Source organism: Henckelia pumila, chromosome 4 (genome assembly GCF_033568475.1).
Source record: "Henckelia pumila isolate YLH828 chromosome 4, ASM3356847v2, whole genome shotgun sequence".
NCBI classification, from domain to species: Eukaryota; Viridiplantae; Streptophyta; class Magnoliopsida; order Lamiales; family Gesneriaceae; genus Henckelia; species Henckelia pumila.
Genome location: NC_133123.1, coordinates 103,684,187 through 103,756,275, shown reverse-complemented (window position 1 = coordinate 103,756,275; position 72,089 = coordinate 103,684,187). Strand labels below are relative to the sequence as shown.

General features: G+C 38.4%; 5 protein-coding genes and 1 long non-coding RNA gene across 22 annotated transcripts; 2 read left to right on the top strand and 4 right to left on the bottom strand.

Moving 5' to 3' along the window:
• Positions 1–3,218: 3,218 nt before the first annotated feature.
• LOC140861477 (uncharacterized) lies at positions 3,219–3,926 on the bottom strand. Its single transcript, XM_073264500.1, has one exon. It carries the CDS (start codon positions 3,924–3,926, stop codon positions 3,219–3,221), a length of 708 nt encoding a protein of 235 aa, XP_073120601.1.
• A 9,856-nt stretch (positions 3,927–13,782) lies between these two features.
• Positions 13,783–16,088, top strand: LOC140861476 (uncharacterized). Its single transcript, XM_073264499.1, has 2 exons — positions 13,783–14,480; positions 14,744–16,088. Exons 1-2 carry the CDS (start codon positions 13,783–13,785, stop codon positions 16,086–16,088), a joined length of 2,043 nt encoding a protein of 680 aa, XP_073120600.1.
• Positions 16,089–17,838: 1,750 nt separating this feature from the next.
• On the top strand, positions 17,839–20,023 carry LOC140894518 (uncharacterized). Its single transcript, XR_012153849.1, has 2 exons — positions 17,839–18,052; positions 19,844–20,023. It is a non-coding gene; the product is annotated as an uncharacterized lncRNA (long non-coding RNA).
• Positions 20,024–49,639: 29,616 nt separating this feature from the next.
• On the bottom strand, positions 49,640–51,665 carry LOC140866270 (uncharacterized). The gene is made up of 4 exons (XM_073271232.1): positions 51,591–51,665; positions 50,969–51,022; positions 50,711–50,758; positions 49,640–50,121 (listed from the first exon to the last, which is right to left on the bottom strand). Exons 2-4 carry the CDS (start codon positions 50,975–50,977, stop codon positions 49,837–49,839), a joined length of 342 nt encoding a protein of 113 aa, XP_073127333.1. The 5' UTR covers positions 50,978–51,022; positions 51,591–51,665; the 3' UTR covers positions 49,640–49,836.
• A 30-nt stretch (positions 51,666–51,695) lies between these two features.
• Positions 51,696–55,025, bottom strand: LOC140866269 (GTP-binding nuclear protein Ran1B-like). 14 transcript variants are annotated; one of them, XR_012144836.1, is made up of 9 exons: positions 54,389–54,675; positions 54,266–54,309; positions 53,556–53,712; positions 53,329–53,423; positions 52,880–52,969; positions 52,709–52,786; positions 52,418–52,559; positions 52,220–52,284; positions 51,696–51,767 (listed from the first exon to the last, which is right to left on the bottom strand). XR_012144836.1 is itself a non-coding variant. In XM_073271223.1 (9 exons), the coding sequence occupies exons 4-7, from the start codon at positions 53,394–53,396 to the stop codon at positions 52,499–52,501; spliced, it is 297 nt and encodes a 98-aa protein (XP_073127324.1). In that variant the 5' UTR covers positions 53,397–53,423; positions 53,556–53,712; positions 54,266–54,309; positions 54,690–55,025; the 3' UTR covers positions 51,696–51,767; positions 52,220–52,284; positions 52,418–52,498. The 14 variants fall into 14 exon arrangements, 10 of the variants coding, with proteins under 10 accessions (XP_073127324.1, XP_073127325.1, XP_073127327.1 ...); XR_012144837.1 differs by having other exon boundaries at positions 53,556–53,709; XM_073271223.1 differs by lacking the exon at positions 54,389–54,675 and adding an exon at positions 54,690–55,025.
• Positions 55,026–59,658: 4,633 nt separating this feature from the next.
• On the bottom strand, positions 59,659–62,008 carry LOC140867209 (uncharacterized). Of its 4 annotated transcripts, none has more exons than XM_073272286.1 (6): positions 61,822–62,006; positions 61,345–61,681; positions 61,193–61,264; positions 60,819–60,921; positions 60,243–60,346; positions 59,659–59,812 (listed from the first exon to the last, which is right to left on the bottom strand). In XM_073272286.1, exons 1-5 carry the CDS (start codon positions 61,830–61,832, stop codon positions 60,285–60,287), a joined length of 585 nt encoding a protein of 194 aa, XP_073128387.1. In that variant the 5' UTR covers positions 61,833–62,006; the 3' UTR covers positions 59,659–59,812; positions 60,243–60,284. The 4 variants fall into 4 exon arrangements, 3 of the variants coding, with proteins under 3 accessions (XP_073128387.1, XP_073128386.1, XP_073128385.1); XM_073272285.1 differs by having other exon boundaries at positions 61,345–61,720; positions 61,822–61,834; XR_012145079.1 differs by having other exon boundaries at positions 59,659–59,810; positions 60,189–60,346; positions 61,345–62,008.
• Between the last annotated feature and the right edge of the window lie 10,081 nt (positions 62,009–72,089).

Here is a 72,089-nt window from a genome sequence, read left to right as displayed (position 1 = left end):
TACGAAAACGTCATCCATAAAGAGCCTCAAATGGTGCCATGCCAATGCTGCGATGGTAACTATTGTTATAAGCGAACTCCACCAATGGTAAATGATAATGCCACGCTGGACCAAAATCCATCACCGCTGCGCGAAGCATATCCTCCAAAGTGCGAATAGTACGTTTGGACTGTCCATCCGTCTCTAGATGATATGCCGTACTCAAGATCAAAGTAGTACCAAGGGCTCGCTGGAAACTACCCCAGAATCTCGAGGTGAATCTCGGAACCCTATTACTGACAATGCTCAGTGGAATTCCATGCAATCGAACGATCTCCCGCACATACAATTGCGCCATCCTATCAAAGGTATAATCGCGGTTATAGGGAAGAAAATGCGCTGACTTCGATAATCGGTCCACGACAACCCAAATAGCATCACAATTCCTGGAAGACATAGGCAAGTGGGTGACAAAATCCATCGTCACATGCTCCCACTTCCAATCAGGAATCTCTAAGCTATGAAGTAACCCTCCGGGTTGTCTAAACTCTGCCTTGACCTGCTGACACACAAGGCATCGGGATACAAACTGATAAACGTTGCGCTTCATCCCTTTCCACCAAAATCGAGTGCAAAGATCCTTATACATCTTCATGCTGCCCAGATGTACAGAGAATCGACTGCGGTGAGCTTGCGATAAGATCTCATCCCTCAAAGTAGAATCCTCCGGTACCACTACTTGACCAGAATGACACAACAGACCGTCTCCTTGCAGATGAAAACCGGAAGTATTATCACCTTCAGCCAAACGGGCTAACTTCTGAGTCTTTAGGTCAGAATTCTGAGCTTCCCGGATTCGTCTATACAAGGCTGGCTCTGCAAGCATAGAAGAAACATGAATCCCTTGCTGTTTTTTCTTATGACGGAATGTGAATCCCAAAGAAAAACACTCCTCCACTGCCTTCGAAACTGAACTGGTACGAAGGGAACTTACATAGATCTTGTGACTAAGCGCATCAGCAACGGGGTTCGATGAACCTGGATGGTACTTGATCTCACAATCATAATCCTTCAACAGATCCATCCAACGACGCTACCGCATCTTCAACTCTGCCTGATTGAACGGATACTTCAAACTCTTATGGTCGGTGAAGATCTCGAATCTTTCTCTGTACAAATAGTGACGCCATATCTTCAGAGCAAAGACAATGGCTGCAAGCTCTAGATCTTGTACGGGATAGTTTTCCTTGTGAGTTTTCAATTGTCTGGAAGCATACGCGATCATGTGGTTATTCTGAGTCAACACGCACCCCAAACCCTGGAGAGAAGCATCAGTGTAGACTACAAACCCACCTGATCCAGACGGCAAAGCTAGAACTGGAGTTGTCGTCAACCGACGTCTCAACTCACGGAAACTGTCTTCACAAGCATCAGACCACACGAAAAAAGCATCTTTCTTCGTCAACTGTGTCAAAGGCCTATCTATCTGAGAGAAATTCTCTACAAAACGCCGATAGTATCCTGCCAAACCAAGGAAACTACGAATCTCAGAAGCTGTAGTCGGACGCGACCAATTCAGAATAGCATCTGTCTTGCTAGGGTCAACAGATACGCCCTCCTGAGAAATGACATGACCAAGGAATACAACTCGGTCAATCCAGAAGTCACACTTACTCAACTTCGCATACAACTGCCTCTCTCTCAGAACTTGGAGTACAGTGTATAGATGATAGGCATGTTCATCCATGCTGCGAGAATAAACCAAGATATCATCGATGAACACTAAACACTACCACGAACTTATCCAAAAATTTGCGGAACACTATGTTCATCATATCCATAAAATAGCTGGAGCATTCGTCAGACCAAACAGCATCACTAGAAACTCATAGTGTCCATACCGTGTACGAAATCCTGTCTTAGGAACATCCTTCTGCCGAACTCGCAACTGATGATACCCAGACCGAAGATAAATCTACGAATAGACAGAAGTACCCTGCAACTGATCAAAGAGATCATATATCCACGAAAGAGGATGCTTATTCTTCACTGTCACTTGATTCAACTGACGGTAATCGATACACAACCGCATCGAACTATCCTTCTTCTTGACAAACAACACTGGGGCTCCCCATGGTGAAACACTGGGTCGAATATAGCCCTTATCAAGAAGATCTTGCAATTGCTTCTGCAGCTCTTTCATTCTCTGATGGTGCTAAACGGTAAGGAGCTCTGGAAATCGGTGCAGTCCCTGGCAGTAACTCAATGCCAAACTCGATCTCCCTCACTGGTGGCAAGCCTGGAATCTCCTCCGGAAACACATTTGGAAAATCACGAACCACTGGTATCTCCCGGATATCTGGTTCCCCTAAGGATGCGTCAATGGCATAGATAAGGTAGCCTTCCCCGCCAGACTCTAAAGCGCGCCGGGCTTTTAGAGCAGAAACCACTGGCATCGGGGGTCGCGCTCCCTCACCATAGAAATACCAAGACTCATCATCCTCTGGTCGAAACTGAACAAATCTCTGATAGAAATCCACTATCGCGCGGTAGATAGTCAAGATATCTATCCCAATGATACAATCGAAATCCTCCATAGCTAGAACCATCAGGTTAGCACTAAGCTGGTGCCCCTCGAAATCCAAAATACAACCCACGACTAGACGCTTGGCTAAGACCTCGCTACCCATAGGAGTAGAAACTACTAGCAAGCCGTCTAAAGGAATAAATGGCAAATTATACTTCTTAGCAAAATGTGCTGATACGAAATAATGTGATGCACCAGTATCAATCAAAACATATGCAGGAAAACCACATAAACTACAGGTACCTGCGATCATCCGATCACTGTCAGCCTCTGCCTGTTCCTAGTTAAGCGCAAAGACTTGACCCTAGGCACGTGGCCGCAAATAATAATGACCCCGAGAAGGAGTCTGAGCAGGCTGCCGCTGAGACTGCTGCGGCTGCTGACGCTGCTACGAATACTGCTGCTGATAAGGTGGCTGTTGATACTGAGGTGGCTGAACAGATGCCTGAGAACCTCATGAACCAACCGCTGCTCCAATCAGCATCGGACAATCCCTCTTCATGTGACCCTCTTGTCCACACTGAAAACATGCACTGGTCGATCGACCACACTGTCCTGGAGGATGCCTGCGTCTGCAGTGACTACATCGGTTTGGTCTTTGTCCACCAAAACGATGCACTCCGCCGGATCCAGATGAAGAAGAAGAAGCACCTCATGTCTTCTTAAAAGACTGACCCTTCGGACCCAAAGGACTAGAACTCGTTGGTCTGGAAGAAGAAGAGAAGAGTCCCCTGTTCCTCCGAATATTGTCCTCTGCTTGGCGACAACAGTCCACCAAGTCCTCGTAGGTCATATCACTGCCCACCGCAACCATCCGATGAATCTCAGGGTTTAGACCCTGAAGGAAATGGTCGTACTTCACTATAGAACTATCAGAAATGTGAGGACAATAAGATAGCAGATCAAAGAACTTCTGCTGGTACTCCTCAATCGTCATCGTACCCTGTCGCAGACTCAGTAACTCACTGGTTTTCGCCTGTCGGAGAGCTGAAGGAAAATACAGTCTCTGATAATCTGTACGGAACTCGCCCCACGTAGCTACTCCTCTCGCTGCTATGAATGGTGCGGAAGTAGATCTCCACAACTTCCTCGCTCGACCCTCAAGCATAAAGGCAAGAATCTCCATCTTATCCTCGTCTGTGCAACGGAACTCCTGAAAACACTGCTCCATCCTCTCGAGCCAATCCTCAGCCTCCTCAGGCGTCTCACCACCTGTCACGGGCTTCGGGCTAACCTCCTTAAATATGTTCATGCTCAATATTTTGCGCTCCTCATGCTGACCTCGACGACGTCTATGATCATTCAGATCGCCCCATCGATCGCCGCCTCCGCTATCGTGGTTCTCATCGTAATCTGCCATCTGTTGCATAAGAACAGATAATTACTTAATCCGCTTTTACGAAATTCCCAGTGCAATGCGCTCTGATACCAAAAAGTGTAGTAACCCTACCCGGATCCACTATCTAATCAGAGTTATTAGCGCATGCAATAATATATTAAAAGCATAAGGAGCGGATAATTTAAAATACAACAAATTCAATCGACAGAATACAACCGACGATAATAAAAGTTTATAAATACCATTATACAACCCAATCGAAGGTTCAGGGTAAACAAATTCCTACCCTCTAAAATATCACACTCTCGGATCATCAATCCTGCTGAAAGCCGCTTGGACCGTCTAGCCTCAAACCTGCCCCGCCACAAGGTACACCACAATACCCAAACACATGAACGTGAGCGACAACGCTCAATACATAAGCAATTATATATGTACAAATACGCGAACACATATGATTTTAAAATCCCAGGTAAAACACTTTCTCATGGTGCCAGGAATATACAGTACTAGCTAGAGAGCGACTCCGTGGGGTACTCGTATATTCTATATCAGGGCTGAGCCAACCCCATCCTGACCCGAATCTAAAACAAGATACAAGTCCCATATGGAAACTGTCATACTTAAATCAAGTCCAACATGAGATCACTGTTCCCTTATGGAGACTGTCAATGACTCACATCTCTCCGGATGCAGTCACACGTAAAATCATGCATGTGCTAAGGCGGTAAAAACATGCTAAAACATGATAAAAACATATAGCACATACTCATGCAACATACATGCAAATATATCATGCCGGCTATCTCGGTCAATACTTACGTACATCTAATACTGCTGGTCAAAACCTAGCTTCGCTGGTCTAGACTCCAAGCCTACTAGTCCATTCTACTGCTACTACAATGCAATTTACCATGCATCAATAATTAAGCTCTAAAAGCCTTAACTAAGCTATTCTATACTCCTAAATATTTTTCGAAAGCCAAAGCTATACCTGTGTCCGTCGTTAGCCCTTTGCTGTTGCTTGCCTCAAAGCTAGGCCACAGCTCCGCTACAACGCCGAGATCGCTATGTTACTTCCGGATTCCCCATAGGACGCCTAGATCTCCCTAGATCTGAGTTAGAAGGCCTAGGAATCGAGAGAGAAGAGAGGAGAGAGGTGCCAGGAAAATGAATTTCGGATCCCATATTTATAGCCACAATTCGGGCCGTCCGAACTCGACTTTGGATCCTCCGAATTGATTCGGATCCTCCGTTCTCGACTTCGGACTCCGTTCCTGTTCGGAGCCCCCGATCCTGACTTCGAATCCTCCGAAGTCCCATCAATGACGTCACCCATGACGCATTATCTTCGGAACCTTCGATCGGAGTTCGGATCCCCCAAACCCGTTCGGATCCTCCGATCTTATGTTCGGATCCTCCTATCCAGTTTGGAGCCTCCTAACCCGGTTTGGAACCTCCGAACCATCCGAACCTTCGGAACCTTCCAGACCATTTTTGAGTGTTTCGGATCCATTTTTGGACTCCTTAGAGCCTTTTGGAAACTCCTTAATCATGTTTTACTAATTTTAAACATGATCACATGATTAATTACTCATTAATCATAAATTCTGGACACGGGTCACTACAATCATGATTTAATAGTTATTCTTAATTAAATAATTTTGTGTGTTGTGTGAATGATTTAAAAAGTTGATATTTTATGTATTAAAATATATGTTTATTTATTTTGTTAAATGATTTTAATGGTTTTGTGCATTTCATTTATGAAGTTTAAAGTTACGATTTAAATTATTAGATGTTAGGTATATGCCTAATAAATATTTATGCCTTACAAGCTAGTTAAATGTTTTCACGATTGAGTTAATCTTGGACTGTCAAAAGAATATTCTATGCAAGAGATCGTAGGAAATAATTTTACGAGTATTTTGAGTATAATATTGCTATGGTTTTATTTCAATCATCGGAAGGAGAAAATCTTTTTAGTCGAGTTTGAGGCGGGTTCGACAGACTACGTTGATGTAGTCTTCCTATCCACCGCCCCTTATTACTATCTACTCCATACCCCACCCTTGATAACCATGTCCCTCCCCCCCCCCCCCCCACCTAATCAATTATGGTCCCTCAATTATTTCCCTATGCACGTTCTTTCCCTTTTCCTTTTCGTCTTTCTTCCACTTGTTATTTCTCTTGTTGTTTTGTCATCTCCTTCTCTCCCCTTCTTTGTTCCATCGGCTCCCCTAGTTCTATGTGAAGTTTAGCTTCTAAAATTCATCTGTGTCAAGTTAGATCGTTGCCGAGGTTACGGATCATCTCAATCTCCAAATCATTTAAGCTCGCCTCCCTCTGTGCAGCTGCTGTATTTTGATCATAACTTCTTCACCCGATGGAGAAACTTCAATCCGTTTGAAGGGTTATCTTCCTTACATCCATACCTTCGATTTAAGCCATAAATCACTATTTTTGGTGGACGTTTCAGCCTAGTTAAAAACCTTCTTGTAAGCTGTTTCTGCACTTGATTTTTGCTGCAATTCTTCTTTGATTTTGTATTTGGTTTTTGGTGTCTCCTCACCATGTAAAGGTGTTATTTTGATCCTAGGAACAGCTAAACAATCCCTTGGATTTCATCTTCATTCGGCTACCTTTATATAATGTCTCGATTCCGTTTAAGTAAAGCTAGTTCTCTACATGTCCATGTTGATCCCGTTCTTCGAAGATCTAAGGCAAGTACAAATTTTAAAGGTTTTGAAACCACCATTCAAAATATATTTATTTTGATATGAAAAAATGTATGTTGAGATATGTATGCATGATTTTCAAGAATTTCAAGAGCATGAAGTTTTGTTTTTAAGGGTTTGAAAGCATGTTATGTGATGGTATGAAATCGTGAAGTATAAGTCGTTCTTGTCATGTTCTTGAATTTGATTCAAGAGATACAAGTTTCTTTTAAGATTTGATGTGTTCTTGAAGTTTCAAGGAATATTTTATCCATAAATTATAGCATGAGTAATAGAAAAATATCATATTTTGAAGTATTGATTTAGTTTGAGTTAAAGCTTTGAAATGTTGCATGTGTTAGAGTGTCTCGGATTAGCGACACTCATTATAATTTTGAAGATCAAAATTAGTGTATTAATTCAAATGATATGAGGCCAATTTTATTGGAAATATAACTTATTTATCTACAATTTTCATGTTTTGAGTTTTGTTAAAATCATTTTGGAAGATTGGCCAAAATTGCCCCGAAGTGTGTCTAGTGTTTTGAATTTCCGACACTGACATATATCGGTAGAACGGGCATAACATTTTACTGAAAACTATAATTGAGGTGAGGTTTTTTCATTAGAAAGCCAAGATCAAGGGCTACAACTTTTATGTTTACGACTTTTTCAAATTCTGAATTAAAAATAGAGTTTCAGAGCGAGAAAGAAAACCCATTTGCGCAGGTCATGCGCGCCCGCGCCGAGAAGTGGAGCGGCCGCTCCGGACCTTCGAATTTCAAGTTTTTTTATGTTATTTTAGGGTCCTAATTTCATGGTTATGACTTTTAAGGTTTCTAAAATATGTTTAAGAGTTTCTATGCAAAAGTTTTAAGTTTTATGTCAAGAACAAAAAGAACGACTTACATGGATCGATTATCTTATGTGATGCATGTACATGTTTAAGTTTTATTCATGAAACCTATGTTCAATATGAAAGTTTGATTTTTAATCATCTATTACATGCATGAAGTTATCGAGTAAAGTTTTATGTTCATGAAATGAAAGTTATAACGGAAGTTACATGAAACAATGATGCTTCATAATGATATGATGAATGATAAGTTATAATGAAAGTAAAATGATATGATAAGATGATATGATGATGAAGCATAAAGGATTTTGTTGTCTTATGTGTTTTTGTGGTGACAATACGGGATTGGTACTTCGGGATGGGCGCCGGAGGGACCTTTCCAAATCTACGGGACTGGCACTTCGGGATAAGCTCCGGAGGAGCCTTTCCAATTATGAGTTAAGCGATGGAAAGACACGGGACTGGCACTTCAGGATAAGCTCCAGAGGGGCCTTTCCACTTACTTGTTGATCAACAGTAATTGATAATTTCAGGCCTATCAGACGGTTGCCACAACTTCACATAATTCATCAATTAAGATTATGATGATGTTAATTTTTATGTTTATGTTTATGTTTATGTCATGATATGTTGTGTTCATGGTTTAGGATCATGATTTATGTTCATGATTTACGTTCATGGTTTAATGTATGTCCAAGTTGCATGATTTTTATTAGATGTTAAATATAAATGTTTATTTAAGAATGAAATGGTAAAGTTTTGAGGAAATGGATGAAGTCTACTTTCAAGATTTAAAGTCAATTAAGTTGATGTCTATGTTTAAGTTCCTTGCATATTTTAAGAGTTTTGAAGTTCATGTTCAACATTTTAAGTTTAAAGTTCCATAATGTTTACGTTAAAGTTCCTCATGTTCAAGGTATCATGTTATGTATGTTCAAGCTATTTTAAGTTTAAAGTATTTTGAAGCAATAATGATATCGATATGCATATTTTAATCTTGTTGAGTCTTTTAGACTCACTATACTTGAATGGTACAGATGGTTTAACCGTTTTTATTTAAAAAGTTTTGGTAGCATGGCTGAAGAGTCCAAGAGGCGAAGACACTGCATGGCACGACAGTTCTGAAGCTCTGATGTTTTTAAAGAAAAATATTTACATACTTTTATTTACATAATGTTGTTACAATATTTATGCACGATATTTGAAAGTAAAGATTTTACTATTTTCATTGTCAGTATTTTAAATGCCGAGTTTAGAGGGATTCAAATGTTTAGTCTTTTAAATGTTCATTTCAGTTTGATATTGTTGTGAGGATTCCTCGATTATTTTCAAATGTATTTTATGTAAGTAGTTTGTTTATAGTAAATCACATTTCTCCATCCTATTTAAATGTTTGTAGTAAGTTTCGACGTGCCGTATTTTAGATGGTCTTGACACTAGGGTTGCATCCATGTTTCAAATATTTTGTGCATGGTGGAGTGACAAAATTATATTGTTATTAGTTATACTTTGAAATTCATTTTGAGTTAGCATGATGCACTCCCTGTATTGTTCGAACTTTTGAAAAATTTCTCACTCTTTTTCCGCAACAATTTTATTAAATGTTTTAAAATACAGGACGTCACGTAGGTGTGGTTGGTGGGTTGGAAAGAGGTAGAGTTAAGAGAAAATGGTATAGAGTTGGATTATTGGAGTAGGAGTGAAGTAGAGTGTTGAATGCATGGTGTAAGGGCTACTGAATTCTGGGCAGGGGCGTCACCATTTCAGGTCTGGTCATGTCTTGGGCTGGTCCTAGGTCAAGGTTATGATGTTGTGGTCGCGTCGGTATAAATTGGGCTCGATTCGGTTAAGTTTCGGACAGGATAAAGGTCATTCAAGTTTAAGGGTTGGAGCAGAATTTTAGAGCAATGTGTGAGCGGTTGGATTGTTTGATTAAACTGAATATTTTGAGCTACTATGGATGGGTGAGGGCTGGTCCTAAGTAAATTTTATGATTTTGTGGTCATGTCGGTTCAATTTGGGAGCGAATCGAGTTAGTTTTGGTCAAGTTAAGAATTTCTGAATTCGGGGTGTCTAATGCAGAATTTTGACAAGTTTGACGGCTGCCCGGAAATCCATTTTGATCGGGTTGCTTGGGTGGTCTTTGGAGGTCCTAAACTTGTCCTTGGGATAGTTTGAAGTGTTTATAGAGTGTCGGTTCAAGCGGGATTGGATTCGGTTAAGGTAATATGGAGTTAAGGGTTTTACAGTTTGATTGCTCGGGTTAAGACATGTTCAAGGAGAATTGAAGAATAAGTTGGGTATTTTCACCTAGGGGCAGCCACTCACTCACCTAATACCCGCATTTTTTAGTTGAGTTTCATTTCCCAAAGTTTCATACTCGTGTGCTTGAGTCTCGTCTTTGAGCCGAGCAAATGTTTACAAGGTAAGTCGCTTCTATTCATGCATGCTAAGTATTTTGAGTCGAGTCAAAGAAGGAAAAGAAAAATATTTTTTTTGAACAAAGTGAGTTGATTGTGACAAGACGGGGCAATGTGGGTTGGGGGATGCCTCACTCACTTGCCAAAATAGACGGGTAGTGCGAGATCGGGAGACATCCCGGGATCCTTACCAAAACAGACGGGTAGTGTGAGATCGGGAGAAATCTCGGGATCCCTACCAAATAAAAGTAAAAAGGGGCAATGTCGCGTCAGGAGAAATCTCGGCGTCTTGCCGGCATAGTATACTGCAGTCATTGATCGATAAAAAACAGAGGGTCACAATTCAAGGATCTAAGTTCACAGTTACAGTTTCAGTTACAGTTTCAATTACAGTTTCAGTTTCAGTTCAAAATTGATTTGACTCGTCTTAATTTAAATTTAGTTTCAGTCATGCATGAGGTTCAGTTAAGTTAAGAAAGTTCCAAGTTTCAAAGTTTGAGTTTCATTGTGTGAATTCATTTCATACAGTTAGTCTCATTCTCTTTTATCATACAACTTTTCAGTTTAAGTTTCAAAGTATTATATGTACAGTACTTTAAGTATTGTCACATGTATTTTTAACCCTTGTTATTTCACTGCCTATACTTGTTGAGTCACTAGACTCACTACGCTTGCTTGGTGCAGATTAGTTTATCATTGAGTTGAGGGGCAAGATTATCGAGTGGACTGCGATGCGGGCACGACACATCCCTCCGACCTATGCTAGACTTCCGCAAAGAGTTTACTTTCATGCTTTTAAGACTTTCTTTTTGTTGATTGGTTAAGTGTAAGCTTAAGGATTTATAGAATTATTTAAAGGCATGTAAAAGTCAAATGGTTGAACTTTTGGATGTTGTAATTTCAGAAGCTTATGTTTATCGTGATTGTTTTCCTATTTGGTGTTTATTACTAGTTGAATTGAATTGTTGAGTTGAGACAGGTGGGTTGTTGTATTTTCAAACAAGTCATGACAAATTTTTTTTATAAATCAGTATTTTCTTTATTAATTAATTTAGTTTAGAAGTTATGGTCATTTCAGTACAAACCCTGAAATGGTTAGGGAAGCCAAGATTTCTCCCATCCCGTCCAAACCCATGAGGTGGTAAGAAAAGCCAAAGATTTCTCCCAGCCCGTCCAGACCCTGGGGTGGTAAGGGAAGACAAGATTTCTCCCAACCCGTCCAAACTCATGAGGTGGTAAGAAAAACCAAAATTTCTCCCAGTACGTCCGTACCTTGATATGGTCAGTCCGTCCATACCCTGATAAGGTCACAATCAACTCTCCTTATTCAAAATATTTTTATTTTCCTTTCTTGACTCATCTCATAAGAATTAACATGTATTTATGGAAATGAATTTCTTTGTAAATATTTACTCGATTACTCGAATCACATATAGATGATTCAAAATGTTTGACAAGGATGAAAAGCGTGATTTAAAACAAGAAAAGCATGATGTTAAGTGGCTACCCCTAAGCTAGACTTAACCAAACAAACACACCTCAAGCGTGCGAACCGTAAAATTCATAACTTGCCCATTCCTTAACCAAGTCAACTTTCGTTTGAACCGACACCCTCTATCCATCCTATCAACCCAAGGACTAGGTTATAGCCCCCAAAGACCACCCGAGGAACCCAATCAAAATGGATTTTTGGGCAGCCCCTAAACTCACCAAAAATCTGCACTAACCACCCCGACTTATCACGCCCTTAACTCGACCATAAATAACCCAAAACGCAAACAATTTGAACCGACACGACCACAATGTCTTGAGCTTGAATTAGGACCCATACAACCCGTCTAGACCTCCTTATCATGACCCACCAGACCAAACACCTGAGACCAATCCAAGTACAACCAAAATTCCTCTCTAGTCCAAACTCGTCTTTACCTCTTATGAACCCATTCCCAATAAATTTACTCAAAACCAGCCCTTCCCACGCACCAAGAGACACCTCCAGAAGCAATCTTAGCCCCTAGAATTCATGGGGCAGCTGTCGAAGTCACCCAAAGTCGAGCCCCAACACAACCATGCTTCCCTTGATCACCAATCAATCCTCATGACTCCTACTCCAAATCGACCAGCCCCTTCTTACCTTCTCTTAGACTACTCTAAACATATTCAAAACACCACAATGCATCCTCAAACATCTACTAGGGCATCCCCTTCAACTCCACAATCAAATTTTCAAAAAAATGATTGAAACTCCATCCGAAAAGCGATAAAACTTTAGCCAACAAATAATGCAAGTGTATTACAATTCCTACCTCATAACATAACTCCAAAATCAATAAAAACACATTGAAAAACTTGAATTTGGGCTAAAACCTGCAACACATTTTAGAAATTTTTGAAAAGCACTCAATCACTTCAAGCCTCAAGTCTAATCCATCGCACAACTCAAATAGCTTCAATAAAAATGCAAATTTTGAATTAATGAAATGAACCCTTGCTAAAATCTTAAAAACAAATGAAACACCAGCTTGTATTCAAGAAAAATTTCAAATCTTTATCAAGAACAAGGCACAAACATATAGACTTTGCTTGGTGGCCAAAGAAGGGTGTATACTTGCCTAACTTTCAAAATTCCCAAGAAATAAGATGGAACCTAGCTGAAACTCACGACCAGCAGCTATATCAACCTCCAAGGTGCGAGCTCTGGCCAAGGGCGGAGGGACGTATTGTGCCAGCCCGGGTGGCCCAATTTTTTTTAAAAAATTTTAATATATTATTTTTGGGCTCAATTTTTTTCAGCCCTATTGGCCCAAAAAAACTTTCAAAGAGCCCAACTTTCATAAGTCCACAAGTGGGCTGAATCTTTTATCCGCCCTTGACGACACAGTCTAGACCAACCACCGAGAGAAAATAAACTTATCAGCCCAAGAAATTTGGGGGTTTCCATCGTCTCTTGTTGTCTCTGTTTGATTGCGAATATCCCTCTTGTGAGTCCCCACGCTCTGTTTTTCTTTGAACTTTTGCTTTCACATTGATGATATATGATTCATTTTTTTTTGTTTATTTGCAGATTTGCGTGAATCGTGGGTTTTATTTTCGTAGAATTTTGTTTTCTGCCTGGTACGATGTCCGATGATTTCAGCCTCTTACTCTCTTTGAAATTTGAATGGTGGTGATTTGTGAATTTAATTGTGATTTGGATGCTAAATACTAATTCGTGAATTGTGATTTGCGATAGTGAACTTTTTTTTATTTCTAGGCAGTAGGATTTTGTTTTCTAATTTGGTGATTGTGAGTCCGTGATGATTGAATATTGATGATATGTGAACTAATAGTGATTGGAGAACTAAATTCAAGTTAGTACGAGTGTCGATATATTAGTGAATTGAGAATTTGATATATCCATTTCTTTTAGTTTTTCGTGTGATTCAATGTGCATTGCTCTCGGTTTGTTTCGTATTTTTGGGATCAAATTAGTTGTTTTGTATGCTGAAAAAAAATTGTTTAATTGTTTTGCACATAAATAGCAGTAACAAACTAACAATGTTTTTCAAAATTTAAATTTTGGTACTAAATTAGATGTTTTTATGTTCGTTAAATTTTTTATTCTTTTTTTTTTCCGAGTTATTGTTTAAGTTTTATTTATTTATCTTTTCATAGGCTTATTAGTTATTAGGCGTAGGTACAATGGTACATGCAATTTTTTTTATGACTATTAAGGTTATGATTTCATAAAAAAATTTAATTTTTGACATTTGTTCAAGTTTTTATCAGGTAATTAATGTCAAATCAAGAGAAAAAAAGAGCAAACAATATTTTATCTTTTTTTAAGCCAAGAATTGACAATCTTTCTTCATCCGGGAGGGCCGACACTAATACATCCATTCATAATGAGGAACTGGAACCTCCATCTAAATCTCAAAGAGTTGAGTTTCATGAAACTTCTCTTGAACGGGATCTTGGATTGCGTATTTCGATGTGGCGGCATCTTGTTAATCATTGTGATGAAATTAGACGATGTTATATCAAAATGGGGCCATATCAACCAAAATTGTCGGAGTACCCACGATCTGAATCATGAAAGCAACATCGGCGATTTTCAATATGCATGGTTTAAAAAGTTTCCATGGTTAGAGTACTCTCCTTCGAAAGATGCGCTGTTTTGTTTTCCGTGCTATATTTTTGAATTAAGTGAAGCACAACAATGTACCTTCACAATTGAAGGATTTAGAAGTTGGAAACGTGTTAATGATGGAGGTAAGTGTGCCTTTTTGTCTCATATGGGAAGTTCTAACTCAGTGCCTAATAACTCTGCAAAATCTGTTATTGATTTGATGAATGTAACTCGACATATAGATAAAGTTATGAATCGAGAATCTTCTGAACAAATTCAAAAGAACCGATTAAGGCTTACAACACCAATTGAGTGTGTTCGTTGGCTTAGTTTGCAAGCATGTGGATTGAGAGGTCATGATGAATTTTCAGATTCCCAAAATCGTGGTAATTTCATTGAGATGTTAAAATTTATGGGAAAATGGAATGCTAGTATTGGTGAAGTAATCTTAGAAAAAGCTCCGGGAAATGCAAAGTATACCTCGCCAGAAGTTCAAAAAAAATCTTACATATTATTGGGAACATGGTTAGAAATAAAATTCGTGATGAAATTGGAGATTCTAAGTTTTGTATTTTGGTGGATGAAGCAAAGGATGTATCTAACAAAGAACATATGACTATAATTTTGAGATTTGTTGATGCTCGTGGTTTTTTGAGGGAGCGTTTTTTCCAAATTGTTCATGTTCATGACACCGCAGCTGCAACACTGAAAAAATAAATATGTGATGTACTCACTAGATATAATCTAGAAATTCATAATATGCGAGGTCAAGGGTATGATGGTGCTAGTAACATGTCTGGTGTGTTTAATGGTTTGCAAGCTTTATTTCTTAGAGATTGCCCTTATGCATATTATGTACATTGTTTTGCCCATCACCTCCAGCTAGCGTTAGTTGCATCTCCTAAAAAGGAAATTTCTATATGGATTTTCTTTTCGAATTTGACAACTATTGTCAATCTTGTTACATCTTCTTCTAAACGCAACTCTAAGTTACAATCTGCTCAAGTTAATGAAATTTCACGTTCTATTGTTGCTGGTGAACGTGAGACTGGGCGAGGAGCTAATCAGTTGGGTACTTTGAATCGAGCAGGAACTACTCGTTGGAGCTCTCATTTTGATTCTATTTGCCGCTTAATAGATATGTATGACGCAACTATTCTTGTGCTTGAATCCATTAGCACCGATGGTTCCTCTACTTCGATGCGTGGGGAAGCTGGTGGTTCCTTAATAGTGATGAAGTCTTTTGATTTCATTTTTATTTTGCATTTGATGCATAAAATTATGGCGATCACAGATTTGCTTTGTCGTGCCTTGCAACACAAATCTCTTGATATCTTAAGTGCAATGGATCTGGTCTCGACGACTAAAGAACTTCTTCTGACATTGAGAAATGATGGTTTTGATATTCTTCTTTCGTATGTCAAATCATTTTGCACAAATTTGAATGTTGATATACCGGATATGAGTGCTCATTATAAGCATTCCAATCGTTCATGCCAGCAAAAGGATACCATCACATTTGAGCATCATTTTCATTATGATATATTTAATGTTGCAATAGATTTTCAGTTGGAAGAGTTAAACTCTAGATTTAGTGATGAGAAAGTAGAACTTCTTATGCTTAGCTCTGCTTTGGATCCAAATGATAATTTTAAATGTTTCGACATTGACAAGATTCTTACTCTCGCTGAGAAGTATTATCCCGAGGACTTCACTGAACATGAAATGCATCATTTGAAGTGTCAGCTACAACATTATGAGCTCGATGTAGTTTGTCATGAAAATTTTCAGAACATGTCCACTATCTCAGAATTGTGCCAAGGGTTATTTGAAACGAAAAAGCTGCAACACTATAATCGATTTGAAAAGTTGATTCATCTAGTTTTAATTTTGCCTGTTTCCACGGCAACTACAGAGCATATATTTTTAGCTATGAAGCATGTTAAAACAATTCTTCGTAATAAAATGGGAGAGGACTTTCTGACAGATTCTTTGATCATTTATATTGAAAGAGAGTTTGCTTTAACCATAGACTCAGATTCTATAATTGATGAATATTATACGTTAAAGAATCGTAGATAACAACTTCAATAGCACGGGTGTATATCTATTCGGATCATTTTCATATCTTTTAGTTATGATTTTTTTAATTTATTCATCAACATTGCATGATTGGTTTTAGACATTCATTTTATTAAAATTTCATTAGTTTCTTGCATGACGATGGAGCTACAAAATATTACATTGTCAAAGATTTTCAAATATTACGAGTTCCGTATAGAATTATTGCAGATCTTGTTTACGTCTTTATGAGGAGCCTTTTGAGATTATGATTATCTTATTAATGATTTTAATTTTCATGTATTCTTTTGTTTCTCGTTAAAAAAATTTCAGCCCGGGTGGATTTTAAATCCTGGCTCCGCCATTGGCTTCGGCGATGACGGTGATGGTGGCAGGTCGGCGGCGGCCGAAAAAGCAAGAAGAAGAAGAAGGGCCGATCGTTTCTTGAGAAGAAAGGGGAGAGAGCGAGGGTTTGGGGGCCTGGGTTAGGGATTTGGGTTTAATTTTTGTGTTGTAAAATATGTTTTAAGTGTATATGTGTGTGTATGTATGCATAGATGGGTGTGTGTGTGATTTTAAAGGTGTTATTTATTTTTAAAAAGTGCCACTCAATTTTAGCAACTTTTGACCCCAAATTTACTTGCACCTTTAAGGTACCCATTTTTGAAATCTCAAATTAAAATATTAAATTGAATTTTACTAGTCCGGGTTTAAAAATGCTAATTTTTGAAAAATTTAAAAAATAAGTTCAAGAATACGATAAAAACGATTTTTTTGACACCCGAAAAATTTTAAATTAACATTTCATCTATTTTTTCTCAATTCTCACAATATTTACTCTTGAAATAAAATTTAAGAATTTTTCGCCGAAATCTACCATCGCCGAAAGCCGGAATCGAAAGTCACTGAACTCAAGAATCTCAATAATAATTAACTAAAAATATTTGAGCAAGTTATACTTTAAAAAAATTTAAAGCAACTAACTCTAAGAAATTAAAAATTAATACTTAAATATTTTTATGTTACAGCAATATAATAAATATTTAAATAATAACAATGCGATTAAAAAAATAATTTAAACAAACTTGACGAACGATTAAAAGTCATTTAAATAAATACACAAGCGAAAATAAAAACCATTAAAAACAGTTGGACAATTAAAAAGGATTTAAACAAATAAGCTAGACATTTAAAATAATTTAAAATGACTAACCGCTAAACTTAAGTTATTTAAAATAAATAAGTTGAGCAATTAAAATCATTTAAATAATAAATCTTATACCTTTAAAATCTTTAAATCAAATAAGTAGTGTAATAAAATAATTTAAATGAGTAAACTTAAACAATTAAAAATATTAATTAAATAGTTAGTAAAATAAATAATTTGAATAAATAATTAATAAGTTGTTTAACGTAGAGCCCGTTTAGATTTCATAGATATTTTTTTTAAAAAAATGCTTTTTAAGCTATACTTTTTTGCTTTTGAAAAAACTTATTTTTTGACTTAAAAAGTACTTTTTTAAGTACTTATCTGACCATCCAAACACCTTATTAATTGAAAAAATACTTTTTTAAAAAGTGATTTTTTTATCTGACTCGTAATTTGCAGACTATTGCGTTAGTTCGAGGGTTTACATGGTTTACCCATGCTTATTAAAAATTGATAGATATATTTTTTTAAAAGAAAAAAATGGAAATTCATGAATTAAAAATGTTAACGAATTTCATGTTGCAATATCATTTTACTTCGGGGGTGGTGAGAGGAGGAGAGATCTACATTATTGTTCTGCATCATCATTATGGCAAATCTTGGAGTAAATGAAGAGGGATCAGTATTGAAGCATCAAGCGAATCGGAAATCGGCGGCGAAGAGTAATTATGGGTCACCCACATTCTTCGTCTTTGTGGATTACCTTTTCCTGTGCATTTTCTTCAGTTTCCTCGGCTTCATTCTCTACAAAATGGCTGGATTTTGATTCAGAAAGGTGACTTTTCGACAACCTATTTCTCGTTTTGTGCGATTTAGCTTTTGTAGAGTCTACATTTTTCTGGAATCAATTTGTGGTTTCCTTTTATGACGTCGTTGTATGTATTTGATTTTCGGCTCTTCCTTCTTGTTTCGATGTTTGTTTCTGTGGGTCATGGAAGGATCCCGGATAAAACTGTAGTATAATTTGTTTGTCTGAAACCTGGGATTGCGTAATGCAACTCTGGTCATGATGGATTCAATAGGTTTTTTTTGGTGTTTTGGAGTCATGATATTACCGGTTCAAGAATGACGAACTGATAATCAATCAAGTTATCAAACTGAATGAAATTCTAGGAGAAGTGTTGCAAATAATGTTTGGGCACGAGCTATAGTACTCCACCAAGAAAAGTAGTTTTGGTTTAACTTTTTAAGGAAAAGACATATGAGAGGTTATTCGTGTTCAGAATCGTGGTGACATTGCTTGAATTTTTCTGGGGGTATGTGGTACTCATATCATCTAAGTTGTATAATTTTGGTGCCCGATTTAGTTTTATTCGGTTGGAATTACTGGCATTGCGTTCAAGAGGTTAAGGTTACCTGATGGTTTGAAACTTCCGAGGCTAATCATTCTCGTGCATACCTAGCTAATAACTATCTTGCTGTCAAATATTATTTACAAAAACCAGAGACTTAAAAACTCACATCTCCTTCAAGTCCTTCATCCTCTTACAAAGAGTAAAGAATGTTCTTGTGAGTTATAGCAAATACTGGTTATATAAAATCCTGAGGTTCATCCTCTTACAAAGAGTAAAGAATGTTCTTGTGAGTTATAGCAAATACTGGTTATATAAAATCCTGAGGTTTGTCATACTCTAGCGACTTTTTAGGACTTGGTTTTTTTCTGGGGAGATAGTGGATAAGTTGACTGATTAGTCATTCTTGTTACCGCTCTACGTAAGTGTGCATGATATCAGAGATTCTAAGATCATAAATTTTGTGACTCGGTTTTTTACTATTATTCCTAGTTGTAAACTCGAGCAATCATTGAGGCTTGTTGACTCGGTTGTTTTAGCATTAAATCACTTAGACATAGTTGAAGTGGAATCTGGTTTTTAGTTATCGACTTAGTCTAATCTGACTAAGGTATAAAAGCATAAGGCTAAGAGTTTCGGACTTTCAGCCACATAATTTGAATGGAGTGATTGTAAAGTGTTTTGGAGAATCAAAAGGTTCTATAAGTTCCTTGAGGGTAAAAAATGACAGCAGTAAAATGAATGCAAAGCCTTCAAATCTGTATATAATATCTCTTATTTTCTGCATTTGTATATTCCTCATGTCAAATTCCTTGTGTTTTCGGGCAGTAACGACTGCTCAAGCAAATTCAAATTGCTCAAAGGACTTGCAAGAAAGTTAAAGTCTTAATTAGCTTTTACAAACAGAATACTTTTATGTAATAGTAGTATCACTTTATAAAAAAACATTTTGAAAATAAAAGCGGGGATTACATGTGCCCGCAATTTATGGAATTGATTTTCTTAAATTATCGTTAATGTCGTATATGAATTGCAGATACTCGGAAAGAAGTATGCTATAAGGAAACTCTTGATATGATAAAGTATAAAACATTGGATTTTAAGAACTTGTGTTTTGCATAAGCAGTAGAAAAGAGGGTTCATGAAGCCCAATTTTAGAATCAAGAGTAAGCACTTGCGAACTTTCTGATTTTCTTTAAGGTGTTTTATGCAAACATGCTTTTACTTGTCGCCGGAGAGTTGGTAACCCATTGATTGCTCTAATTGTGTTGTAGTGTGTCAGAATAGCTCTTGAGCAGCCCGGTCAGAGGCGGAAGGTTTCTGGTAGAGAGGGAAGCAAGAAGGCTATAAGAAATTTTGTTTTCATTGCATGTTCTTGTTAAGACAATATCACCTAGAAATTTCGATGTATTAGACGAGTTGTTACGTTTCAGATTCCAGTTTCTTTTAATATTTGCCTCTACTGTTTTTTACTTAGGGAGCTTACACAACTTGATGGCTGATTAATGGACAAAATCCAAAATCGGTAGATAACGAGGAATGTGTGTTCGGTTAATTTAACTACCGATTGAATCAAACTATATATGAGTGCATGAACACAAACAATTTTTGAGATGTTTCTGCAGTTTAGCCCAAGATTCAATTGGTTTACCATCACGTGAATGTGAAGTCTTCAGTTTTGGCGACTAGCACTGTGTGCCCACTGAAATGAGTCGCATCAAGGGTTATTTATCTATGTAAAAATTACCTCAATCTGAAAAAATTGATGCGTCAGTCGGCACGATCCGATGAGCTTTCACGCGCAAAATGAATATTTCCCTTTGCCAATTCGAACTACAAGCATCCGCTTCTTAGGAAATAAATTCCAAAAGCATCCGCCATCAAGTGAGAGTGACAACTTTTTGAGGGATTTCGCATGAAAATCGGCCTTGAAGACGGAGATGGTTTGTGGCGGCGTGAAGAAGAGGGAGGAAAGGGTTGTAAACTATTCCCGAATGACCCTAATTCTCGAATGGTATCGAAAACCTATCACGGTAAAAAAAAACGATTCAATTAAGGGTGTCATGGTATGTAGCACGGTAGGTCATCGCATCAAGAGGTGACTCGCACACCAAAAAGAAAATTTGGATATAAGTGACCTGATCCCGTAACACAACAGGTCCAATCATTCACTCAAGAACTCAGGGTTGAGCGACCCCACTACGGGTTATATCAAGGTACATGATTAATATGATAATACATGTAGCATAATAATTGTGATATAATATATGCACATAAGTTATGCCATATAAACATGCAAATATAGAACATGCATACTCAACCAGGATATCCCGGATAGTACGTCCGTACCCCAAGATAAATAACCTGACAACATTGGCTCTCTAGTCCAAGCCTATAAGTAGATAATCACCATATCACTTACTGTCTACTAAAAGCCTTAACTAGACTAATAACTACTCACAAAATCTAATCAGAATCTAGACTTATACCTGCTTCCGTCGTTAGCCCTTTGATGTTGATGTCTTGAAACTCTAGACAACTCCATTACGATCTCGATAGCCTCGCTATCAACTGGTCCTCAAGACAACGACTGAAAACCTTCCAAATCAACAAGAAACGAGAGAGAGAAGAGTGAATTTGAAAATGAAAGTGAAGTTCTCGACTCCTATTTATAGGCGAAGATCGGACCTTCCGATCCCTGGATTGGAGCTTCCGAACTGACTTTGGAGCATCCGATCACTAGCTACCAAACGCGTGTCCTTGATTGGACAACACATTGCTGTCGACGGAGTTCGGATCTTCAGAACTATTGTTCGGAGCTTCCGATCTCTCGCGTCAATTCACCAATCAGGAAGCCAATAATTTTTCCAAAGGCGATCGGACCTTCCGATCACGGGTTCGGATATTTCGAACTCACCCTTTGCCTCCGAAGTACAACGCTGCTTTCGATCTTCTCTTCATAGCTTCCAAACTATCCAATAACTTGAAGTCATCGGAACCATTTCCGATTGTTCTGAATCCGATTTCCAATTCCTTAAATCCAATTGGGAATTCCTTAATCGTGTTTTGGCTAATTGAATATTTTTAGAGAATTGATTAACTTAATTAGAAATCGGGTTCTACATTCTCCCCAACTTAATAGTTCCGTCCTCGGAATCCATACTAGGAAAATTAGAACAAAACATCACTGAAAATAAGATCTCAATTCTAAACTACAGTTTTACAATTACAACTGAACTGCGCAAAGAAAAATACAATCAGAACAACTCCGGATGCTCGGAACGCATACGACTCTCTAACTCTCAAGTTGTCTCTTCAGTGCCTCGACGTTGCCACTGAACCATGACTAGAGAAATGCGCTTATTCCGAATAATCTTGTCTTTTTTTCAATAATCATGAGCGGTCTCTCCACGTATGAAAAATAGGACTCTAACTGAACCTCTGTTGGATGCCGAGTGTACGACTCATCTGCAATATACTGACGAAGCGGTAAGCCACATCTCCGAATTTCTCTAGTATCTCAAATGGACCAATGAATCTTGGTGCTAACTTTCCCTTCAGACCAAACCTCATCTCCTTCCGGAACAGTGATACTCGCAAGAAGACAGGCTGAAACGACCCTGACTCAACTTTTAAATTAAACTAAATAAAATACGGATTTTTCAAAAAATTTCGGCATGACCTCTCTGTTTATAATACAACCCACCTGTCACAGACAGCAGTCAAAAATAAAACGACCAACAATACTAAATATTTTAGACCGAGAAACGAACGAAGAACTGAGAAGAAGATACGACAATTCAACCATTAAAATAATTAACACTTTGATATTTCCATGCCCCAAGACAATCAATGAATCTTTACATTTACATTAATCTAAGAAACAGGATAAAAGACTATGAAATGTTAAAATAAACTTTTGCGAAAGAATAGCATAGGTCAGAGGGATGTGTCGTGCCCGCATCGCAGTCCGCTCGATAGTCTTGCCCCTCAGTCTATAAGAAATACTTCTCACCTGCAAACAATAAGTGTAGTGAGTCTAAAAGACTCAGCAAGAATATGTGGGGGGGGGGGGGGGTTAACGAGTACTACGTAAATACAAGCACACGCAGTTTAAAAATAGCTTGATAATAGAATATCTTGTGCCCTTAATTTGAATAAAATGTACTTCTAAAATGAGAGAACATAAATATAACATATGCATGGCTAAGTCATGTATATTCAATGAAACTGCATAAACTGTATCTGAATCTGTAACTGTAATTGTAACTGTGAACTTAGATCCTTGATTGTGACTCTGTGATTGCGATCATAATCATGGCTATAGTGCACAATGACACAAGGAGGTCGAGATGAAACCCAACCCAATCTTGCCCTATATTTGTAAGGGAGACCAGAATAGCTCCGGCGCCACACGAACACATGCTAAGGTAAGAAAACTCATAATGATTTGGTAGGGAAGGCCAAACCTTCTTTCAGCCCCACAGAAACACATGAATATGTAGTCACAACCATCTCACTTCGTTCAAAAATATTTGTTTCCTTTATTGAATATGAGACTTAGCATGCATATGTAAATATGACGTACATGTAAATGTTAATCAATAATCATGCATATGACTCACACATGGATGATCGGGATGGTGATTTAGGAAACAAACCAAAGGATGGGAAAAACTAAACCATAATGTAGCGCTTAAGGCAAATTGGAGCGGTTCGCCTGTAAAATATGTAACTTGCTCGATTCCTGATCAAAAAGGATTCCGCTTGAAACCACGACTCCATGACACTTAGAACTAAGCCAAGAAATCATCCTCGGAATTTTTTCCTAAGCGATCATTTTATAAAAAATCAACTTCCGGGCAGCAAGCCCCTTTGGCTTCAAAATTCTGCACCTAATCAATCAAAAATCTAAAACTCGACCAAAACTTATCCGAATTGATTTCCGCTTGAACCGACATATTCCCAACATCCTAACTATTCCCAAACTCGAGCCCTTAACCAAAACATGAGATAAACCCTGTTTTAAAAATTCGATTCCGGACAGCCCTGTTTTTAAGAAAAAAATCTGCACCTCTCTTTTCGAATGCCTAGAACTCAGCCGAAACTTAACCGAATTAATTCCCTCTTGAACCGACCTAACCCCGATATTTAAGACAATTTCCAGACCCGAGCCCACCATGGCATTTCACTTTTAACCCTGTTTTAACCATATGTTTCCGGACAGCCCCCAATACTCACAAAAATTTGCTCAAGTTACCATGTTCCAACTCAATCCAAGACTTAACTATAACTCTCCCAATCTCCCGAGCCTCCAATCCTAGTACCATGACCAACAATCACCTCGTTTCCAGCCCTTACCACTCACCTTAAATCACCATAAACCCCAGCTCAAGGACAGCCCCTCAAACACTATCAAACCGAGCCCCAAATCCTCAAATTCTAATGCATCTCCAACCAAACCTTCAAGCCAACTACAAGCCAACCTAGAAGCTACCATGTGAACTATATATCACCCATGGTAGCTCCTCAATCACCATCCAAACCAACACAATTAATGCACTTCAAACTCTAAACCATGCCAAGAGTAAACTGTGAAAGTTTTCAAAGAAAAACTAAGGCATGTAAAATCTGAAACATCGAATTTGGCATGGCAATCCAAGCATTTGCATTTTCAAATTCCATCATACACCATAATACATCGAATAACACTAGTTCACAAAAGTATAAAAGTCTCGGCTAGAAGGGGAAAGGGAAATCGATCAGGGCACCAACATGTATACGCATATAAACTTCAAAAATTTTTAAAATAAAGGTAAGCCACACAATGTCTAATCTACAAAGTGCAAAGAGGGAACCATATTCTTGCCTTGCTTGGACAAATAAAAAAAAATCGAAGGGAGTAAAAGCCAAGTGAGCTGCGGCCGAGCTGTCGAAGGCGAGAAGGGAGCTGAAATCGAGCTCAATGGGAGGGGGAGTAGCTCGACCAGTTTTCTTGAAGGTGACTCGCCGGAAATGAAAGCTGCTGGCGGCGAGAATGGTGGAGAAGATTTTGAAGAAGAAGCCGATGGGAATGCTTGAAGAACAGGGAACAATTCGCCTCTTGTGTGTGTTTGAGTATGTGTGTGCGTGAGTTTTTTAGTGAGTGAGAAATGAGTTTTTTAGTGAGTGAGAAATGTGTGGCTAGGATTTAATCAAGAGCTAGAATAGACAACTCTAGAAAAATGAGAGAGTTGGGAAATTTCATGAAAAAGTGAAACACACCTTTAAAAAAAATGCTAGATCACAACTAGCAATTAGGACTACAATTTAAATCGCATTAAATAAAAATACAAGCTTGAAAATTTTAAGAATTAAACACTTTAAATATTTCAATGTCACGGCAATGAGTAAAATATTTAAATAACAAGGATAGCAAATTAAAATAATTTAAATAAACTAGACCAATGTTTAAAAGCAATTTAATTAAATACACAAGTGGAAATAAAAACCTTTGAAATGATTTAGACATTTAAAAAGGATTTAAATAAATAAGCTAGACATTTAAAATAATTTAAAATAACTAACCGCTAAACTTAGGCTAATTAAAATAAATAAGTTGGACACTCGAAAATATTTAAACAAATAGGATAAACAGTTAAAACCATTTAAAAGAATAAACTAAACAATTAAAATCATTTAAATATGCAAGCCTAAACCTTTAAAATATTTTAAAACAAATAAATTGCACAATATAATCATTTGAATAAATAATGAAATATTCCATTAACACATAATTCACATAAAGAATTTAAATCAAATAAACTTAAAAATAAAAATCATAATATTTATTAAATTAATGCATGCGATTTAGTAGATTGAATTTTTAGGCGCCAAAATTCCTTTCCCCCTTAATTGAAATTTTGTCATCGAAATTCAGGATTTACTAACTAAGATCCAGATACAATAGACCAGATCGGCACTAACTACTCTTACCTAGTACCTACACGAGTCGACGCTACTAAGCTTTTACTGCGCACTCTGATGCTTACTGACATCCATATCATCAAGGATCTGACTAACTCTTAATGCAACATAAAATTTACAATTCCTACATCTTCCCAAGTGGTTTATCCTCAATGAAATTTTATCACTCCTTAAATTTTCTTTCGATCTAAATTTGCAAACTTAAAAACGTCATCTTACTGCAACTGATAAGTTCTACAACCTACAGATTCTTAGATCTTTAAGTTATTGCACGACCTACATTATGCTAACCTTATATCCTATGTCGGAATTCCAAGTAATAGAGTCCATATAACCAAATAAATAATTTATGACGACCTCAACCATAACTTAAAACTTTCTAACAACCAAACTATGCTTATTGTCTATTTAACAATTAACTCAACACTTATAATATGGAATTGAGCTCTTAAGAAATTCACAAGTCTACAAAATACTTAACAACTAAACACTAAACTTTTCTAAATAGGATAGCTAAGGGACCATACAATTACACCTCGTTAAACCTCAAGATATAAGATGAATCTAACTCATGCTTCCACAACAACGACACATGAACCCATCATGTGTCACTAACAATTCTGCGCCATGCCCAAATGATAAAATAAATTACCTATCTCCTCAACAATCGCATAAGGATGGACAAAACGAGTTAATTTCCTTATATCCCCAAGTCGTTAATATTACGGAACTACGATACCTTCAAGAACAACTTAATAACCATTTGAAATTCCAAAGGCCTACGCCACTCATTAGTAGTGCAACACTTAATGATCCTGGGCTTCTGTTCAATATCTTACGCAACGACTACGAAATCCCTAATTACACTTCAAGTCAAAATATACTACGAGCTATTATCCAATTATTGGATTAGATTGTTTCTATGTACCAAACAATTCCTATATATCGCCTGAAGACATAATTCAAATCCCTAGTTCAACTAGACAGCAATTCGGAAAATTCAAAAATTCCCAAATTTATTATATGTACGACCTGAATTCATATTTCGAGAACTTAGTATACATTTGGACACCTCGAAGAGTTCGTAATCCGATCGTAAATGTTTTCTAATTACTCCTCCAGTACTTTAGCATTTCACCGGTAAGTAAATCTACCGTTTATCCAGAAAACATCCTAAATATTCTATTCATCATTCTATGTTCATAGTTGGTACAATAGCCTTACCGGTTGACCTTCACAAAATCTTAAAATGCTAATATAAAGTATCCAAAAGTATTCTAAGGGCATCTCTTTTTTCCTATCTCGCGACTGATCACCCATTTAGCTTACTGAAGTCATCTGTTTACTCTTAACAATCCTATTTAACATTTGAAACAACCCATTCAAATAATTTACTAACTAGTAGTCTTCTCGCTGGATCTAGTTATAACTAGTAGTCGTCATTCCTCGGATCACAACAATAACTTAGAATTTTATCTAGTACTAATATTAAATTCTCACAGTCTAAACACTTTCTATGAGGTTACGGGCCAATTCTCCACACAAAAAATCAAAATGATAATTGAAATTATGATCCCCCCATATTCTCATCATGATGGATCTTGAAAGGAAACAAACATACAAGTAATGCTGCTTAATACGAAAATAATGCAAGCATTACAAACAAACGAGTTAAAAAATAAAAATCTAGATAAGTGAAAACAACTCACTCATAATTCAATTCTAGGGGTGAATACATAATAATGGAGGCTCCATGAATAATGAATATGAGCCAACAAGGCACAAATCTCGCGATCGTTTGCCTATGGGTAATGAAATCATGCTCAAACAATCCAAGCACAATTAAGAGCAATCGGTGTGACTTCAGTCAAGCAAAGTCTACCCACGACATTAATCAGGGAAAACAACGATCTCAAAGTAAAATCAGATGTCAGTCACACAACGTAAGTAGATTACCAAAAAGAAAGGCAAGGTGAATCTTACTCACATCAACATGCGACTCTAGATCCGAAGAAAAATTTTCAAGAAGTAATAAACATGAACAAGAGTTTATTAAGAAGTTCAACTAATTCCAAGGTGGCAGAATTCAACGCTGATTGATGTCATATGAATCCATCAATGCTCAAAGAAAGTGCAAATAAATTTTGGATACTCAAAAGTATATGTTACAACGGATTTGAGAATAAAAGAAGGGAAAAGGAAATAACGATCGGAATGGTAGTTCACATAATTGAAAGATTCATAGTAACCGACTCACTATTTCCAAAAATCATATTTTCCCAAATAACAAAAGAAGGACTCAAACTATCCATAATAATATAAAATCAAGTTCGTATCCCAAGTCTTCGCACGAGATCGGTTTATAAACTTAACTGACAAAACATGCACCTATGAATTTCTAAGAAAACTATTCACTTAGTTTTATCCGACTAAATTCCACCCATAAGAGAATAAATTACCACCAGGACAGATCAAATAATACCTCATAATATGCAAGTTTAATATTTTCATCAAGCTCCTACAATCTCGTCAAAATTACTAACACTACCTAATAATTCAAACAACAACCAAGTACTGCCCAAAACTGGAAGGAATATTGGTACACCAACTCCATTTAACTTGGGACCGCATGCTATAATAATAAACAATCAAATAATACACTTTAAACTATAAAAGAAGTTTTAAACAAAAAAAAAAACCCTAAACTACACACTTAAGTAAATTAAACATCTAGTTTTAAAAATATTTTAAAAAGAAGGTGACATCAAAACATTTAAAGTATCAATTCAAGCATGACCAACATATGAAATTCTTTAAAAACTTACAGACTTTGAGGCGAGACTTCTCAAGTTTTTTGCAACCGACAGTAGGCACAACCCAAACCAGAACCATGCTCTGATACCAACTGAAACGACCCTGACTCAACTTTTAAATTAAACTAAATAAAATACGGATTTTTAAAAAAATTTCGGCATGACCTCTCTGTTTATAATACAACCCACCTGTCACAGACATCAGTCAAAAATAAAACGACCAACAATACTAAATGTTTCAGACCGAGAAACGAACAAAGACCTGAGAAGAAGATACGACAATTCAACCATTAAAATAATTAACACTTTGATATTTACATGCCCCAAGACAATCAATGAATCTTTACATTTACATTAATCCAAGAAACAGGATAAAAGACTATGAAATGTTAAAATAAACTTTTGCGGAAAAATAGCATAGGTCGGAGGGATGTGCCATGCTTGCATCGCAGTCCGCTCGATAGTCTTGCCCTCAATCTCTAAGAAATACTTCTCACCTGAAAACAATAAGTTTAGTGAGTCTAAAAGACTCAGCAAGAATATGCGAGGGAGGGGCCAATAACGAGTACTACGTAAATACAAGCACACGCAGTTTAAAAATAGCTTGATAATAAAATATCTTGTGCCCTTAATTTGAATAAAATGCACTTCTAAAATGAGAGAACATAAATATAACATATGCATGGCTAAGTCATGTATAATCAATCAAACTGCATAAACTGTATCTGAATCTGTAACTGTAACTGTGAACTTAGATCCTTGATTGTGATTCTGTGATTGCGATCATGATCATGACTATAGTGCACAATGCCGCAAGGAGGTCGAGATGAAACCCAACCCAATCTTGCCCTATATTGGTAAGGGAGACCAGAATAGCTCCGGCCCCACACGAACACATGCTAAGGTAAGAAAACCCATAATGATTTGGTAAGGGAGGCCAAAACATCTTTCAGCCCCACACAAACACATGAATATGTTGTCACAACCATCTCTCTTCGTTCAAAAATATTTCTTTCCTTTATTGAATATGATACTTAGTATGCATATGTAAATATGACGTACATGTAAATGTTAATCAATAATCATGCATATGACTCACACATGGATGATCGGGATGGTGATTTAGGAAACAAACCAAAGGATGGGAAAAACTAAACCATAATGTAGCGCTTAAGGCAAATTGGAGCGGTTCGCCCGTAAAAAATGTAACTTGCTCGATTCCTAATCAAAAAGAATTCCGCTTGAAACCACGACTCCATGACACTAAGAACTAAGCCAAAAAATCATCCATGGAATTTATTTCCTAAGCGATCATTTTATAAAAAATCAACTTCTGGGCAGCAAGCCCCTTTGACTTCAAAATTCTGCACCTAATCAATCAAAAATCTAAAACTCGACCAAAACTTATCCGAATTGATTTCCGCTTGAACCGACATATTCCCAACATCCTAACTATTCCCAAACTCGAGCTCTTAACCAAAACATGAGATAAATCCTGTTTTAAAAATTCGATTATGGACAGCCCTGTTTTTAAGAAAAAAATCTGCACCTCTCTTTTCGAATGCATAGAACTCAATCGAAACATTACCGAATTAATTCTCGCTTGAACCGACCTACACCCAACATTTAAGACAATTTCCAGACCCATGTTCACCACGGCATTTCACTTTTAACCCTATTTTAACCACATGTTTCCGGACAGCCCCCAATACTCACAAAAATTTGCTCAAGTTACCAAGTTCCAACTCAATCCAAGACTTAACTATAACTCTCCCAATCTCCTGAGCCTCCAATCCTAGTACCATGACCAACAGTCACATCATTTCCAGCCCTTACCACTCACCTTAAATCACCATAAACCCCAGCTCAAGGGCAGCCCCTCAAACACTATCAAACCGAGCCCCAAATCCTCAAATTCTAATGCATCTCCAACCAAACCTTCAAGACAACTACAAGCCAACCTTGAAGCTACCATGTGAACTATATATCACCCATGGTAGCTCTTCAATCACCATACAAACCAACATAATTAATGCACTTCAAACACTAAACCATGCCAAGAGTAAACTGTCAAAGTTTTTAAAGAAAAAACTAAGGCATGTAAAATCTGAAACATCGAATTTGTCATGGCAATCCAAGAATTTGCATTTTCAAATTCCATCATTCACCATAATACATCGAATAACACAAGTTTGCAAAAGCATAAAAATCTCGGCTAGAAGGGGAAAGGGAAATCGATCAGGTCACCAACATGTATACGCATATAAACTTCAAAAAATTTTAAAATAAAGGTAAGCCACACAATGTCTAATCTACAAAGTGCAAAGAGGGAACCATATTCTTGCCTTGCTTGGAATAATAAAAAAAATCGAAGGGAGTAAAATCCAAGTGAGCTGCGGCCGAGCTGTGGAGGGCGATAAGGGAGCTGAAATCGAGCTCAATGGGAGGGGGTGTTGGAGAACGCGGCGATCAGATCAATTAGGATTGATACCCGGTGCAGCGGAAGTTTAAAAATTTTATATGGAACAATTCCATAATGGGTATCAACCTTACGATTAAATTATGTGTGTGTAAAAATTAAATAACGATTATAAATTTTTACCTCAATCTCGAATCGAGATTTATGGACACCAACAGATTGCTCTGCTCTTGTTGTATATCCCTGGAACTGATGGACGAACAGTTCTTCAATCAGGTCCACGAACGGATATTTAATCCCTCTGATAGATTGCACTAGAAAATCTATCAGAAGTTTCTACGAAGAGAATTAACGAATTTGATCCGTTAAACCAGACTGCAAATTCAAAATTCACAGGCTGGGTTTTTCGAGCAGAGAGAGGGAGGGGGCGGCCACTTAGAGAGAAAATCAGTTAGGTTTTCGAAAATTGTGACCCTGTTGTCTGTAATTTCTGTACTGCAATAACTTATTTATAATGTAGGACACTAACAGCTTAGGGCCCATTAGTCATAAATTCAAGCCCGACAAGCAAAGCCCGCATGTTCAGAAATTAATATAAAATTCATCGTGACTCCGATTGATAAACCGATTTCACCAATGTGCACAGAAACCATTTCTGCACCTTTTAAAGTCAAGATAAATTTTTCTGAATCGGAATTCAGTGATTTCCAAAAATGGCCATCCCTATGTCATTTTAGGAAATCTTACTCCTCTACTCATAATTAAGAAGTCCAACTTCTTTGTTCATTAAATTTAACTCTTTAAATTTAACTATCTCAACGGGGATTAAAAATCCATTACTCTGTGTGACCCTCAATGGTTCAGGGATACAGCTAGCCGTGGGCTCACAACTCCTTGTGACTCGGAACAACAATTTCCGACTTGCCCATCGAATCATGGTAAGAGCGCCTAGCAACATCGCCCCATGATTCCCTAGGTATCACTGATAGTGCCTACAAGAACCAATAGATTTTGGTTAGCGTACAGTACGGTCCCTTCATCCAAATATCCCGATCGAATCAACAACCATTGGTATATCGAGAGTCGTTCGAGATTCGATAACTATGCAATACATCTTGAAGATCAAATAGTGACATCGCATGTGCTACTAAAAAACCATTTCTTAAATCACATCATGTACTCTGGCCAGAGATTCGTCACACTAATATCTCCTCAGATCGCATAGGATATCCACACTCGCAAGTATGTGGTGAATCCTTGACAACAAAGCATCGACTCCTATATGTGTTGTAACTGTACCCAATCCCGACACCTGATGACCCCAATAGAGTCGGTAAACGAGTCAAAGCACAGTACTAGCATATAGAGTCTCAATGATGTTTCAAGTAGTAAGGACTAATGGTGTACAACCAAAACCGCGGACTTTATCCACTCGATTAGTGATAACCACTTGGAAAGTCCGGATAGGGTAGTTCGATCATTCATCGTATGAATATCCATTTGCATGCTTCGAACATCTCTATGTTCCTTACCAATGAAACGTGGTACTCTGCATCGCAAATGCTAGTCTCAAACTCGAGCGATCCTTATCCTTTTTATCGGACGGCTCAATCGACTAGGAACAGTTTAGAATATACAGTGACTATAAGATGTGTTTCATGATAGACATCCCCATGTTCTACCACATCTTATATACACTATAGTATATTCAAGGTCTTGATCAAAACAACAATAGTATATCACAATATAACAATATGAAGAAAGATAAAGTCATTGCCATTAATAAAAGTGTAAATAATATTAAACAAAAGATTGTTTATACAAAGAGTCATCAAAGCCCTTAGCCACAAGTTGGCTCACCGGGCACCCACTCTTTCAATCTCCCACTTGCCCTATAGCCAACTAGTCATACTACGTAGACCCATTGCTTCGCGATGTTTGTCAAATAATGGTCCTGGCAAGGGCTTAGTAAGTGGATCAGCGATATTGTCTGCAGAGGCCACTCTTTCGACAGTGATGTCTCCTCTTTCCACAATCTCCCGGATGATGTGGTATTTCCTCAGTACGTGTTTGGATCTTTGATGAGACCTTGGTTCCTTTGCCTGAGCAACGACACCCGTGTTGTCACAGTACACCGGGACTGGACCAACAACTTCAGGAATGACGCCCAACTCTTGGATGAAATTCCTCATCCAAACTGTCTCTTTAGCAGCAGCTGATGCTGCAATGTATTCTGCCTCAGTGGTGGAATCCGCTGTGGTGTCCTGCTTGAAACTTTTCCAAGAGACAGCACCGCCATTGAGCATGAACACAAATCCAGAGGTTGACTTCGAGTCATCCACGTCACTTTGGAAGCTAGAGTCGGTATAGCCTTCTAATTTTAGTTCTCTTCCTCCATATACCATGAACATATTCTTAGTCCTTCGTAAGTACTTAAGAATGTCCTTCACGGCTTTCCAATGCATTTGACCGGGATTAGCTTGATATCTGCTCGTGACACTCAGAGCAAATGCTACATCCGGTCTGGTAGATATCATCCCATACATGATACTACCTATGGCTGACGCATATGGTACATGTGTCATTTTCTCTATCTCTTCATCAGTCTTGGGACACATAGACTTGGATAGAGAAACTCCATGACACATGGTTAGATGTCCTCTCTTGGACCCATCCATTGAAAACCGTTTCAATATGGTGTCGATGTAGGTTGACTGAGTGAGTCCTATCATTCTCTTAGATCTATCTCTATAGATCTGTATCCCTAGAATATAGGATGCCTCACCCAAATCCTTCATCGAGAATCTACCTGATAACCATATCTTTGTTGACTGCAACATCCCTACATCATTCCCAATGAGTAGGATGTCATCAACATAAAGTACTAAGAATGTCACAGCATCCTTAACTACTTTCTTGTACACGCATGGTTCCTCCGGGTTCTTGATGAAACCAAAATCATTTATTGTTTCATCAAATTTCTGGTTCCAACTTCTTGATGCTTGTTTTAGACCATAAATTGATCTCTGAAGCTTGCATACCTTATGCTCGCTTCCCATGGATGTGTACCCCTCAGGCTGCTTCATATAGATTTCTTCCTTAATGTCTCCATTAAGAAAAGCAGTCTTCACATCCATTTGCCATATCTCATAGTCATACCAAGCAGCTATGGCAATAAGGATTCTTATGGACTTGAACATTGCAACTGGTGAAAAGGTTTCATCATAGTCAACTCCTTGTCTTTGAGTATAACCTTTCGCCACCAATCGCGCCTTGTAGGTCAATACCTTACCATCAGGCCCAAGCTTTCTCTTGTAGATCCATTTACACCCTATTGGAACAATTCCATCGGGAGGATCTACTAAAGACCAAACTTGGTTTGTATGCATCGAATCTATTTCCGACTGCATAGCTTCAAGCCATAAATTTGAATCCGCATCAGAAATTGCTTCCTTGAAGTTTCTTGGATCACATCCAACATCGGGTTCATCTTGATCCCCTTCAAGAAGAAGACCATATCGAATAGGAGGTCTAGAAGTTCTCTCGGATCTTCTAGGTACAGGCGTGTCTATCAATGGTTCCTGAGGTGTAGGATCGTTATTTTGTATTTCGGGTTCTTCTCGAATTTCTTCGAGTTCCATCATCTCTCCTTTCTTATCCAATAAGAACTCCTTCTCCAAAAAGGTGGCATTCCTTGAAACAAACACCTTTGTTTCAGCAGGATAATAGAAATAATATCCGATTGAATTCTTCGGATACCCTACAAAATAACATAAGGTGGATCGACTATCCAACTTATCTCCCACTGTCTGCTTCACGTAAGCAGGACATCCCCAAATCCTCAAGTACGAATACTTAGGAGCTTTGCCATTCCATAACTCGTATGGTGTTTTGTCCACTGCTTTAGTTTGGACGTTGTTCAACAACAATACCGCCGTTTCAAGCGCATAGCCCCAAAACGAAGGTGAAAGCTCAGTGAAGCTCATCATGGATCGAACCATGTCCAACAAAGTTCGATTACGATGCTCCGATACACCATTCAGATGTGGTGTCATAGAAGGAGTCCACTGAGAGAGAATCCCATTCTCTTTCAGATAGTCCAAAAACTCGGTACTCAAGTATTCTCCACCTCGATCCGATCGAAGTGATTTAATACTTTTACCTAGCTTGTTTTCTATTTCAGCCTTGAATTCTTTGAACTTTTCAAATGCTTCAGACTTATATTTCATTAAATATAAATACCCATACCTAGAATAATCATCAGTAAAGGTAATGAAGTAGGTGTGGCCATATTGAGTACCAACTCTAAATGGACCACAAACATCTGTATGGATCAAATCCAACAGATTTTGACTACGCTCAGGTTTCCCCTTAAAAGGAGATTTAGTCATTTTTCCTTTTAGGCAGGATTCACAAGTAGGTAGAGAGTTAATATCAGACATATCAAACATGCCCTCTCCCACTAGCTTGTTCATCCTCCTTGAGGAAATATGACCTAGCCTAGCGTGCCAAAGGTTTGCCGGGTTTTGGCTATCGATTTTCCTTTTGTTTGTTGTTGCCGGTTTATCAACATAATTTATTGGAACGTCTTTTAGTTTTAAGTTATATAGATCATTTTTAAATTGTTCATTTCAAATCAAACATTCATTCTTGTAAATATTGCAAATTCCATTCACAAAATTACAAGAAAATCCATCTCTATCAAGCATAGAAATAGAAATAATGTTTTAATGAAATCTTTGGCACAAATAAAAATATCTTTCTCATAATACAACTTAAAATTGGTTTGCAAAATTTAAACAAATATTTCCCATAGCTATGGATTTAACTCTGGAACCATTCCCGAGCCTTGACTGGGTCTCACCCATCCTTAGCTTATTACTTCTTGTCATCATTTGCAACTCATTGCAAATATGAGATCTACATCTGGTATCCAATACCCAAGAAGTAGTATTAAAAAACATTTATTTCAATGTAAAACATACCCTTTGCAGTTCGCAACTGCTCGAGGTATTCCTTGCAGTTACGTTTCCAATAACCGGGTTTCTTGCAGTGATGGCAAACTTGTTTAGACTTGTCCAATTTTGTATGTAACATTTGGCCTTGAGATCATGGTCCAACCATTTCTCTAGTTCGGCCAACCTTTCGGCAGTTACATCAGCCGGGGCTGTTTTCGGAGAAGCCTTTTCTAACACTTAGAAAATCTTTTCCGAACTTAGGACAATCTTAACTTATGGAATCATTTTATATTGTTTGCGCCAGTAAGTTTGTTTTGTTGGAGAATTGAGACATGTGGATTACGAAGATTCATCATAATGATATACTGAGATGAAACAGACAATTATCGATGATTGTTTAATTAATTTACTAAGACATAAAATAGGCGAAATTTATTTTATGAATCTCACTCCCACTATTTTAACGATTTCACTACCCTCTAGTGAAAACGGGAAACTGTTTTCCTTAGTGAGAACATGGAGTCCAATTGACAAACTATGGTCCCGAATAATATCAGCCAACCATAATTTTCAAAAGGTAGAGCCCAATTGCTTCCAAAGCAACCTCCACGTTTTTACCTTATGTCCAATAAGGGCCCAATAATATGACGCCGTTTATTGTGACATGTCAAGATGACCCATCAATATTAAGTTGTGATGGACGGTCGCCATGTGGATCCCCCAATAATATGAGCCGATCCCATGGGAGTTCCACCCAACTTACAACATGTGTCGATCCAATGTATAGCTTTTCGACGAACGGGCCCCCCAATAATATGAGCCGGACCGTATCCGCGGGTAGCATCTCATACATTGATCGTTGATGGAAGGTAGGAACATTTAAACAAATTTAAATTTCCTTTATTTATCTTGATATCAATTTTAAATCATATTTAAAATGAGGGATTTTAATTATGAAAATTTGTCTCATCATTTTTTAAAATTTTGTATGCTTGTCGGATTCACACAATTTTGTCTAAAACATGCATACAACTATAATATCACATATTATATAGGATGATCGATTCCATTTCTAATCGACCCATGGTTGCCAATCACGAGTCTTAGTCCAATCCTAGGTAATATGCAGTATGCAATGCAATCCTATTACATTGAGCTTCCAATTTACATTTCTTCTGTCTTTATTGTCTGCTGGGCCCACCACCGTCTTCAAATCTTCATCTCCCACTAAATCTAATGTATTTACAATAAATAACAATGACAAGTAGGGGATACATTTTTAAGGGGTGGGAACGGGCCATAAACCAAGCCCACTTTTATTACATATGACAATTCATATTGGGCCATAAACCAGGCCCATTAATAAAACCAACAACAATAAAAACAAATGTAAATTCCTAACATACACCTACAAAATTGGTCATGGCAATCGATCATCCTTATCCAATAACATTTAATTCAAAATTAATTTATTGGATAACATGCAATGGCAATTTAAATTTAAAAGGATAAAATCATATTTCATACATAAAATCTTATTTTACATACAAAATCATATTTTATCTTTTTATCAAATAAAATCATATTTTATCTATAAAATCCAATTTTATACATAAAATCATATTTTACTCAATATATCCATAAGATCATATCTTATCATCAATTGTACCAAAAATAATTAATTTCAAAATTCAATTTAACGGATAAAATATTTAAATTTTCCAAAAATTCAAATTTATCCAAAAATCAATTTTAAAATTTTCGGACTCGAACAATTCGATCCGACGCCTCGTGGACCAATCAAAAACAATTTTCGATCGGACCAAAAATAGAATTTTAACATATTAAAATTTAATTTAAAAATTAAAAAATAATTTTTCCCGTGGGCCGCCCGGGACATTCCCGGGCTGCCCGCGCCCTAATGGGGTCGGGCCGGGCAGCCCGGCTGTCCCTAGGGCAGCGACGATCGCTGCCCATAGGCAGCGCCGAGCGCTGCCCTGCGCAGCCCCCAGCGCTGCGCCGGGCAGCGCCGTGCGCCGCCCCGCCCAGCGCTGCGCAGGGCAGCGACCATCGCTGCCCCCCCGGGCAGCGATCCAATCGCTGCCCGGGTTTTTGCCCAAAAAAAAAAAAAATTTTTTTTTATTTTAAAATATTTATTTTGTTTCAAAAACCGAGGCCAAAAAAATTTTTGTACAATCGATTAATTTAATCGCTTGATCTTAGCAACCTGGCTCTGATACCACTGTTGGAGAACGCGACGATCAGATCAATTAGGATTGATACCCGGTGCAGCGGAAGTTTAAAAATTTTATATGAAACAATTCCATAATGGGTATCAACCTTACGATTAAATTATGTGTGTGTAAAAATTAAATAACGATTATAAATTTTTACCTCAATCTCGAATCGAGATTTATGGACACCAACAGATTGCTCTGCTCTTGTTGTATATCCCTGAAACTGATGGACGAACAGTTCTTCAATCAGGTCCACGAACGGATATTTAATCCCTCTGATAGATTGCACTAGAAAATCTATCAGAAGTTTCTACGAAGAGAATTAACGAATTTGATCCGTTAAACCAGACTGCAAATTCAAAATTCACAGGCTGGGTTTTTCGAGCAGAGAGAGGGAGGGGGCGGCCACTTAGAGAGAAAATCAGTTAGGTTTTCGAAAATTGTGACCCTGTTGTCTGTAATTTCTGTACTGCAATAACTTATTTATAATATAGGCCACTAACAGCTTAGGGCCCATTAGTCATAAGTTCAAGCCCGACAAGCAAAGCCCGCATGTTCAGAAATTAATATAAAATTCATCGTGACTCCGATTGATAAACCGATTTCACCAATGTGCACAGAAACCATTTCTGCACCTTTTAAAGTCAAGATAAATTTTTCTGAATCCGAATTCAGTGATTTCCAAAAATGGCCATCCCTATGTCATTTTAGGAAATCTTACTCCTCTACTCATAATTAAGAAGTCCAACTTCTTTGTTCATTAAATTTAACTCTTTAAATTTAACTATCTCAACGGGGATTAAAAATCCATTACTCTGTGTGACCCTCAATGGTTCAGGGATACAGCTAGCCGTGGGCTCACAACTCCTTGTGACTCGGAACAACAATTTTCGACTTGCCCATCGAATCATGGTAAGAGCGCCTAGCAACATCGCCCCATGATTCCCTAGGTATCACTGATAGTGCCTACAAGAACCAATAGATTTTGGTTAGCGTACAGTACGGTCCCTTCATCCAAATATCCCGATCGAATCAACAACCATTGGTATATCGAGAGTCGTTCGAGATTCGATAACTATGCAATACATCTTGAAGATCAAATAGTGACATCGCATGTGCTACTAAGAAACCATTTCTTAAATCACATCATGTACTCTGGCCAGAGATTCGTCACACTAATATCTCCTCAGATCGCATAGGATATCCACACTCGCAAGTATGTGGTGAATCCTTGACAATAAGCATCGACTCCTATATGTGTTGTAACTGTACCCAATCCCGACACCTGATGACCCCAATAGAGTCGGTAAACGAGTCAAAGCACAGTACTAGCATATAGAGTCTCAATGATGTTTCAAGTAGTAAGGACTAATGGTGTACAACCAAAACCGCGGACTTTATCCACTCGATAAGTGATAACCACTTGGAAAGTCCGGATAGGGTAGTTCGATCATTCATCGTATGAATATCCATTTGCATGCTTCGAACATCTCTATGTTCCTTACCAATGAAACGTGGTACTCTGCATCGCAAATGCTAGTCTCAAACTCGAGCGATCCTTATCCTTTTTATCGGACGGCTCAATCGACTAGGAACAGTTTAGAATATACAGTGACTATAAGATGTGTTTCATGATAGACATCCCCATGTTCTACCACATCTTATATACACTATAGTATATTCAAGGTCTTTATCAAAACAACAATAGTATATCACAATATAACAATATGAAGAAAGATAAAGTCATTGCCATTAATAAAAGTGTAAATAATATTAAAAAAAAGATTGTTTATACAAAGAGTCATCAAAGCCCTTAGCCACAAGTTGGCTCACCGGACACCCACTCTTTCAGGGGGAGTAGCTCGACCAGTTTTCTTGAAGGTGACTCGCCGGAAATGGAAGCTGCTGGCGACGAGAATGGTGGAGAAGAATTTGAAGAAGAAGCCGATGGGAATGCTTGAAGAACAGGGAACAATTCGGCTCTTGTGTGTGTTTGAGTGTGTGTGTGCATGAGTCTTTTAGTGAGTGAGAGTGTGTAGCTAGGATTTAATCAAGTGCTAGAATAGGCAACCCTAGAAAAATGATAGAGTTGGAAAATTTCATAAAAAAATGAAACACACCTTTTAAAAAAAATGCTAGATCACAACTAGCAATTAGGACTACAATTTAAATCGCACTAAATAAAAATACAAGCTTGAAAATTCTAAAAATTTAACACTTTAAATATTCCAATGTCACGGCAACGAGTAAAATATTTAAATAACAAGCAGAGCGATTAAAATAATTTAAAAAACTAGACTAATGTTTAAAAGAAATTTAATTAAATACACAAGTGGAAATAAAAACCTTTAAAATGATTTAGAAATTTAAAAATAATTTAAATAAATAAGCTAGGCATTTAAAATAATTTAAAATAACTTACCGCTAAACTTAGGCTAATTAAAATAAATAAGTTGGACACTCAAAAATATTTAAACAAATAGGATAAACAGTTAAAACCATTTAAAAGAATAAACTAAACAATTAAAATCATTTAAATATGCAAGCCTAAATCTTTAAAAATTTTTAAAACAAATAAAATGCACAATATAATCATTTGAATAAATAATGAAATATTTCATTAACACATAATTCACATAAAGAATTTAAATCAAATAAACTTAAAAATAAAAATCATAATATTTATTAAATTAATGCATGCGATTTAGTAGATTGAATTTTTAGGCACCACACATGCTCCCCTAGATAAAATACAACGGTCTGCGCTTGATGTTAGCATAGCTGGCCTTCCTGTCCTGTGCAATCCTGGTCTTTTTCTTGATCCACTAAACTTTATCTACGATCTGTTGTACCAGCTCTGATCCCTCGACATGTCTTTCCTCTACTTCATCCAATAATAAGGGTTTCCGACAATGAAGACCATAAAGAGCCTCAAACGGCGACAAGCCAATACTGTTATGATAGCTATTGTTATAAGTAAACTCTATCATCGGCAAATGATCCCGTCAGGATAAACCAAAATCCATCACTGAAATCCTCAGCATATCCTCTAATGTCCGAATAGTTCTCTTGGACTAACCGTCAGTCTTTGGATGATACGCCGTACTCAAACTAAAAGTAGTATCCAAGGCTCGTTAAAAGCTACCCCATAACCATGAGGTGAACCTCAGATCCCCATCACTGACTATGCTCAGCGGTATTCTATGCAAATATCTCCTAAATGTATAATCTTGCCATGCGATCAAAAGTGAACTCGAGATTGTACGGAAGAAAATGTGCAGACTCGGACAATCTGTCCACAACAATCCAAATAACATCACACTGCCTGGAGGACATCAGCAAGTGAGCAAAAAAATTCATCGTCACTTGCTCCCACTTCTTCCAAACTCTACATCAGACCAACTGGTCGACGATGCTCATCCTTGACCTGGTGAAAAATAAGAGATCGGGATACATATTGATAAACATTATGCTTCAGAATTTTTCACCAAAATCTCGTACGTAGATCCTTGTACATCTTTGCACTGTCCGGGTGCACGATGAATCTGCTACGATGAAACTGAGACAAAATCTCATCACGCAAGGTTGAATCCTCAGGCACAACTACTATAGAAGACAAACACAACAATCCGTTTGTCTAAAAATAGAAACCAGAGGTGTTGTCTCACTAAGCAAGCCTGACTAATTTCTGCGTATTTGAATCCAAAAACAGAACTTGCCGAATATTGGAAAACAATGTTGGATAAGCTAACTGAAAAGACTCGGATCCCTTACTGTTCTTTCTTATTTCTAAACATGAAACCCAAAGAACAAGACTCCTGAACTGCACCGGATACTGCACTGGTGTGAAGAGCACTAACATATACCTTACAGCTAAGCGCGTCTGCAGCTGGATTCGTAGAATCTGGATGGTACTTAATCTCACAATCATAATCCTTGAGAATATCCATCCAATGACGTTGCCTCATGTTCAACTCATTTTGCGTGAACAGATACTTTAAACTCTTTTGGTCAGAGTGGATCTCAAAACGCTCGCCATACAAGTGATGACGCCAAATATTTTGCACAAACAAGATCGCAGTAAGCTCTAGATCGTGCACTGGGTAATTTCCTTAATGGTCTTCAACCGTCGAGAAGCATAGAAAATCACATGCCCATTCTGTTTTAACACACAACCCAAACCTTGAAGAGGTGTATCTATGTACACTACATAACCTTCGGAACCAAATGGTAAAGAAAGTACAGTTTTAGTATTCAGTCGACTCCTCAACTCATCAAAGCTCTGCTCACACTCGGTCGACTAGACAAAAAGAACATCCTTCCTAGTCAACTGTGCCACTGGTCTAGCAATCTATGATAAATTTTCGATGAACCGTCGATAGTCTTCTGCTAAACCCAAGAAGCTACGAATCTCTTAAGCTATTGGAGGATGCGACGAGTTCAATATAGCTTCCGTCTTACTCGGGTCCACTGAAACACATCCCGAGAAATGACATGACTAAGGAACACTACTCGGTCAATGCAGAGTTCGCATTTATTGAACTTTCCATACAACTGCTTCTCCCGGAGAATCTGCAGTAGAATCCTCAAGTGTTGCTCATGTTCATCAACATTGCACGAGTAGATTAAAATGTCATCGATAAACACCACGAAGAAATTTTCCAAATAACTACGAAAAACTTGTTCATCATATCCATGAACACTGCAGGTGCGTTCGTCAACTCGAAATGCATCACTAAAAACTTGTATTGATCATACCTTGTACGAAATGCAGTCTTTGAAATGTCCTCGTGTAGTGACCCGTACCCAAATTGAGTGATTAAGCGTTAATCACTAGGATATTATCAAGTAAATGGGATTAAGGAAGTTTCAGATGAGTCTACAAACATCAGAAACGAACTCAGAATGATCAAAAATGGCCCGGAAGGTTGGGTGGAACGGAAGTAACGTTCGTGGAACGGAAGCAACGTTTTGGCCTACTGATGTCATCTGTGACGTCATCAAGATGACGTCATTGCTTACGCATGTGATGGGACATCGGACGCAACAATGGGAGAACGGACACAACGATGGAGGAACGGACGTTCCGTTCTGTGTCTATACGTAGAGGGTCCAAGAGCTCATTTCACTCGCACTTTTTCCCTTCTCTCTCTCTCGATTCCTAGGCCTTCTAGCTCAGATCTAGGGAGTTGTAGGCGCCCCATTAGGAAACCAGAAGCGGCGGTGCGATCCCGGCATTGTAGCGGAGCTGTGGTCTAGTTTTGAGATTAACGACAGAAAAGGACTGACGACGGACGCAAGTATAACTTTGGCTTCCTAAAAATATTTAGTACTATGAAATAGCTTAGTTAAGGGTTTTAGAGCTTAATTAATGATGCATGGGTTTTTGCATTGTAGTAGAAGTAGACTGGACTAGTAGGAGTGAGATCTAGACCAGTGGTGCTAGGATTTGCTTGCAGTGTTGGAGGTACGTAAGTACTGATCGAGATAGCCGGCATGATATATGTATGCTTATATGTTACTTATGCATGTGCATGGTTTTACATGTTTTACTGCTTTAGCACAGGCATGAATTTGACGTAAGACTGCATCCATTACGATGTGAGTCTAGACCGTTTCCATCGGTGATGAGTTACTCATTATGGATTTGTGTCTGTGGATTCTCAGCCCCTGGTTTTGCTATCACTAGGAGCGACCACGACGGTGGAGTAGACGCTATAGTTGATAGGGAATATACGAGTACCCCGTGAAGTCTCTCTTTTAGCACGGTATTGTGTATTCATGGTGCCCTAAAAAATTGTATTACTTTGATTTTAAATACATTTGCGTGCTGCATATTGGTTTATATATATTATTGCTTATGTATTGAGCGTAGTCACTCACGCCCCTGTGTTTGGGTATTGTAGGGTACCTTGTGGCGGGGCAGGTTAGCGGTTGGATGGTCCGGGCGGCTCTCAGCAGGATTGAGGATCTGATAGAGTGAGTTTTTAGCGGGTAGGGATTTGTGTACCCTGAACCTTCGATATGGTTGTATAATGGTATTTATACATATTATCTATCGTCGTTTGAATTTTGCCGATAAGATTTGCTGTATTTATTTATCCGCATTTACGCTTCAGTTGTTAATTATTTCATGCGCCATTAAAACTCTGATTAGGTAGTGGATCCGGGTTGGGTCGCTACAAATTTTGGTATCATAGCGCATTGCACTGAGAATTTCGTAAAGCGGATTAAATTATTATCTGTTATTTTGCAACAGATGGCAGATTTCGATGAGAGCCACGATAGTGGAGGCGGCGGTCGATGGGGTGATCCGAATGATCGTAGAAGTCATCGAGGTCATCATGAGGAGCGCAGACGAGTGAGCATGCACAGGTTAATGAGGTAAGCCCGAAGCCTTTGACAGGATGTGAGACGCCTGAGGAGGCTGAGGATTGGCTCGAGAGGATTGAGCAGTGTTTTCAGGAGTTCCGTTGCACGGACGAGGATAGGATGGAGATTCTTGCCTTCATGCTTGAGGGGCGAGCGAGGAAGTGGTGGATATATAATTTTTCACCATTCATCGCAGCGAGAGGAGAATATACGTGGGTCGAGTTTCGTACTGCTTATCAGAGACTGTATTTTCCTCCAGCTCTACGGCAGGCAAAAGCTAGTGAGTTACTGAGTCTACGCAGAGTACGATGACAATTGAGGAGTACCAGCAGAAGTTCTTTGATCTGCTACCTTATTGTTCTCACATTGCTGATAGTTCTATGGCGAATTACGACCATTTTCTTCAGGGTCTTAATCCTGAGATTCATCGGATGGTTGCTGTGGGTAGTGATATGACATACGAGGATTTGGTGGACCGTTGTCGCTAGGCGGAGGACACTATCCGGAGGAACAGGGGAATTTTTCCATCTTCTTCCAGGCCAGCGAGTGCAAGTTCTTTGGGTCCGAAGGGCCAGTCTTTCAAGAAATCAGGAGGTACTTCTTCTTCTTCATCTGGATCCGGCGGAGTACATCATTTTGGGGGTCAAAAATCGAGCCGATGTTGCCAGTGTAGACGCAAGCATCCTGCAGGTCCTTGTCCCCATTTGAGTGGAGCATGTTTCCAGTGTGTCCAGGAGGGTCATATGAATAGAGATTGTCCGATGTTGAGTGGTTCCGAAGATTCCCAGGCATCTGTTCAGCCACCTCAGTACTAGAAGCCACCTTATCAGCAGCAGTATTCTCAGCAGCACCAGCAGCCACAGCAGTCTCAGCGACAGCCTACTCAGACTCCTTCCCGGGGTCATTATTCTTTGCGGCCAAGTGCTCAGGGGCAGGTCTTCGCACTGAACCAGGAGCAGGCAGAGGCTGATAGTGATCGGATGATCGCAGGTACCTGTAATTTGCGTGGTTTTCCTGCGTATGTTTTGATTGATACTGGTGCATCGCATTCTTTCGTCTCAGCACATTTTTCTAAGAAGTATAAATTGTCATTCATTCCTTTAGACGTGTTGATAGTGGTTTCTACTCCTATGGGTAGCGAGGTTTTAGCCAAGCATCTAGTGGTGGTTTGTGTTTTAGACTTTGAGGGGCATCAGCTTAGTGCTAACCTGATGGCTCTAGCTTTGGAGGATTTTGATTGCATCGTTGGGATACATCTCCTGACTACCTGTAGAGCGAAAGTGGATTGCTATCAGAGATTTGTTCAGTTTTGTCCAAAGGATGGCGAGTCTTGGTATTTGTATGGTGAGGGAGCGCGACCCCCGATGCTAGTGGTTTCTGCTTTGAAAGCCCGACGTGCTTTAGAGTCTGGCGGGGAAGGCTACCTTATCTACGCCATTGAAACATCCTTAGAGGAACCAGATATCCGGGAGATACCAGTGGTTTGTGATTTTCCAGATGTGTTTTCGAAGGAAATTCCAGGTTTGCCGCTAGTCAGGAGATTGAGTTTGGCATTGAGTTACTGCCAGGGACTGCACCGATCTCCAGAGCTCCTTACCGTTTAGCACCATCAGAGATGAAAGAGCTGCAGAAGCAATTTCAAGATCTTCTTGATAAGGGCTATATTCGACCTAGTGTTTCACCATGGGGAGCCCCAGTGCTATTTGTCAAGAAGAAAGACGGGTTTATATGGCTGTGTATCGATTACCGATAGTTGAATCAAGTGACCGTGAAGAATAAATATCCTCTTCCACGAATTGATGATCTCTTTGATCAGTTGCAGGGTACTTCAGTTTATTCGAAGATTGATCTTCGGTCTGGGTATCATCAATTTCGAGTTCGGCAAGAGGATGTTCCTAAGACTGCATTTCGTACGCAGTATGAGCACTATGAGTTTCTAGTGATGCCGTTTGGTCTGACGAACGCCCCCCCCCCATCTGTCTTTATGGATCTGATGAACAGGGTGTTCCGCGACCTTTTGGATAAGTTCGCGGTGGTGTTCATCGATGATATCTTGGTCTATTCCCGCAGCATGGATGAGCATGCCTATCATCTATACACTGTACTCCAAGTCTTGAGAGAGAGAGAGTTGTATGCAAAATTGAGAAAGTGTGACTTATGGATTGACCGAGTTTTATTCCTTGGTCATTTCATTTCTCAGGAGGGCGTATCTGTTGACCCCAGCAAGACAGAGGCTATTCTGAATTGGTCGCGTCCGACTATAGCTTCTTAGATCCGTAGTTTCCTCGGTTTGGCAGGGTACTACAGGTGTTTTGTGGAGAATTTCTCTCAGATAGCTTGGCCTTTGACACAGTTGACGAAGAAAGATGCTTCTTTCGTGTGGTCTGATACTTGTGAAGACAGTTTTTGTGAGCTAAGATGTCGTTTGACGACACCGCCAGTCCTTGCTTTGCCATCTGCATCAGGTGGGTTCGTAGTCTACACTGATGCTTCTCTCCAGGGTTTGGGGTGTGTGTTGACTCAAAATGGCCACGTGATCGCTTATGCTTCCAGACAGTTGAAGAATCACGAGGAGAATTATCTCGTACATGATCTAGAGCTTGCAGCTATTGTCTTTGCTCTGAAGATATGGCGTATTTTTACGGAGAAAGATTCAAGATCTTTACCGATCATAAGAGTTTGAAGTATCTGTTCACTCAGGCTGAGTTGAACATGCGGTAGCATCGTTGGATGGATCTGTTGAAGGAATACGATTGTGAGATCAAGTACCATCCAGGTTCTTCAGACCCCGTTGCTGATGTACTTAATCGCAAGGTCTATGTGAGTTCCTTTGGTACCTGTTCAGTTTCAAGGGTAATGGAGGAGTGTTGTTATTTGGGATTCACGTACCGTCACAAGAAAGAACAGCAAGGAATTCGTGTTTCTTCTGTTCTTGCAGAGCCAACATTGTATCGACGAATCCGGGAAGCTCAGAATTTTGATCTGAGGACTCAGAAGTTAGCCCGTTTGGCTGAGAATGGTAATACTTCTGGTTTCCATCTGCAAGGAGACGGTTTGTTGTGTCTTTATGGTCGAGTAGTGGTACCCGATGATTCGGTTTGAGGGACGAGATCTTATCGCAAGCTCACCCTAGTAGATTTTCTGTACATCCAGGCAGCATGAAGATGTATAAGGATATTCGCACTCAATTTTGGTGGAAAGGGATGAAGTGCAGTTTGTATCCAGATTCCTTGTGTTTCAGCAGGTCAAAGCAGAGTTTAGACGACTCGGAGGATTACTTCATAACTTAGAGATTTCTGAGTGGAAGTGGGAACATGTGACGATGGATTTTTTCACCCACTTGCCCATGTCTTCCAGGAATTGTGATTCTATTTGGGTTGTCGTAGATCGATTATCTAAGTCAGTGCATTTTCTTCCCTATAACTGAGATTATACCTTTGATAGGATGGCGCAATTGTATGTGCGGAAGATCGTTCGATTGCATGACATTTCGTTGAGCATTGTCAGTGATAAAGATTCGAGATTCACCTCGAGATTTTGGGGTAGTTTTCAGTGAGCCCTTGGTACTAATTTGAGCTTGAGTATGGCTTATCATCCAGAGACAGACGGACAGTCCGAGCGTACTATTTGCACTTTGGAGGATATGCTTCGCGCAACAGTGATGGATTTTGGTCCAGCGTGGCATGATCATTTACCGTTGGTGGAGTTCGCTTACAACAATAGTTACCATCGCAGCATTGGCATGGCACCATTTGAGGCTCTTTATGGACGTCATTGTCGTACACCTCTGTTTTGGGACGAGATTGGCGAGCTTCAGGTTGAGGGTCCTCATATGGTTCTTCAAATGACTGATGCAGTGGAGTTGATCCGACGCAGGATTAAGGCGGCCCAGGATCTATAGGCTAGCTACGCAAACACTCACAGGAGGCCGTTACACTTCGAGGTAGGAGAGCATGTATTCTTACGTGTGTCAACTTTTCGGAAGGTGATGAGGTTCGGCCGCGAGGGTAAATTGACACCGGGCTTATTGGTCCTGTCGAGATTCTCAAGAAGGTTGGGGATGTCGCTTATCATCTGGCATTTCCACCAGATCTTTCAGGGATCCATGATGTGTTCCACGTGTACTTGTTGAGATAGTACGAGGCGGACGAATCGCATATCTTGCATCCGACTGAGGTGAAATTAGATCAGGATCTGTCGTATGTGGAGAGACCCCTACGGATTCTAGATAGGAAAGATAAGGTGCTTCGAAACAAGTGCATACCGTTGGTGATGGTACAGTGGCAGCGCAGAGGTACAGAGGAAGCTACTTGGGAACTGAAGAGCCGGATGCGAGCTGAACATCCAGAGTTGTTTTGATGTTTTGTAATTTTTTTTATAAATATTTTTACTTTGTGATATTCAGGTGTAATATAGAACATTTGCTTGATTTGTTCGTATTTTCCTCTAAGACTTAAATTTCGAGGATGATATTTCTTAAGTAAGGGAAAATATAATGACCCGTACCAAAATTGAGTGATTAAGCGTTAATCACTAGGATATTATCAAGTAAATGGGATTAAGGAAGTTTCAGATGAGTCTACGAACATCAAAAACGAACTCAGAATGATAAAAAATGGCCCGGAAGGTTGGCTGGAACGGAAGCAACGTTCGTGGAATGGAAGCAACGTTATGGCCTACTGATGTCATCCGTGATGTCAGCAAGATGACGTCATTGCTTATGCATGTGATGGGACATCAAACGCAACGATGGGAGAATGGACGCAACGATGGAGGAACGGACGTTCCATTCTGTGTCTATACACTACAAGAAAAAACGGAAACGACAACGGATATAATCCGTTGTCGTAGGGGTCGAAAAACCGTTGTACTTTTAGGTGTTGTGGTATGTATAACATACGACAACGGTTTTTATCCGTTGTGAATTCCAACATACGACAACGGATATGCAACAGTAAATATCTGTTGTCGTACACATTCTTTGACAACGGTTTGTAACATACGACAACGGTTTATATCCGTTGTGAATTCCAACATACGACAACGAATTTGCAATAGTGAATATATGTTGTCGTACACACTATTTGACCACGGTTTATAACCGTTGTCTTAAGCTGCCTTTTATGACAGTTATAACCCGTTGTCTTATGTAGGTGTACGACAACAGTTCTGCAACAGTTTAAATCCGTTGTCTTTTGAGGCTTACGACAACAGTTTTGCAACTGGTTAAATCCATTGTCGTTTCTTAAATTAAAAAAAAATTAATATACAAATTTTCAATATTATAAATCAATCAAAATTTAAAATTTTTAAAATAAAATTTAATATACAATTTTTCAGTATTACAAAACATCATATCAAAGCAACAAACTTTACAATGGAATCCTGAAGCTACATCTGCTACCTTCTTTTGAGCCATGTTCCATCACACTAAATTGTGATCACAATCTCAAACACTTCCAAGTAAATTCATACAAAAAAATTTACATAAATCTCTCAAAGTCAAGAATTCACCCCATCGGAATCCATTCTTCCCCACATTTCATAGCTGAAACACGAGTTCTTACAATTGTTCACAAGAAATTTAGAAGTGATATCCGGAGAAATCAGAGCCTTACATGTTCTCCACTTTGCTTTTTTATTTTTCCTCCCAAGCCTTGATGTACGGCAACTTCTTGTCACCTTACAAAAATTCACTTGTTCCTTCAAAACAAACCGATTCGGTTGGATCTCACTTTCAACAGCTATAAAATAAGCTTTCCGGGACACAGCCTGTATTGCTCCAATCTGCCATGAAAGCACAAGAACAAAAATATCACATAAAAGCATATGCAAGCGTTATTATATCAACATTCTATCCCACAGTAATTACACTACAAGAAAAACCAAAACAAGTGCTACAAAAAAGGGAAACAAGTAGAGGACTGCTAGCTAGGGAAAATCTATTTTTCTATGAACCTATAATTATAGGTATTGCAACAGAGTGACTTCCACAGACTGAATCAGCCTCAAACCATGCAATAGTAGCAACCTGTAATTGATGGCCATGTCTAAGAAATGGGGTAAGCTTTCAAGGAAAAAGAAAGCAAAAGGTAAAATATGTACTCAAAAATTTCAAATCGAATTTCAACAAAATTCCATCATCAAACATGCGAAAAATAAATTCAAGAACTCAGAGAGGCAAAGACAGATGTAGCGGGTTGAAATTCTAAGAAATCAAATTTAAATCAGCAATGAAATTCTGTTGACCACATTAGAAATCTGAGCCTTATAAACCACATCTAAGCGGCCACAAGAAACAGGAAACTAGAAGAATCCTGTAAGCTATATTCAACATTAAAAGATGAAAAGTTTGGATGATCAAAGAAAAGCTAACCTGACGATGGACCATTCGACATACAGAACGCTCCAAATCTGAGAAAACCTGCATGGATAGGCAGGCATAACACTACCAAAGTTAAAACAGCTTACAAGAGATACCATGACAAAAAATTTAACCAGAAATCTGTGTGTTAAGAGAACAGTAGTTACCACTTGTATAAATGAAACACAGATAAATCACATACAAAGGTACAGATTTCCTGTACTACAGATAACTTTGTCAAGAAACAATGAGCAACAAGAAGATGTCTACCTTTGACATAGAGGTCAGTATATCAGCTAAAAAGAAATCAGCAAATGTGATTGCCTGTTTCAGAAAGTAAAACTGCATAAGGGAAAAAACAAGAAACCCGCTGCTTAAACAATAAAACCCTAACATTCATAGATCTCTGTTTCAGATGCAAGGAGAAAAAGAGCCTAGAAGAAACTTTTAATCTGACCCATGACCGATAATGACCAAGTGATTTTGTGTTAGATCTGAGTTTTTGGACAACCAAACTTGAAAGAAAAACAAGACATGGCAAACAATTACTAAAAGAATATCTTATGCAACTCCCCGCCATTAGAAAGAATATAATGAGAAAAAATTGATCGTTGTCATATTCCATGACAGAAAGGCAAGAAACAGGGGTCGCTCGCCCCCAATTGATTGCTTCCAAAGTTCAATTTTTCTCTCTAGTTCTCTAGGACGATAGAAGAAACAGCATAACAACCATTCCCACACTGGATTCATAACTGTCAAAATTCACGTACAATGGAAAGAAAATCACCTAAGGTCCTCCACTTCCCGAGGCATGTAAAACTACTTTAGATAATGGAATCTATGATTCCCTGGGTAGAAAAATAAATGTAACTGAACATTAGATCAATCTAACCTGTAGTGGCAACAGTATACGCCAGAGGGTCCTTAATAAAAATCATTAGCAAGAAATTCTGATAATGTTTTGTTCTGGCACACTGTAGTGGAAGAAGCTACATTCCACAAGAGGGCATAACGAGAGAATATGTTAAAGAAACAAGCGAACTCCTCAATCCACATCATTTGTTCGGGCCTATAAAATCATTAGCAAGAAATTCTGAAATGGAGAACACGTTAAAATAATATCTAGGAAATGAATCATCTATTACACTGGTTGGGATGCAGCCAAAGTAACTTCTCCATGAGAATAAAGATACAGATATGCTGTCATGCTAGTTGGGACAATGATCGTCATCCAGACGGCACACTGAAACATTAATTAAATCATTTTTTATCATACCATCTGGTAGGGGCACACACTGGGAATGGCAAAGTGTTCATCATTCAAGAGTTGATTGAGTAACTTCGACTCTACTCATGATTCAGATCCCAGTTTGAACGCACAGTTTGCAAGGGCACTTTCAAAAACATGCAGTGCAGGTGACAACGCAGAGCAAATTTTGGATTCAACAAGAAATACTTTCGACAATGATTACTTCAATGCCTTGCAAAGAAAGGCTCTCTGGTTAGTCAAAGAAGACTTACGCATTGCTCGAAGAAGCCCCAATGGCCGAAGCTTGATCCAAGCTATTGGTACTCATTGTATCAGCCTAAATAACCACATAAATCCCATTACATTCACCACTCCCCTTCAATACACCACAAGAACAGCAGGCAAGGAGGAGAAGAGGCACACACATCACAAATAAGAACTAAAAACCAGTAGAGTTTCAAGCAAATTACCTCAAAGTATTAGTGGAAGTGGCAAGAACGCTGGTTGCAGCAAAATATCAAACACACGGTGGGAAGAAGTAAGCAACCCAATCAGGAGAAGAGTAGGAAGTTAGCAGCCTCAAAAAAGATCAAAAACCCAGCAACAACACTCCTATAATCAAGTGAAACTCACGGTCAAACCAGAGCCCAAGCAGGAAATCAATTTAGAGCAGCAACGTTTATCGCAATAACAGCCCTAAGCAAATCTCCAGATGCATCAAATCGATTTTCCAAAACAAAATAACAGTATAAGATTACAACCAAAGGGGAAAACCCAAGCAAATCGCCGTCGTTTCAAGTAGAGCCTTGAGCATTATCATAGAAATATTCTCACAAACCCTGAATATGGGTAGCAGAAAATCGCATATGTTATTATGCCACCAGAATTTTTAATCCAAACATAACACAATTTAAATAAAGAATACAACATACCGACAAAGATCACGGTGCAATGTGGGGACATTTTTGTATGTAAGTTGAGCTGTTACATCAAACATGATGATGGAACACTGTCCATGGATGCTGCAACAGTCCAACAACACAATATAAACATCATTCTTATATATTCAAATGGTCAGCCAAAAACAAGACAAATAGCGATACCATACTCTACGAAGCCTAAAGTATACCCACATCCAACCGAGTTGAGTTAACAAAATGGACACTGATTTTTCTCATCAACCAAGTTACTCATGATGCACCATGTGATGTCATACTCTAAGAATCCTAAATTATACCCACATCCAACCAAGTTGAGTTAAAAAATTTTACATTGGTTTTTCTCATCAACCAAGTTACTCATGATGCACCATGACCTAGAAGCAAAATCACAAGAATTATAGCAACTATAGGAACAGTTCATAAGATCAAAATTCACTTACTAGTATCCATCTCTAAGGCCACCAAATTTCTCCTGTCCGGCGTGTTCCGACAGTAAAATCTGATACATTCAAATTCACATAATAATTGCACCAATCTGCTTACAAAACACGAAAATCACCAATGAATAACATTACATATATTGCAATCATAAACCTAACAGTTGATCTAAAATGCATCATCGTCTGCTTAATTCAAAGTAATCTCAGGGCTTAGAAAGTTCCCTTACTTCTTTTTCTCTTGTTTATGCCTGACAAGTAGTACAGAACCGAAAGATCCTTTGCCGATCTGCTCCAATATATCATAGTTTTCCATTTTATACACTTCCAAGTTTCAAGCTGCTACTTAATGATATCTCTCGGAATATCGTAATCCAAATCCACCTACTAAAGACAAATATAATCGATTAGCATATTTATTGTCAAAAATCAACAGAGAAGGTATAGGAAACATTGTCACGCAATATCAGCCCAAGAAAGCAGAAATGACAAACAGAACCTCATCAAGCACAATTTAAGGACTAAGGGGGAAAAAACAACACATGAACCGCAAAAAAATGAAATGTCCTCCGAAAAAAATGCTACATTACTCATTTGAGGCTTCCATCTTCATACCAAGAAAATTAGAAAATAAGTTTACAAATCTGAAACGTCTGCAGTCACTGAAACACTCACCTGATAGCATATAGGTATGAAATACCCTTCAATAAACAGTTCAAGAATCTCAAAAACACAAAACCCAAACCGCACATAACATCTAAACGTCAAAACAATCAACTACCTCTACCGCATTGTGAAGATCAACTCACCACAAACAAAACCCAGGATCTTGCAAAAAAGGCGAGAAAACCCAACCAAGAACCGAAAAAATGCACAGATCCTGACTGACATTTTCTTCAAGAAACTAACAAAAACACTCCTATAAAATATCTTTGTTTACCTCACATTGAAAAATGCCCAGACGAAATGCAGATATGTCAACTCCTGAACAACACCAAGCTCATTACCATGTGGAAAACGAAAAACGAACACATTACATTATTACACCCAAAAAAAAAGGTACAGGAATTTGAATAATTTGAGATGTGTGCCGCCCAATACACAGGAATAAAGTAAGCAAGAACGAGACAGGAACACCAAAAAAAAACAAAATGAGATTGAATATATAAAAAAAATTAAATAAAGAAAGATCTTTCAAAACTTCAAAAACCGATTCCCCCAAAAGCCAAAAACGTGAAAAGGAAAAAGTCATGTTCGCACAAACACTGCACCCTTTGAAGATTCAGGTCGAAATTTCATCAAATGCAACTACGGTCGAACATAAAAGTAGAAATGAAAAAAAAATTAAAAATCAAACTTCTCACGCAATTACGATCGAACAGGGGGACCACTTTGAAGATTCAGGTCGAAATTCCTCGCTACATTGGAGTCAACGCGATGGTTAGGACAACCAAAGCATAATTTTACTTCAAAAATTTAACGATGAACCGCAAGCACAAACAGGAGGGGGATAATTCAAGGGAAGGCGGTGAATGCCAGGGAGGTAGTTGGCGGTGATGGGTGGGTGGTATTTTAGCTCGGGTAAGGGGCGGAGGTGGGTGGAGGAACTGGAAGGAGCGGGGCGGAGAAGAGGGCGGTGAGCTGTGAGGAGAAGCTAGGGTTGGGTTTCAAAGCGGGGCGGCGAAGACTAAGCGTGAGAGTGAGAGTCATGAGAGTGAGAGAAAATCAGTGTATTTAATTTTTAATTAATATTAATATTAAAACCAAACCTTAATTTAATATTAATATTAAAACCAAACCACAACGGATTAGTAAAGTGTGGAAAAACCGTTGTCGTATACCACACAATAAATTTTTATAGACAACGGTTAATAAAACCATTGTTGTAGGTTGAAAAAACCCGCTCATAGACAACGGTTAATAAAAACCGTTGTCGTAGACTAAAAAAACCCGCTCATAGACAACGGTTAATTAAAACCGTTGTCTTTGACCTATTAAAGACAACGGTTTTCATAAAACCGTTGTGTATGAGCGTGCTTTTTGGACATATTACAACGGTTTTAAATAAAATTGTTGTTAAAGAGTAAACAACAACGGTTTTTGCTGAAAACCGTTGTCTTTATAGTGTTGTGTATGACTATATTTGTTGTAGTGATAAGTAGAGGGTCCGAGAGCTCATTTCACTCGCACCTTTTCCCTTCTCTCTCTCGATTCATAGGCCTTCTAACTCAGATCTAGGGAGTTCTAGGCTCCCCATTGGGAAACCGGAAGCGGCGGTGCGATCCCGGTGTTGTAGCGAAGCTGTGGTCTAGTTTCGAGGTTATCGACAGCAAAGGGCTGATGACGGACGCAGGTATAACTTTGGCTTTCAAAAAATATTTAGAAGTATGTAATAGCTTAGTTAAGGCTTTTAGAGCTTAATTAATGATGCATGATTTTTTGCATTGTAGTAGCAGTAGACTGAACTAGTAGGAGTGGGATCTAGACCAGTGGTGCTAGGATTTTCCTGCAGTGTTAGAGGTACGTAAGTACTGACCGAGATAGCCGACATTATATATGTATGCTTATATGTTGCTTATGCATGTGCATGGTTTTACATGTTTTATTGCTTTAGCACATGCATGACTTTGACGTAAGACTGCATCCCGTACGAAGTGAGTCTAGACCATTTCCATCGGTGATGAGTTACTCCTTATGGATTCGTGTTTGGGGACGCTCAGCCCCTGGTTGGTTTTGCTATCACTAGGAGCGACAACGATGGTGGAGTAGACGCTATAGTTGATAGGGAATATACGAGTACCCCGCGGAGTCGCTCTCTTAGCATGGTACTGTGTATTCATGGCGCCCTAAGAAATTGTATTACTATGATTTTAAATACATTTGCGTGCTTCATATTGGTTTATATATATCATTGCTTATGTATTGAGCGTAGTTGCTCATGCCCATGTGTTTGGGTATTGTGGGGTACCTTGTGGTGGGACAGGTTTGTGGCTGGACGGTTCCGGCGGCTCTCAGCAGGATTGAGGATCCAAGAGAGTGAGGTTTTAGCGGGTAGGGATTTGTGTATCCTGAACCTTAAATATGGTTATATAATGGTATTTATACATATTTTCTATCGTCGGTTTTATTCTGCCGATAAGATTTGCTGTATTTATTTATCCGCATTTACGCTTCAGTTGTTAATTATTGCATGCGCCATTAAAACTCTGATTAGGTAGTGGATCCGTGTTGGGTCGCTACACCTCGTCTCGGACTCGAAACTGAAAGTCAATCTTTGAATACGCTGATGTACCTTGAAGCTGGTCGAACAAATCATCAATTCGCGGTAAAGGATACTTGTTCTTGATCGTCACATGGTTCAACTGCCTTTACTCGATACAGAGACACATAGAACCATCTTTCTTCTTGACGACCAGTACTGGAGCTACCCAAGGTGAAATTCTAAGGAAAATCCATCCCTTATCCAAAAAATCATGCAACTCTTTCATATCTACCGGCGCTAGACGATAAGGCGCACAAGAAATCGGTATCATCCTTGGCACAAGCTAAATCCTGAACTCAACCTCTCGGACCAGAGAAAACTCTTGGATCTCATCAGTAAAAACGTCTAGGTAATGGCAAACAACTGAAAACTCTTCAATAGCCATGTTCATTGTGGACGTGTCAATTGCATATATAAGGTATCATTTCGACGATCTCTCAGAGCTGGTACCAAAGTCATAGGGGGTCGTGCTCCCTCAGAATAAAAAAAACCAACTATTGCCCTCAACCAGACGAAACTGAACAATCTTCTAGTAACATTCCACAGTAGCTCGATAAGAAGTCAAAATGTCGATACCCAAGATACAATCGAAGTCCTCCATCACTAAGATCATAAAATTTACCGATAACTCAAAGCCCTCTGTGACGTCTCGTATTTTTAAATATTTACAAGAATGTAGATGCAGAAAAGAGTAGAGAAAATTTTTAAATATAAAAGTGCAGGACATGCTTTGAGTTTGCAAGTTCAACAACTCGAGATTGAAATTAAAATCTAATGAGTCTAACGTGCATAACAATATTTGAACAAAAGATGCAATTCTATAGTCAACAATCGGTTTCTATACGAGCACGCAAAAACTACTACTACTAAACAAATTTGAACCAACAATTTATAATATTAAGAAAACGGACGAAACATGAGTTTCAATAAAGTAAACTAAGTGCGAAAAATAATTTACAAAAGTTTGTAAAACTGAACGTCAACTTCTCATAATGTATGAAATAACATAAAAGGTTAAAAACTTAAAATCATTAAAACTCATCGTAATGAAGTCATCAATGAAAATACTAACTCTAAACTTTTCTTTAATACTGACTTTTAAAGATCATGCATAAAATAATATATCAACAAAATATCAGTAAACATTTGCAAAACTTCTCGCTTTAAAACGTCAGAGCTTCGAAACTGTCATATCATGCAACACCTTCGCCTCTTGGACTCTTTACCCTTTCCACCAAAGCTTATAATTCATTTACATCTCAAATCTGACTGCACCAATCAATCACCGTATACATACATATATCGTATATGAAACATAAAACTTAATGCATTGGCATAACATAAACATATCGTAAAAAAATTTCATTTAAGGGTGATGAGATACATGAATTTGTGGCAAACGTCGTTATGAGCAGGTATTTTGGAAATTCATCCCCAGAGCTCATCCCATATTACCAGTTCCACATTCTCATGAGCACGTATTTGGAAAGGTCATCCCCAGAGCTCATCCCAAGGTTCCCGTCTTCTCATTCTAGTGAGCACGTATTTTGAAAAGGCCATCCCGAAGATCATCCCGAAAGTCCAAATCCAGTGATTTGCATCATAAAACTTCTTATCGTTACATAATAACTTCGTCATACTTCCTCATCATAACATCGTCATCATAAGCATTTTCTTCATAAACTTTCTCATAACTTCATCATACCCATCATAAAATATTCGCATCGTAAAACTTCTTATCGTTCATGAAACATACTTAAAAATATCTTAAAATCATCATGTCATCATGAACCTTGAAAATAACTTGAAAACTTATAATGTCATGCTCTTAAAATACTTTCATGCTTGAAAATCATGCGTTCAAATTAAATAAAAATGAGAAAATCATCTTTACATTCATAAAAAAATTTCATTCTTTCATAATGAACATATTTTTCGTGATAACATACTAGTATACAATGCATTACATAAATAAACCGATCCACGGAAGTCATTCTTTTCGTTCTTGACATTAAAACTCGAAACGTTTTGCATAGGTACTCTTAAAAATAATTTAAACACCTAAAAGATTATAAAAATGAATTTAGGACTTAAAAAGTTCAAAATTCATACCCCTTGGGCAGAACTGGGGGAGTTCGGGCGTGCATTTATGCACGTCCTAGTGCGCCCCCGTGTGCTCGAGCGTGCGGTCCACTGCTTGGGAAACTAGGCAATGACGTGCAAGTGCTCCTCGCGACTTCCTCGATCTTTTTCGACTCTCTTTCATATGACAACATTTAACAATTGATAAATAATGATCTTGGACATGAAAAAGCTTCAAAACTCAAAAAGGATTTGCCCAAAAATGACCAACGTCAAAGGATTTGATTAAAATCTTGCGTACATGAAACACACGCAAAAAATACTCATATTCTAACATCTTTATACAAAATATCCATTCATTGAAATCTTGATCTCTCACATGAAAAAACTTCAAAACTTGAAAAGATTCGATCAATAATACTAAAACTTCAAAACTTTAAACTGAAAACACGTACATCATACTTACACAAAAAATATGAGATTTAATCATCAAAATATTTCTCATAAACATCAAGAACGATTCACGTTTCACAGTTCTAAATCATGCTCATCAAAACTCATAAAATCAATGCTATATACTTAACTTACACATCAGCAACTCAATGGCTGCTCCCACTCGGACCGTCCAACCTAAGTCTTGTCCCATGGAATAGAGTGTCCAAAACAAAAAAAAACACTACAAGAAAAACGCTAAAAGACAACGGATTTTATCCGTTGTCGTAGGGGGTTTAAAACCGTTGTAACTGATGGTGTTCTCAAAACTGCGCACCTACGACAACGGATTTTATCCGTTGTCGTTTCCCTCAAAGACAACGGATTTGTGTCAACGACAACGGATAAATCCATTGTCGTAGGTGCGCAGTTTTGACAACACCATCAGTTACAATGGGTTTAAACCCCTACAACAACGGATTATATCCGTTGTCGTTTTCTATATAAAAAACAAAAAAAAATAAATTTTTTTATATAAATTCTAATATTATAAATAATCCAAAATTTAAAATTTCATAAATAAAATTTAATATACAATTTTTTTAGTATTACAAATCACTCGAAATTAAAATTCTAATTTAATACACACTGCAAATCGAAGTATCCGACGTCTTGCCTCATTACAGCCTTCAAACCTCTTGTTCTCAATCTCTGGAACAACACAAATCCAAGAAAAAGACAAAACAATTTGTCAGCTTAGCCACATATGTATTGAAAATCTAGAAACAATGAAACTAATTACGTCATTGTAAAGAAGAATTTTTTTTGAAATATATTTTGTATCTCGCAATATCCCAGAATACAGTAGAGAATTAACTTGGATAAGTACTTAATCTGTACCAATTAACTAAATAACAAACTAAGGGGTAACAATCAAATCAACCTAGCAGAAATAAATTGTTTACAATTCAAGAGCAACAAAAAATTTCAATTGCAGGAGAAACAAGAAAAAGAAGGTCCAAGAACAAAGAAGTTCAAATGGACAACCAATATCATGTGAAAGGAAACTGAGAAAAAAATTAGGAACATCTCAAAGAGTCAGAAAGTACATGTATGAAAGCTTTTGATGAAGTGTATGCACCTCCCCATGGTGGCAGGGCCAAAACAGTGACACTTCCAAAATTTACTTCCCCTTTTTCCTAGATTCCATGAGAGGAACTACAGCTTGAATTAACCTCAAATAACCTACAGATAAGAACAGTGAAGTGCATTGAAATAATCAGACACACATCAAGAAACTAGATTATTCAGTCAATTTGAACAATTTGATAAGTCAATCCCACAGAATAATGAGGTGATCCGCAGTAATATACGTGTTCCATCACTTAAAGGTTGGTTGTACACATAACAGTTCGAAAATTATTTCGTTTCGCAGCTAAGGGATGAGAATAAAATGATAGTCCATGACTAAAATAAATGCCCACATCAGGAGATTGATGCAATCGCTTGAATCTTAATTATTAAAAACACTACCGCTGATGCTTAATAAATTCCAAATTTTGTGCTAAATCTCCAGTCATTACATGGATCTTAAAATGATCATCATGCAACAATAAAAGGCTAAGATGACTTGAGGAGATGTAAAAATAAAACATTCTCGACGTAGAAATTTTCATAAAATGAAGACGAATACGAAATCACCGCCACAAAAGATTACCTTTTTCTGTAATATTAATTTTTGGCTCGTTGTAGGTATCCTTGAAGTAGACTAGAAGCTTATGTAGTTCTTCCGGGTACACGAATAAGGAACCAACTCCAGTCTGAAAATCATAAAATCACATAAATAATTAAGATGGCTTGATTTGGAAGGAAATATATCAAAATTCGGATTCGTATTCTTGATTACATACGGCCTCACCAATGGGTACCATTTCTTGAAGCTGGAAGAGATTTGAGAAGATAAAAAAAGTCATGTATAATGGGATTATATATATTTATATATATATATATATATATATATATATATATATATATATATATATAGCAATACCAATTACAGCCATAGTTTGAATGTACTCAAAGTAGATGTACCTGGTTTTTCTGCAACTCCGGGTTCATTTCTCGGAACTTTGCCACTTTTGCTTCCAATTCCAGCGTATAGGACTGCATTTTCCAAGTCACGAAATATATAAATAGAACTATTAATTAGGATATACCTTGCAGACGATGATGGAGCTGTCCACCTGCAGGAAGATTGTAGCCCCCTGCCTGGAAATCATTGTATTGCATTGGCTGAGGCGACGAGAAACTCGGGTGTGCCAGGTCCATGATTGGTTGTGCGTCATCCAGATTACTTTCCAGATGATGATGTTCCAGTAAGATTGTAACCCCCTGCCTGCTGTATATAATGAGTCATGTGTATTGCATCGTCTGCAGATTCTGCTCATCACTTTCCCGGCCGAAATGAAGCTGTCCATCAGGATTTTTACTCCATGATCCCTAGAAACTGTGATGTATTGCCTGCTGCTGATTCTGTCGCGACAACCAAAGATTCTGCTGCTGTTGTTCCTAACAACCACACTGCACATATCCCCCAAGACAAAGGAGGGTTGATACTGTCTAATGTACAAGACAAAAGAGAAAGTAATAAAGGAATATTTCTCAGCAGTATAACAAGTTATTGTTTCAACCTCACAAAATAGATTATTTTCTACCCGTACCCGTATTGCATTCCCACCTGCCAAAAGCACAACAAAAATCAATAAACACCTCTCAACCATTATACCAACCAGATAAAAAAACTCATTCCACAACAGAAATCTGAATTTAAAAAAACAGAATATCATTAAGAAGAAATAAGAACATTCTCCACTCTAATCAACAAAAAAATAATAATAAAGAAAAGAAAAGCCCCCATATTTTTACCTCAAATAAAATCAATTGACATTCTAAAAAGAGCAAGACCGACAATAGTAGTTCACGGCGGCGACACGGTGGAACTCAGCTAGAAACTCGTCGAAATCGCGACTGAAATGATCAAGAAATTGGGGGAAAAGGCTGGCTAAGATCGTACCAATACTAGGCTTTGAATATAATGTATAAAAACCAAAAACAGCTAGAAATTGCAAGGAAACGTAGCAACAAAACTTACATAGTGCTTGTCGCGATTTGGCAGCTTCGATTCAAGCTGTAATCACAACAAATTATAACTCCAACGATGCTGAAAACATATCTAACGTCCAAATAAATGCATCACACGATTAAAATCGTTAAAACGATCAAATTAACATCAAAATATACTGTAAAATACTTACCCCTGCCTTACCAGGGAATATGCATTGCCACAGCATCAAATTCACTGTACCATTAGGCAGCATCTCCAGTTTAGCCACAAAACCCTGAAAAAAGGCATTTTACAGAAAAATGTTCCGACTTAAACAACAAATCGACAGACATAAATAAAATGAAAGCAAAACAAACAACAAAATGCGAAAAAAAATCTCAATCGAACATGAGGATGATTTGTGCGCTAGGCTTTTCGTTCTTCAGCCAGCCTTCCGTGCGCGATCCCTCTACATTTAAAATCCTCTGCCGCTGGGCAAAGTCGTATCCGGAGCCAGAGAGGAGCCGTCGTCTGGAAAATTCATTCTTCAGCCAGCCATCCGCACGCGATCCCTCTGCATCTGCCATCGGGCAAAGTTGTATCCGGAGCCAGAGAATGATCTGGAGTGAGAGAGTGACCAAAAGTCTTCCATCATCGATCCTTCTTCTGCAACCGCTCTCGATCTGAAGTCGGCTAGAGTTATGGCGGCTAGGGTTTGGTAATTGATGGTGAGAGCGATAAGGAGAGAAAGTGAGAAACGAGAGATATAAAAATGAAAGTGTGTTTCTAAGTTATAAGTATTATAACATATTTAAAAAAATTATTTTTATTAATATTATAAAATAATAATACAACAACAATTTTGTAGAATCCGTTGTCGTAGGCCATAAAAAACGCGCTCAAAGACAATGGATTTTAAAATCCGTTGTCGTATGCCATAAAAAAACGCTAATAGACAACGAATTTTAAAATCCGTTGTCGTAGGTCAAAATCTGTTGTCGTTTTTTAACAAAATAAGGCAAACGACAACGGATTTTAATAAATCCGTTGTGAAAGCTCATGAGCCAACGGTTTTATCACAAAACCGTTGTCGTTTAGATGTTGTTGTACATCAAATTTGTTGTAGTGAAACCGAGGACGTGAGCTAACCACGCTCAGTATGAAAGTATAAGTATAAATATTATATGAATGCTAATACAAATGAAACAGGTACGAAAAACCTATCACGATAAAAAAACTGTTCAATCAAGGGTGTCATGGTATGTAGCACGCTGGGCTGTCACATCAGGAGGTGGGTCACAAACAAGAAGGAAAATGTGATATATGTGACTTGATCCCGTAAAACAAGGGTTCCAACCATACACTCAAGAACTCGGGGTTGAGCGATCCCACTGCATGTTATATTAAGGTACAGACTCAACATGATAATGCATGTAGTATAATAATCGTGATGTAATATATGAACACAAGCCATGTCATATAAACATGCAAACATAGAATATGCATACTCAATCAGGATATCTCGGATAGTACGTATGTACCTCAACACAAGCAACCTAGCAACACTAGCTCTCTTGTCCAAGCCTATAAGCAGATAATCATCATATCACTTACTACCTACTAAAATATTTAACTAGAATAATAGCTATTCACAGAAGCTAATCATAGTATAGACTTATACCTGCGTGTGTCGTTAGTCCTTTGATGGTGATGACCTCAAACTCGAGGAAAAACTCCCCTAAGTATGAATATACATATGCTATAAATGCTAATGCAAATGAACGTGTATCAAAAACCTATCATGGTATAAACACTATTGAGTCTGGAGGCGCCATTGTATATAGCACGTTGTGCCGTCGCATCAGGGGATAGATTCCATACAATAAAGAATCTATGGATATCGGTGACCTAATCCATGACTCGGATCCAACCATTCACTCAAGAACACGGGTCTGAGCGACCCCACTATAGGTTTTTATCAAGGTACAAGCTCCACATGATAATGTATGCAACATAATAATCGTGAAATAATATATGCACATAAACCATGTAATATAGACATGCAAACATATAACATGCATACTCAACCAGGATATCTCGGATAGTATGTCAGTAACTCTACTAAAGAAACACAATAAACCTAGCCACTTGGGTACTCAAGCCCAATCCTATAAGCAAGTAATCACCATATCACTTGTTGCTTATTAAAAGACTTAACTCGACTAATAGCTACTCACTGAAGCTAATCAGAGTCTAGCATTATACCTGCGTCCGTCGTCAGTACTTTGATGTCGAAGATCCTGACCCAAGCACAACTCCTCTACAAGTCCCATAGCACCTCGCTAACGTTCGGACCTCGAAAAGATGACTAAACCACTCTGAATTAAATACTGGCTCGAAATCCACGCCTAAAACGTGCACCAACTATGAGAATTCTTGTCCCTATTTATATAACACGATCGAACCTTCCGATTGTACTTCAAAACTTCTGATCTCCTGATCGGAGCTTCCAATCACTGTCCACCAAACATGTGTCTATTGATTGGACAACTTATCCTGCCGACAGATTTTGGAGTTTTTGATCTAAGGTTTCGGAGCTTCGATCTATCACCCATCAAATCACCCAATCAAAACTCATATCATGCCTGAATGAGGGAGTTCAGAGCTTCCAATCATGTGTTCGGAGCTTCCAAACTCACCTTTTGCATCCGAACTGCAACGCCCCTTCCGATCATGCCTTGGTTCAATTTCGGACCTTCCAAACTACTCGAACACCTGCAATCATTCGGACCATTTTCAAACGTTTTGAATTCGATTTTATACTTATTAATCTCAATTGAGGATTCCTTAATCATATTTTAACCATTTTGAACATGCATAGACATTTAATTTCTTAATCTAGAAATCAGGCTACTGCATAAACATGTATACTCATTTTAATATCTCAGTCTGTACTTACGTACCTCAACTAGTGGCCTAGATGTACAACTGTCTATAGTCCAAGCATACAAGCCAAGTGAATACCATATCACTATAACTTATCTAAAGTCCTAATTAGACTAATAGCTACTCCCAATAGCTACTAAGAGTCTAAAATTATACCTGAGTTCGTCGTCAGATCGCTGATGTCAAAAGTTGTGACCCAAGCACAACTCCACTACAAGTCCTGTAGCACCTTTCTAGTGCCCGACCCTCGAGAATATAGCTTAAAACACTGAAAAATATACTAAAACACAATTTCACATCTAAAAAAAAATTAAAAGTGAGAAATCTTAGTTATATTTATAGACGGAGTTCGGACGGTCCGAACCATAGTTTGTACGTTCCGAATTGCACATGTTTACCATGTCTCAGACTGATACTGATTGAAAGCTCCGATCCTCTTTTCGGAAGTTCCGTTCTCCATGTGTATTTACACACTTGACACCTCAATAATGCACAAGGCCTAACTGAGTTCAGACCTTCCGATCTTGGGTTCTAACATTCCAAACTCATCGTTTGCATCCGAACTACACCCTTTCCATCCGAACAATTTGGATCCTCCAAAATTTATTGGCTTGAGTTCGGTCCTTCCAAACTACCCGATTTCGTTTTATCCTATGGCTCATTTTCGGATATCCTAGAGTCAATTTTCCACTTGGTTTTATCATATTAATATCTCTTAATTATGTCTTAATTTTTTAAACATTCTTAGATAATTTAATTACTTAAAATAGAAGTCACATCACTACAATAATGCAACAGCGAGAGTGTATCTGTTATATATACGGATAAATGATGAACGGAATGTCAATGTTCAAAAAGTTTACTCTGAACTCAGAGTGAGTTGTTTCTTATAATCCATATATGTTGTATATATATGATTGTCATTGTAATGTTGATGTTTTTTCGAGTCTCATAGAGAAAGCATTTTGTGAGATATATATATATATATATATATATATATGTATATATATATGATACCCCGGGAGAAGTTAAGCTCAACTCATAAATGACTTTAAGCACGAAAGACAACACTGTAAGTCTCAGGTAGACTGAGAGCTCGGCCTATGGAGCTCAGGAGCTCGGACAAGCTCTCCCACCAATATTCTCAGGTCGGTTTGGGAGCTTGGCCCATGGAGCTTGGGAGCTCGGCCAAGCTCTCCCACCAATATTCTCAGGTCGGTTTGGGAGCTTGGTCTAGGGAGCTCGGGAGCTCTGCCAAGCTCTTCCAGTCTTATTTCAGCAGCAGGATAGCTTAGCAGGTTGGCTCGATGACCTCAGCAAGTTAGCTAAAATGTTAGGATCAGTTGTTTATTGTGAGTTCAAGAGTTCAGGAACAGCTCACTCACCACTCTCCTTATTACACTTTAGAGAGCAGCCATATAGTGTAGTAACCCATATCTAAATAAGGTGATAAAGGGATTAATCAAGGTTAATTAAGCAATTAACGTCAGGACAGATCGGAAGCTCCTATGGGGCAGATCGGACGCTCCGATCCGATCGGATGCTCCGTCGACAGGATAGGACGCTTCGATCTAGATAGGGCTAGCGTCATCATCAACGTCAGCAGTGTGACTTCATTGCTTACGTTTGGATGGGACATCGGAGGCTCCGATTATGATGATTGGACGCTCCGTTCACGATCGGATGGTTCGATCTTCGTCTATAAATACGGGATCCGAGGCTCATTCCAACTCGCTCATTCCTCTCTTCTCTCTCGTTCTTAGCCCTTTCTAGTCAGATCTAGGGAGTTATAGGCGTTCTATTGGGAATACAAAAGTAACGGAGCAATCCCAGCGTTGTAGCGGAGCTGTGCCTAAGTTTTGAGGCAGTCGTCATCAACGGGCTGCCGACGGACGCATGTATAATTATGGTCTCCTTAAACTATCTAGGAGTATGAAATAGCTTAGTTAAGACTTTTAGAGCTTAAATAATTATGCATGGATTTTTGCATTGTAGAGCTGATGATATGCTTGAGAACCTAGAGTGGGACTACTATGACGGTCTTTAGTGAGGTACGTAAGTACTGACTGAGATGACCAGCATGACATATGATATATGTGTTGGATGAGTATGTCTTATGTGTTTTCCATGTTACTGCTTTAGCACATGCATGATTTTACATGAGATTGCATCCCATGAGATGTGAGTCATGAAAGTTTCCATCGATGATGAGTTACTCCTTATGGATTCGTGTTTGGAGAGGTTCAGCCTCTGGTATTTCTATCTCTAGGAGCGACCACGATGGTGGATTAGACTCTATACTTGATAGGGAAATATACGAGCGACCCCGCAGACTAGCTATCCCGCACGACACTGTAAATTCATGGTGCCCCTGAGCAGATTGATTTACCCTTGTTTTAAAGTCACTTATGTGCTGCATATATTTTATATATCATTGCTTCCGTATTGAACGTAGTCGCTCACATCCAGTATTTATGTATGTCTAGACATCCCATTCGACGGGGCAGGAGCAGGTACAGGTAGTGCGTCCAGTAGCTTGGAGAGGCCAGCAACCAGAGAAGACAGAAAGTTTAGCTGTAGGTTTTACTTTTCCTTTAGGATTAATTATTCGATTGAGTTGTATATCGAATTTGTTTAGTCAGTTGTATTCTGCCGATCAGCTTTTATTTTAAGTCTTCTGTTGCGAATTAATGTATTTATTTTAATTGCATGCTTAATTTTGCTCTAACTCTGATTAGGTAGTGGATCCTGATTGAGCCGCTACATTTATTGGTATCTGAGCAGCATGCAAAGAGACTTGGGATATATTATTGAGACTTTGGGTTACCCTTGTAGGATTGATGAGAAACTTCATGCTCAAAATCAAGATCAAGTACGATGATTTAATATTGTGTTGTTGTAAACAGTATTTCATTTGTAATGAATCATTAGACACTGGTTGTATCATTTCAAGTTATTGGTTGTACATTTTCATTGTATTTTTTTATACTGAATTTGTATTACATAGGATTGTAATAGATAAATTGTACATACCTTGAAACAATGATACATGTATTACTTTGAGATTAATCTAGTGATTAGTTGATTAGTGTTCAACTGTTGTAACTCATAGATTTTTAGTAAGCCGGTTGTAACTGATTGACGTATGGTTAGTTTAGGTGTTTTCCTAGGATTGACCTAGTTAGGTGATTGACTATGGTTAGTGCCAGGGATGAGGTGATTCCTCAGGAGGCATGAGAGTATTGTTCTAAACTGCTTTCTTTTGAACGTTGGGTTTTGTTCTAGGTTGTTTCCTTAGAACAGTAGTTTGTTTGAACTCTTTAGATTGAGACCTTGTGATGACGGATTTTCATCCGAGTTCCAGGTCGAGTAATACCAAGAGTTGTGAGATATTACCAGGAGTAGACGTGAGGAGGCGCGGCCCTATTCCAGTATACCTGGAAGCCTTTGCGCTTCAGTTGGTGGAAGTGGGAAGGCTACTCAGTCTAGGGATTGGTAACGGTCACAACAGGGGTATGACCTTGGTATGGATAGATACCGGGTTTTTGTATCAGTTGTTGTAGTTACCGTCTGGCTATTGTCAAATATTTTGGTTTGGAATTTTTTGCTGTCAGAACTAGTCGTGGGAGAATTTCCTTGACGAGTGAGTGCTCTGAGCAGGTAGGTTTTGATATAGGAGATATTACTAGACGGATGGATCTAGTAGGTAGTTGGATTTATTCCAGTGATGGCACGAAGTATCGTTTGATGTCTTCCAAGACTAAGCATAGGATTTTCCATGGGATGAAAATGATCTAGGTTGATAGATCGAGGAAATTGTTTGGGTATAGTATGCCTTGGTGTTCGCTTTGAGTGAACAAGGTAGCGGTTAATAGTTCTGAAATGGCGCAAGATGAGTTCCAATGACTATTCTTAGCTATTGACTGATGTTGTCGAGGATATGCATGCTAAATTCAGTGTGATTTTGGTCATTCCAAGTGTTTGGGAAGACTTGTGATAATTGGGTCAAGGTTATTGATCGAGCCATGTAGGTCGCAAGGATCAGTGGTTGTCTGATTTGATCGACATTGATGGGTCAAGTGCAAACCACAGTAGATCAACGTGGTTGATAAGTAAGTCCAAGCAGTGATGGTTTGGATGTAGTGAATCGAGAGGTACTTGGGATGGTACTTCTACGCATTGTTCTTAAGGAGATTGGTACTTGGTACACCTCAGAGCAGTTAGCGATTTGGGAATAATTGGAATCTCTATGATTGCCAGAGACGAATCTTTTGGGATTGCTGCTAATCGAGGATGATTTCAAGCTGATTTGTGTGGTCCAGTTTGGGTGATAACCTGGCTTTCAGCAGTATTAAGAGCTAGCAAGGGAATTGGTAATTTCCCAGGATAGTGCTTTATTGTTAAAAAGAAGCCGAAATTGATCAAAGCAATTGCTTAGTATTAGAAATAGTATACTCAAGGTTGAGTAAGGAAGGGATCAAGTGGTTTCTCCATGTTGTTAGTGAACAACAATTCTCGAGGACTGCCAATAGAATATTTTGCTAAAGTGTTCCAGCCGTGACATCTGAGAATGCCATTGAATTAAGATCCATCATGTATTGGGAATTCCAATAGGAATGATCAAGTACACATCAGTTTTTTGGTCATAATGTGAAACAATTACCGAGATTTGGTTTTCAGAGTCTATCAGGATTGTTGCCACGAATCTTTCTAGTTAGATTCTAATGTGCTGTGCCATGGGAATACTAAAATGGATCGAGGTCGAATGTCATTAACCAGTGCGAAGGACAATGCATCTTGTCTAAAGATGGGACACATCAGTGTGGACTGATTGTTAAGTTTATTGTGTTTCAGCAATAGCCAATAGTCGGGTACGTGACGTGTCGTGAAGATTATTCCGAGCGTGTTAACGCTAGACGTATTCTTTGAAGTACTTGGTAACTAGGTGGATTATGCTAGTGCCAGGAGTGACGTGTTCGTCAAGAATCTTAGTCTTTTCCAATTCACGTTAGGACTGATGCGTTTTAACAAGAACATGAGTTAGTGGAAATATTGAATCCGTGGGGACTCGTTTCTTTTAAGATCAGTTGGTCAGATCTTGCGAGGATAGAATTTGTGATGATAATATCATCAGAGACTCCGAGATAAGTTATACCAGGTGCAAATGACTGTCGTGTTTCGAGATGAGATAGGAAACGTTTCCATATGCTGGTGTACTGTGGAATGTCCCAGTTGAACATTTTGGTGGGAGCTTGCCTTAGTCTAGATGTATGTACAGTGAATGCAAGTATGTATAACTATCAGGAGAATGCCCAAAGTTAACTAAATCCTGTAGAGATATTTGACTAGCCTATCGATTGAAATTCATAGGTGAGTAACCTGTGGTCGAGATGATGTAGTTCATCAGAGATGTGATGATTGCCATTGCAGCGTATGCGTATAGCTTCACAGACCACTGGTTAAGGGAGGATTTTGTGAAATGATTGTCATGTGATGAGAGTTTCATCATGACACAGTGTTGAGCTACACTGAAAAATGTGAAGTACGATTTGTACTAGACATGGTGGGTTGTTTCCCAGTGTTGCTCTGGAAGCTTGGTTGTGCTTCATAGAGTTGTGGAAAGATTACCCCAGTCTAAGAATATTTGTAAACAGTTACGTTGAAGTATAAGATTTGTGTGAACTGAATTCTCTTGAGGAGAGATTCATGAGTTGTTATATCAGGGCGGTGTTGGGATGTGTATTCTGCACCGAGAGTTTTTTTGGAACCAGTAGATGGTTGGATCTAGTTAATGTTTTGACGAATGTCGCAAACCAGTTAGGTTATGACGTGGGTTTTGTCTATATAAGATTTTCCTTGGGATGGTGATCTTGAGCAAGCAAGAGTTTGTGCTCTATTGGCTCATGGCCAATTGGTACAAGATCAGTGCCCAAAAGTTACGAATGTCAGCTCGATGGAAGAATCTTTAGCGATTCTAGTTGAGGAGATACTGAAATAGTTCGGCCACTACCAACAGACTTGTGGTCTCGTGCCAAGATTTTATATTGTCGGAAGTTATTTCGACCAGTTGTTCTGAATCAGAATTTCCCGTGAATGACAATCAGGGGTTGAGATACATTCTCAGGTATTCCCTAGATTTCTCGAAAAAATCTTTTAAGGGGGGATAATTTAGTAACCCGTATCTAAATAAGGTTATTAGGGGATTAATCAATGTTAACTAAGCAATTAATGTCAGGACAGATCGGAAGCTCCGATGGGACAGATCGGACGCTCCGATTCGATTGGATGCTCCTTCTGCAGGATCGGACGCTCTGATCTAGATAGGGCTGGGGTCATCATCAACGTCAGCAATGTGACATCATTGGTTACGTCTGGATGGGACATCGGAGGCTACAATGATGATGATCGGATGCTCCGTTCACGATTGAATGTTTCGATCAGGGATCGGACGGTCCGATCTCCGTCTATAAATATGGGATCCGAGGCTCATTCCAACTCGCTCATTCCTCTCTTCTCTCTCGTTTTTAGCCCTTTCTAGTCAGATCTAGGGAGTTCTAGGCGTCCTATTGGGAATTCGGAAGTAGCGGAGCGATCCCGGCGTCGTAGCGGAGCTATGCCTAAGTTTTGAGGCAGTCGCCATCAGCGGGCTGACGACGGATGCAGGTATAACTATGGTCTCCTTAAATTATTTAGGAGTATGCAATAGCTTAGTTAAGAATTTTAGAGCTTAAATAACTATGCATGGATGTTTGCATTGTAGAGCAGATGATATGCTTGAGAACCTAGAGTGGGACTGGTAGGACTTTCTTTAGTGAGGTACGTAAGTACTGACTGAGATGGCCTGCATGATATATGATATATGTGTTGCATGAGTATGTGCTATGTTTTTTCCATGTTACTGCTTTAGCACATGCATGATTTTACATGAGACTGCATCCC

Bases quoted from the DNA above. Each gene is read 5' to 3' on its own strand.
- LOC140861477 (XM_073264500.1), bottom strand. From the start codon at position 3,926: ATGGCAGATTACGATGAGAACCACGATAGCGGAGGCGGCGATCGATGG.
- LOC140861476 (XM_073264499.1), top strand. From the start codon at position 13,783: ATGAGGAACTGGAACCTCCATCTAAATCTCAAAGAGTTGAGTTTCATG. The intron at 14,481-14,743 runs GTATACCTCGCC...TGTACTCACTAG, and splicing joins AAAGCTCCGGGAAATGCAAA to ATATAATCTAGAAATTCATA.
- LOC140866270 (XM_073271232.1), bottom strand. The intron at 50,122-50,710 runs GTTAGCTTTTCT...CTTTCATGGCAG, and splicing joins GTCGAATGGTCCATCGTCAG to ATTGGAGCAATACAGGCTGT.
- LOC140866269 (XM_073271223.1), bottom strand. From the start codon at position 53,396: ATGTATCAGATTTTACTGTCGGAACACGCCGGACAGGAGAAATTTGGT. The intron at 52,787-52,879 runs GTATGTTGTATT...ACCCATATTCAG, and splicing joins TTGCACCGTGATCTTTGTCG to GGTTTGTGAGAATATTTCTA. The intron at 52,560-52,708 runs GTTGTAATCTTA...ACTTGATTATAG, and splicing joins TGCTTGGGTTTTCCCCTTTG to GAGTGTTGTTGCTGGGTTTT.
- LOC140867209 (XM_073272284.1), bottom strand. From the start codon at position 61,947: ATGATATTCTGTTTTTTTAAATTCAGATTTCTGTTGTGGAATGAGTTT. The intron at 61,265-61,344 runs GTGGACAGCTCC...TGGAAAATGCAG, and splicing joins GGGCTACAATCTTCCTGCAG to TCCTATACGCTGGAATTGGA. The intron at 60,922-61,192 runs GTACATCTACTT...TATGATTTTCAG, and splicing joins CGGAGTTGCAGAAAAACCAG to ACTGGAGTTGGTTCCTTATT.